General features: G+C 32.3%; 7 protein-coding genes across 7 annotated transcripts; 1 reads left to right on the top strand and 6 right to left on the bottom strand.

The window, feature by feature from the left end:
• Nucleotides 1-18,272: 18,272 nt before the first annotated feature.
• Nucleotides 18,273-20,254, bottom strand: TRIADDRAFT_54276 (uncharacterized protein; the record flags this gene model as incomplete). The annotated part of the gene is made up of 5 exons (XM_002110324.1): nucleotides 18,273-18,549; nucleotides 18,646-19,028; nucleotides 19,197-19,246; nucleotides 19,420-19,794; nucleotides 19,915-20,254. 5 exons carry the CDS (start codon nucleotides 20,252-20,254, stop codon nucleotides 18,273-18,275), a joined length of 1,425 nt encoding a protein of 474 aa, XP_002110360.1.
• Nucleotides 20,255-21,145: 891 nt separating this feature from the next.
• TRIADDRAFT_63100 (expressed hypothetical protein) lies at nucleotides 21,146-23,151 on the bottom strand. Its single transcript, XM_002110323.1, has 3 exons — nucleotides 23,106-23,151; nucleotides 22,570-22,722; nucleotides 21,146-21,766 (listed from the first exon to the last, which is right to left on the bottom strand). Exons 1-3 carry the CDS (start codon nucleotides 23,108-23,110, stop codon nucleotides 21,274-21,276), a joined length of 651 nt encoding a protein of 216 aa, XP_002110359.1. The 5' UTR covers nucleotides 23,111-23,151; the 3' UTR covers nucleotides 21,146-21,273.
• A 1,524-nt stretch (nucleotides 23,152-24,675) lies between these two features.
• TRIADDRAFT_54274 (uncharacterized protein) lies at nucleotides 24,676-27,960 on the top strand (the record flags this gene model as incomplete). The annotated part of the gene is made up of 1 exon (XM_002110849.1): nucleotides 24,676-27,960. One exon carries the CDS (start codon nucleotides 24,676-24,678, stop codon nucleotides 27,958-27,960), a length of 3,285 nt encoding a protein of 1,094 aa, XP_002110885.1.
• A 2,216-nt stretch (nucleotides 27,961-30,176) lies between these two features.
• TRIADDRAFT_54273 (uncharacterized protein) lies at nucleotides 30,177-41,719 on the bottom strand (the record flags this gene model as incomplete). The annotated part of the gene is made up of 19 exons (XM_002110322.1): nucleotides 30,177-30,325; nucleotides 31,391-31,497; nucleotides 31,640-31,723; nucleotides 31,834-31,895; nucleotides 32,787-32,853; nucleotides 33,043-33,121; nucleotides 33,217-34,065; nucleotides 34,148-34,420; nucleotides 34,556-34,816; nucleotides 34,996-35,274; nucleotides 35,386-35,439; nucleotides 35,796-35,900; nucleotides 36,037-36,144; nucleotides 37,177-37,281; nucleotides 37,394-37,552; nucleotides 38,188-38,400; nucleotides 38,607-38,714; nucleotides 41,514-41,541; nucleotides 41,669-41,719. 19 exons carry the CDS (start codon nucleotides 41,717-41,719, stop codon nucleotides 30,177-30,179), a joined length of 3,141 nt encoding a protein of 1,046 aa, XP_002110358.1.
• Nucleotides 41,720-46,692: 4,973 nt separating this feature from the next.
• Nucleotides 46,693-53,656, bottom strand: TRIADDRAFT_22358 (uncharacterized protein; the record flags this gene model as incomplete). Its single annotated transcript, XM_002110321.1, has 7 exons — nucleotides 46,693-46,823; nucleotides 47,055-47,159; nucleotides 48,674-48,784; nucleotides 50,244-50,354; nucleotides 50,935-51,039; nucleotides 52,411-52,536; nucleotides 53,551-53,656. Coding segments are annotated over 7 exons (795 nt in total), but the record flags the coding sequence as incomplete, so codon positions are not given.
• Nucleotides 53,657-54,149: 493 nt separating this feature from the next.
• On the bottom strand, nucleotides 54,150-58,084 carry TRIADDRAFT_54271 (uncharacterized protein; the record flags this gene model as incomplete). Its single annotated transcript, XM_002110320.1, has 6 exons — nucleotides 54,150-54,295; nucleotides 54,339-54,563; nucleotides 55,689-55,853; nucleotides 56,085-56,297; nucleotides 57,292-57,325; nucleotides 58,049-58,084. 6 exons carry the CDS (start codon nucleotides 58,082-58,084, stop codon nucleotides 54,150-54,152), a joined length of 819 nt encoding a protein of 272 aa, XP_002110356.1.
• Nucleotides 58,085-61,075: 2,991 nt separating this feature from the next.
• Nucleotides 61,076-63,941, bottom strand: TRIADDRAFT_4952 (uncharacterized protein; the record flags this gene model as incomplete). Its single annotated transcript, XM_002110319.1, has 7 exons — nucleotides 61,076-61,173; nucleotides 61,406-61,513; nucleotides 62,203-62,310; nucleotides 62,403-62,525; nucleotides 62,890-62,997; nucleotides 63,095-63,199; nucleotides 63,839-63,941. Coding segments are annotated over 7 exons (753 nt in total), but the record flags the coding sequence as incomplete, so codon positions are not given.
• Nucleotides 63,942-68,540: the final 4,599 nt, after the last annotated feature.

Below are 68,540 nucleotides of genomic sequence, written 5' to 3'. Positions count from 1 at the left end.
CTCTTTTCATTTGGAGTCCGATTGGAAATTTCCATGGCCTTGCCGCTGGTTGTCGGTGTCTTTCTAGTAGCCAGTCTGTCCGTCTGCACAGTAGACAGTCCAAGACCCTACCGTATCGTAGATGCCCGCGTCTCTCCTTCTCTCTTGCCAGAACTTCACAGTACAGTGTACTGTACTGTACAGTACGAGTCACGCCCATCCCGCCATGTACAGTACAGTATTTTAAACACTGCTGTACAGTGTACAGTGGGCAGTGGACAGTGGATAGTAGTGTAAAGTACTGCTTGAACAATACCGGTGGCCACTTAGCAGCCAACTAGAAGAGACTCCATTACACACACTACTTTTAGAGTTGAGGCGTAGGTATGTTCTGAGGCACAGCGCCATCGATCTCTTTTTATTTGGAGTCCGATTGGAAATTTCCAATGGCCTTGCCGCTGGTTGTCGGTGTCTTTCTAGTAGCCAGTCTGTCCGTCTGCACAGTAGACAGTCCAAGACCCTACCGCATCGTAGATGTCCGTCTCTCCTTCTCTCTTGCCAGAACTTCACTGTACTGTACAGTGTAGGATGTAAAGTACTGCATAAATGACGAGTGTAAAGTACTGTACACTGTGTGGTCTCTGTACAGTGTACAGTGGGCAGTGGACAGTGGATAGTAGTGTAAAGTACTGCTTGAACAACACCGGTGGCCACTTAGCAGCCAACTAGAAGAGACTCCATTACACACACTACTTTTAGACTTGAGGCGTAGGTATGTTCTGAGGCACAGCACCATCGATCTCTTTTTATTTGGAGTCCGATTGGAAATTTCCAATGGCCTTGCCGCTGGTTGTCGGTGTCTTTCTAGTAGCCAGTCTGTCCGTCTGCACAGTAGACAGTCCAAGACCCTACCGTATCGTAGATGTCCGTCTCTCCTTCTCTCTTGCCAGAACTTCACTGTACAGTGTAGGATGCAAAGTACTGCATAAATGACGAGTGTAAAGTACTGTACACTGTGTGGTCTCTGTACGTACAGTGTACAGTGGGCAGTGGACAGTGGATAGTAGCGTAAAGTACTGCTTGAACAACACCAGTGGCCACGTAGTAAATGGCCGCAGGTCAAGGGACTCTGTCCTAACTGGATGAAAATATTCTCGTCATTTATTCATTAACAAGCTTATAACGTCTTTAAAATATTCTTGAAATTTAGTCGTCTCCACACCTAGTTTGATTAGAATTGATAGCACCACGAGTGAGTGTTGATTGAATTCTACTTTACTACGACGCTTGACTAAATCATATGGGTGGATAGGCCTAAAAAGTCGCTCAAGTTCTTGACGTGTTGGTACGCGTGTTCAATAGTAGGTAAGCGTACTTACCATAACTGGATATTATTATGAATAGTAATTATTAATGACTGTGAATCAACGTAATCAATCGTACTATGAATTAAGTCTGCGATTCTTCCTTCTTTACCATAATTCTCCATGATATAGATTAGCTAAGCGTAGTACAAGATGTGGAATCGAATTAGTGAAGCTGCTAAAAATGCTCGTGAGATTGTGGAAGATTATACTCGTCCTCCTGATAATTCGTCTCTAGCGGATATCGAGTCTGGTGCTCATATGGCCAGTACGCCGCAAAAGGTAGACGGATAGATACTGTATAGGATAAGATAACTAGTTGGATAGCTGGAATAGTCTTCTTATTCAGATGACTACTTAACTACAACATGAGTTTAAACTGACGATCAGTACTACAGTCTTAGTGAAAGTAATAAAGGATAAATACTTAAACAGGTTGGAATAGATCCTGTAAGTTGTACTTATTGCAATGACTTAAACAAGTCATACGATGATGCTTGATGTCATAGTTTGCGAATACTTCAAAGTCTCATGATTGATGATATTATGTAGTCTAGATAATACGATACTGTAATTCAAAAGATTAGTCTCTCTACTCGTTTTGTAGTCCATCATCTTGCTTGATCGTGTATTTGCTTGGAATAAAATCAAAAATCAAACTAAGCAATGAATGAACGAGAAGTTATTGTCATTGATATTGTACTATTAATAAATAGATATTACTCATGTTGATTGAATCATATGTAATTACGTCAGTCCCTTATTCTGTGCTTGATGGGTGAAAAACTGAATTTCTTGTACTAGGCAGTATAATATTACAAGATACAACTTTGACGTAGTATCATACACAACCCAGATGAGATCGGATAGTCATGCACTTGTAGTAAAGCAATCCCAAGGCCTTTGCTTGGTGTAAGCTAATTAGTTATGACTTCCATTCTGATCCAGTACCTATGCATAAATATTTAAGGTACATAATATTATTTTCTATTATATCTTCGAGCTTATGAAATCGGATAGTTGAACACTTTTTAAGGACAGTCTTCTATACTAGATATACGTTATGATAAATTATTACTTAAAAATTCGACGTAATTTTATGGATTGTTAGTAAAATTGGATACTGTGCATTGACTCATGCTAGAATATAAAACTCCTATACAAAATCTCAATCATCATACACTTAATCTGAATTAGATATCTGATAATTAAACACCTACGAGTAATATCTACATGACTCAAGTTTTAGCAATATAATTTTAGTAATATAGTGTACACTAGTTCGTATACTACAATACAGAACTTAGATGAATACCGGACAATCGCACACATACGCGTACATAAAAAATGCTTAATGCATAATAATCATCACTTTATTTTTGAAACTATGTACCGGCCGTATATTACAGACTGATTATCCTTATATAACTACAGAATTTATTTGAAACATGATAAATCAGACGCTCTTTTAAAATATTATAAGCTCAATAGATTCAATTAGATAATGTGGTAGCGTATCCATAAATGGACCGTAATAATCGAGCAAAGAGATGTATTTATCGTAGAAATGCTCAAAAATTCAGTCGAATAAATGATGACGCTAAGCTATTTACTTCGCTTATTTTTTAAATTCAGCCTCTCTTTGTCTAGTTATCTCAAATCTATGCTTTTAAGATCTCAAACTTAATTGATTTTATCAAATTGGACCAAATCGTAATATCGACGCTATCATGATTACGAATATAAACAATCAATGGTGTTTAGAATTTCGATAATTTTATAGAATTATGTATACAACACCTTAGTGTTCGTCAAGAAATACAGATTACACTTTGTTGGTGTTAGTAACACGGCGCAATATGTGTGCGCTTATTTACGGCGGCTCCCTCAATGAATGCTTTATCTGTGAGGCACGTTAAATCAACAGCATACATTGTTATAGTTTTCGTCTCAATAGTTACCTTTAGCTAAATTTACCATTCAAACGCAGTAACAATTAGACTCTAACGAGCTCAATTAACCAGGATATATTGCTATATATACAGTATGTTAGAATTCTACCGACAAATTTTATCCAATTCAACGGTCGTCAAAACATAACTTAAAATTTCTGTATGCAATATAATATATCCTGATATCTAACTTTAATGGCTAAACGTCCCTTAGAAATCTCTCATCAGGAATACAACAGTAATTATTTACTATGATTATTTCAATATGAAAAATACTGTGTAGAAGTATTCAATTTGATCGATTGGTATTAAAAGTTTTCGCCGATAATGTTAATGTAATGCATTTATTACTTATACAATATCTTTTCTTAGCTACCGTCACAGAATTTCCAGGATGTAGCATTAGCTATCTCGGAGCCGAATGAAGAATATTACAAGCAAGAAATTGAGCAGTTAAAAAACATAATACGAGAGCGAGATAAAACTCTTGAGGTAGTTACCTATGTAGTCAAAGCTAAAATAGGATGGATAAAAAATTTACGGATATTAAGAATTCTTAGTAGTTTAAAATGGTAATGGCATTACTTTTTTGTACTCCAGAGCCGTGAAGAAAAACTTAAGACTGTAACACTGCAAGCAAAGGCGAAAATTACTCGATTAAATAACGAGCTAACAAAGCTTAAGGAAAAGCTACCGAATGATGATGTCAGTTCATAATTATTACTGCTGTTTTACCATTAATTATTTATTATCAATTACAGTTATATGCTATGAATATGTCATTGCTTTCAGTAACAAATATCTCACGTTAATGATGTAAGATTTTTAACTATTTATTTTAGAGCGCAAATACTGATCCAAATGGTAAAGAATCTGATAAGACAATGCAGAATGATAGCAATACTAGCGGCCAAGGTAAAATGTTTGCAAATTTGAAACAAAAAATGTTAGAGAAAAGAAAGAAGCAAAATGAGATGCAATCTCAAGGACAGGGAGTAAAAATTGATACCGATACTAAAGTTAACAACGAAAATACCATTCTTGAATTAAGGGATCAGCTATTATCGAAAGGTACTTTTTCTAAATATCCTTAAATGTATTATTTTACTTCCGGCTTATGTCCATAGACATATACTCGTTTAACATAAATTAGTTGAATTACTAAGTACCAAATGCCGATGTCCGTTCGTTGCGCAGAAACAGAATATCGGACTCTAGAATCAAGGGTATCTGGGCTGGAGCAATCAATCCATGAAAAGGATCTTAGGCTTGAAGAGGTGGCAACGCTATTATCTGATCGCACAATGCGTGTCGCTGATGTAGGAGAGCAGTTATCTGCTGCTGAGCAGCTACTTTCCGAAAAAGAAGAGGTGATTTAGCAATTTTATACTGTATTGCTTTTGCTATGATATTTCATATTGAAACTTAGTTGCAACAACTTTGAGGCGATTATTTTTACTTTATTTATCGCCCATAATAGGCAATCACAGCAAATTTTGAACTAATAGAAAATTTACGAGAAGAAAGTATAAAGAAAGACAGTTCAACGAAGGAACTTTTAGACGTTATTGGGCTCCTTAAAAAAGAAGTAGAAGATAAAACTGAAGCATACAATATGGTACTTAGTAAGGTATATCAATCATTAATTGGAACAAATGCTAATTATAGCCTAAGTTCTCTACCGTACTCTAGCATTTAACGCTCTAGGTTGCTGCCAACTAGTGTTGTATATCGCGAGTTATGTAACACTTATAAAACTGAATAAAAAATTTAAATTCAATTTTGCTAAATTTAGATGCAAGCCAGCGAAGATACTTTTCGAAATGAATTAGCAGACTTAGAAGCGACTTTGCATGAAAAACAACGACGATTTAATGAAGAATTGGAGGAAAAGGAGAATTTAATTAAAGCTAAAGACGAAGCGTTACAGCTTTTCAGACAAGAGATAGGAAAGTCCGAAATGATTGAGGATCAACTAAGACTAGCCAAGCAACTTGAAGATCGAACTGTTGAATTGTCTGAAATGCTTAATGCTAAAGATAAAATCATTGAAATGCTACAGAAAGAACTAAATGATATGAAGATGAGTAAGATGGAAGCGGATAATTCGACCTCCAATTCAAAAAATAATGGTATAGAAAATACTTTCCGTATAGTAGTATCAAGCTGGAAGCATACCTTTCAAGCTAATAAATCTATGGATCATATATTTATTATAGATCAGCCTGAAAATATTAACGACGGTACGAAAGATAATGCTGACATATTAACGTTTAAAGAAAAAATTGCAGAATTAGAATTAGAAGTTAAAAGGGGTAATGCGAAGTTTATCAAGCTCCGAGCACAAGCGAAATCAAAAGTAAGTTATAATAATATTAATACCATAAAATGACGTTGGAAAAATTTTAGCTAATACATTCTCAATATTTATAGAACGAAGAGCTACAAAATAAAATTAAAGATTTACAGTCTGAAAATGAAAAGGTTACTAGTAGTTTAGCAAAATCAGCGAACGATGAAAACGACATTAATTCGGAATTTGAAGGATTGAAACAGAAAATAGCTGATTTAGAATTGGCCAATCACGAAATTACTGATAATTTAGTAAATAGCGAAGATGAACGAAAGCGATTAGTTACAGAATTATCTAAACTTCATGATACTTTAATATCTAAAGATCGTGGTGATAGTACGAAAGAAGAAGATGATGATATGAATTTAAAAACAAAATCACGTGAAGATTCACTTTATTTTGATGCTACAGCAGATGCCATAATTCGTGAATTTAGCAGTAAAATTGTTGAAATTACTGGTCAACTGGATGAAGTTACTGAAGAAAGAAGTGCTGCTCTAGAAGAAAATTTGTTTCTTAGATCACAAGTTACTCAATTAAGAGAGGAAATTGAAAGTTTGCAAAATGAATTCTCTACAAATCCAAATGAACAAATAACTGCATCCGATATAAACGAGTGGAATAATTCCTTAATGTTGATGCAAGAGCAGAGGGATAATGCCATTGATGAAAATGAACGACTTAAAGATGAATACGAGTATTTTGTTAGGGAAAATAACGCCTTAGTTGAAGGTAATCAAAATCTTAAGCAACAACTCCAGCAACACCAAGACATTTTATTGCAAGAACAAGAAGAACGCAGGAGAGTAAATTCTAATTTATCATTATTAGAAAATAAATATGAAAATCTTGAGCGCTCTTATCACTCACTTGATACAGAGTATCGAGATAATCGTTCTCGATTAGATAATATTCAGGGCGATCTTTCAAAAAATTATGACGATAAAATGATCCTGCAACAAAAGTACAATGAACTTTGTGCTGAACGCGATGATTTAAAGGGGAATATAGAAACTTCACAAAATAGTCTACAAGACGCAAAAGCTAAGATAGTGTCAACTGACGAAGCGCTAGATAAATTATCAGCTGAAAACGAAGCATATAAAAAGAAAAATATAGCGATTGCGGCGGAGATGGATAATATTAAGAATAATTATGAAGAAACAAAAATGCTACTGATTGAACGAGATAGTAAACTACAAAATATTGAATCAAATAAGACATCTTTAGAAAGTCAATTTCAGAAGGCTAAAAGTAGTTTAACACTTCTTGATGAGAGATTATTGGGTTATCAAGAAGAGATGTCTAAATTAAAGGAAAAAGTTTCCGAATTAGAATATGAAAAAGATCTAGACTCTCGAAAGCTGGATGATTGGAATATAAAAGTAAGATCACTTATTGACGAACGAAATCAAGGACTTGCAACAATTAAGGAATTATCTAGCGCTATCTCCAGCTATAAGCAAAGTATAGCCGGTGCAGAATCTTGTAATCATCTCTTAACAGATAAGATTAGTATGTTGGAGGAAAAAAATCGTAATTTAGAGGAAAGTTTGAGGGCTTTATCAAACGAAAGAGATAAGTTAAAGGAGGAAATAAATTCTCTTTACGAAGCAAAGAATAATCTCGACAGTCAGTTAGCATCGTCACGGTTAGATATAGAGAGCTCCAAAGATCGTCGTTATCAACTTGAGCAAAGATTGCAAGAGTGCGAAGAGAAATTAATACAAAAGGATAACGTAATCGAAGAATTAACTCTAACAGTCAATTCAATTAATGATCAGTTACAAAGTGGAAATACTGCCCTTGCTGAAAGTGAGTTAGCTATTCAAGATTACCAGCAGAAAATTGCTGAAAAAGAACAGGCTGTATTAGATTTATGCGATCAGAATGAGGAAAAAGAAAGTGAAATTTCGAATTTACATCAATTATTAGAATCGAAAGATAGCTTAGTGGTTCAGATAACAGAAGCCCTTCAAGTAAAGGAAGGCGATTGCGAGAAATTGCAGTGTTCTATTGAAGAATCTTTCGCCGAATCTGGCTTATTAAAGTGCCAACTCAATGAATTGCAAACTAAAATGGATAAATCGTTGGACGAAAAAAGTGTTATAATTGCTTCATTGGAAAAAAATTTGAGCGAAAAAAACGACATACTTGCTGATGTAATGAAAACAAAGGAAGACTCGGTGAAACAGTTAAAGCATGAACTAAAATCATCTGTTGAAAAAGGTGAAGAATTGCAAGTTCAACTAAAGGAAATTACAATTAAATTAGAAGCGCTTGAAGCTGCAAGTGTGGATAAAGACAGCATAATTCAACGATTGCAGGGCTCCTTAAAACAGAAAAATGCTGAAATAAACGAATTAAGTCAAGAGATCGAAGACAAAAATTTAGAAATTAAGGCATTTCAAGTACAGATTGATTCTCTTAGTGAAGATAGTAGCAGCAAGATAGAATCAATTATCAAGACGAAAGATGAAATTGTTGCGGAAAGGAATAAATTCAAGGAAGAGATGAATCTGAAAGACACGACAATATCTCAGTTGCGACAGAAGATTTTCGATGTTGAACAAGATGCTGAGAGTCTCCGACTTAATTACGAAAATGTTAATACTTTATTGACAAATGTAAGGAAAGATATAAATCTAAAACAAAACAAATTTAAGACAGAAGCTGATAACTATAAGCATGAACTATCCGAATTATCAAGAGAGCTTTTAGACAAAAATGAATATATCTGTGAATTGGAAGAAAAATCAAAGGAATATAAAAATGATATCGAAAAGCAATGTACTGAAGTAAAAAGATTAAATGATGTCATAGATAGCAATTATCAAGAGAAAATTATTTTAGAACGGAAAATAGAGAAATTAGGAGAAGTAGAGGTTGAACAGAAGTCGCGTATTGATCAGTTACTACGAGAACATGAGAGAATTAATCAGCAAGAGTCAGTAGTAAGATCTGATTTATCGTCCATGAAAGAAAAATTCAACCTTCTAGAAAATGAATTGAATGATAAAATTTTAATTGTGTCTGAGAAAGATAGCATCATCTCAACTTTGCAAAGTAGTCTAGCATCCGCCGACAACTTAAACGATGAAAATTCAAAACTGGTTCGCGATTTAAAAACTCTGGCCGAGGAAAGACTAACCGAATTGAATGCGCGGAAACAGCGTATTAATGTTTGCGAGGATGAAATCAATAAGTTGGTATTATCAAAGCAAGAACTTAATTGTGAGATAGACTCTTTAAAGCATGACAATGATAGCAACTCGGGAGTGTTAGAAGAGTTAAGATTGGAATTAGATACATCCAATCAAAGTTTATGTGCTTTAAAAGAAAAATTTGAGCAAAACTTGCAGAAATTAAATGTACTAACAGTGGAAGTAAATGAAAAACAAGGAGTAATAACTAAGTTAGAGAATGAGTTGTTGAGAATGGCTGAGACATGTAAGGAAAGAGAGTATAAAATTTCATCGTTATCAGACCAAATTGCTCTACTAACTTCAGATAATTCTGGCAAGCTATCTGAACTTGAAGTTCTTATAACGGAAAGAAATAATTTAAACACTGAAATTGAACGCTTAACTACCCAAGTAAAAGTTCAAGAAGAGTCTATTGAAATGTTAAAATCAGAAATAACTAAAAATGAGATTTCTATCCATGAACTGAGTGTTGCAGTTGACGAAAAAGAAATCAACCTTAGGAAAGCTGATGATAAGTTGTTTTCTTTGAAAGACAACTACATGATGGAAAAGAAAGTGTCAACAGAAAGAATGCAATCACTTTTTGAACAACTGAATGATATGGAAGAGGAAGTGGCATCGTTACAACAACAGCTAGAAAAGCGTAATGAAAGAATTTTCGCATTAGAAGATGATCTCACCCTTCAATTAAAAGAACTTGAAAGCGTTAAATTACGTTATTCAAGTTACCAATATGAAGTAACAGATACTTTGTCCATTAAAGAATCATTATTAGTCACAACGCAGCAGCAACTAAGTGATACTAAATCTGAATTAAGTTCTTTACGACAGAAACATTCTGAAATCAAAAAAGCGTTAGAAAATAGTAATACAGCTGAATTAAAGGCTTTGGAAGAACTTCAATCTGCGAAAGAATTGATCACCTCCATGAAGCAAGAATTGATTGATAAAAGGGCTGAATTTGAGTCAGTATTAGCTGAAAGGAATAATTCCATTTTTAATAGTATCAAGGAACAAGAATTACTAACAGTCGAATTACGCTCAAAGAATGATTTACTCGCTGAGCTAGACCAGAAAGCTAATATCGAGTTACCAAGTGTCAGGGATGATTTTGAAAAGATATCTTCTGAACTTGTAAAAATAAGTAAAGTAAACAAGGAATTAGACGAGCGGGATCGCCATTCGACAGAGCATATTGAAAGTCTAAAGGAACGACTGAAGGATATAGAGAAAGAATTAAGCGCGAAGACGTATGAAGTTATTACATTAGGACATGAAGCTGATGAAAAGATAAAAACGATTTCACAAGCTGATGATATTATCACATGCTTGAAAGTAGAATTGAAGGAGAAAACTTCGGAAGTTGAAGGCTTAAAATCTAAGTTAAGAAATGAACGTAATATTTTAGCAAAGGAGAATGAAGCTGGAAATTTAGAATTACTGAGAGCTCAAGATGCACTTGAAGAAAAAGAAAGACTATTGAATGAAAATGTTAACTTGTTGAAGGAAAAAGATGACAAGATTATTTACTTAAACCACCAACTGGAAGCAGCTGAAAATGATAGCAATAAGATAAAAGAACAAATCATTGAAACGAGTGAGATAATAGAAGAGAAAAAAGTACTTGATAATGCGTTGAAAGTTATAAATAAAAAATTAACTAAATACAAGGATGATATCATATTAAAAGATGAAAAGATCGCTGTTTTGGAAGGACATTTATCAGAACAAACGCAGCAACTGGAGATATTTCAAAAAGTTATTACAATAGCTGAGGAAAAAATCGATGTAATATTTTCTAAACTCGATAATCACAAGGTTAAGATAGCAAACTTTGTGTCCAAATCCAGTGACAATGAATCAGTAACGGAAGGCAACCAATTTCTATCCGTTGCAAAGACTGCGGCAGATTTAGATGCTGCTGAGGACGTATTGCCAGCTGCAAATGCTAGTGATTCAAAGATAACAGAGGAAAAGACACATTCACATGCGGACACTTACCAAGCTGGTAAACTTGAGTCTGGAGTAATGCGGTTGGAAGTTCTGCTCTTCACCACTATAGATGAATTACTTGACACTAAAGAACAATTTCTACAGACTCGTGTGCGACATGATGCATTACAAGAAGATATTTGTAATTTCGAGGACAAGCTAAAAGCACAACTTGACAACAATAAGTTGTTGGTGGAAAAAACAAACTCTCTACAAGAAAAATTAGTGAAACAAGAAGAGTACGAAATAAAACTGAATGAAGTAACTAATGAGAAGGAAGTAGTATTAAGTAAATTTAACAAAGCTAAACAATTGATAAACTCTCTTAAAAAAGAGCTACAACATCAGAAATCTGAAGTCGAAGAATACAAAGATGAAAATATAAAGTTTAATCATAAGATTAAATGCCTAGAAGATGAATGTGCTAGCATTAGTGATGATAAACGTAATCGGATGCTAGAGTTTGAAAATGAAAAAGAACATCTTAATGGCATCATTAGAGAAAAAGATAATTTGCTCGAAAAATCTATGACTGAAAGAGACAATATTAATACTACTTTGGAAGAGAATCGTATAGCGAATGGTAATCTAGAGCATTCGCTAAGAAAGATGGAAGAAGAATTGGAAGATATGAGAGTGAGATTAGAGCATAAGGATTCTGAACTTGACACTGTACAATCAAACTATCGTCACGCTTTGCAGTCATTGGAATTGTCACAAGCTGATTATGATTCTTCGATAAAGAATTTATCTGCTGACCTTCAACATAAACTAGCTAAAGTAGAAAACCAACTATCGGAATCAGTGGATGAAATATCTACATTACGTCAGAAACTAGATGATACTGTAAGAGAGCGTGACGAGCTACAAGATCGAAATTGTATTCTACACAAAGAGATAGAAGCTGAATGTCAAGAAAAGGAATTGTTAGCAAAGGAAAATGATATTTTTCAAATTAAATTACTAGAGTATAAAGACTATGAAGCAAAATTAGCTCATACGACTAGTGAAAATGAACAACTAGTTATTAAATTAAGTAAAGCCAAACAAATGCTTAATTCCCTAAAGAAGGAGTTGCAACATAAGAAATCTGAGTTGGAAGAATTTAAAGACAAGAATACTAGTCTACAATCTAGGATAGATTTCTTGGAATCAGATTGCGCACGTCTTATTGATACTCAAAATAAGCAAGCAGATGAGTTTCAAAATGAAAAGGCCTGTTTAGATTGTCTTTTAAAGGAAAAGGACGACTTGTTGGAAAAATCTATATTAGAACGTGATAGAATTACTAACGATCTAGCTGAGAAATGTACAGAAAGTGCTCGTTTGACAACTACGCTGCAAGGATTGGAAGAAGAGCAAAAGACTACGACAAATCAAATAAAAGTGAAAGATTCGGAACTGGAAGCTCTACGTGTCGATTACAAAAATGTTTTATCTCAGTTTGAGTTATCAAAAAGTGCTCATGAAACTTCATTGGAAAATATGTCGTCCAGTTTGCAAATTCAGGTAGCAGAATTGCAAAATCAGTTACACGATTCAGTATCCGAAATATCTAAATTACGACAGGAGGCAGATGATGTTGTTGCAAGTCGCAAATGCTTGCATGAGCAAATATTAAATTTAGAAAGAGGAATCGAAATAGAACGTAATGAAAAGGAATTGCTGGCCAAAGAAAACGATTTATTTCAGGAGAAATTGCTAGAATATAAAGATCACACAGAAAAGTTTGATAATTTAACCAAAGAAAATGAGCAGTTAGTCAATAAATTAAATAAGGCTAAGCAAGTCCTCAGTAATCTTAAGAAAGAGTTAATACATCAAAAATCTGAAACTGAAGGATATAGGAAGGAAAACATTGATCTACAATCTAGAGTAGACGTCTTGGAAAGTAAATATACTCAAGTTATTGATACTCAAGCAAAGCAACTGGAAGAATTTGAAAACGAAAAGGGTCAAATTGAGAGTGTAATAAAAGAAAAAGATGAATTATTAGAAAGCTCTCTAGTGGAGCGAAGCAGTGTGGCGAAAAGTTTGGAAGAAAAGGAGCTTGAGAATAAAAGTTTGACAAATATGATACATAAATTGGAAGAGAAACAAAATAGTACGGTCCACGAAATAAATGCAAAAGTTTCAGAACTTGAAGTTCTGCGTAAAGACTATGATAGCGTTATATCTCGATTAGAACTTTCAAAAGCTGATTTCGAATGTTCGTTTAATGATATGTCATCAAGTTTCCAAAATAAGGTAACAGAATTAGAAGCACAGTTGTCAGCTTCAATGGATGAGGTATCTGGATTACAGAAACAAGTAAACGATACTGTTAGAGAGCGTAATGAACAACAGGACAATGTTCGCAATTTGCAAAGTGAATTAGAGGTACAGCATCAACAAAAAGAGTTAGTAGCTAGAGAAATTGATGCCTTACAAGAAAAACTACTTCAGTGTAAAGAATATGAAGCTAAAATAGAAGGAATAACCAACGAAAAGGAGCAGTTAGCGATTAAACTTCGTAAAGCTAAGCAAATGTTTAGTTCTCTCAAGGAGGAATTGCAGCTACATAAAGCTAAAGCTGAAGAATTTAAAAATAAGAATAGCAATTTACAAATGAAGATAGATGAATTAGAAAATGGCCGTGCTCATCTAACCGAAACTCAGGATAAACAAATAGAAATGTTCCAAATAGAAAAGGGTCAATTTGATAGCATGATGAAAGAAAAAGACAGTTTATTAGAAAAAACGTCTACAGAACGAGATGCGATTGCTAATGATTTAGTAGAGAGAAATGCTGAGAATACCAATTTAAAAGATATAATATGTGAGATAAAAGAAGAACAAGCCAATATGACCAAATTAATGCAATTAAAGGATGCTGAATTACAGGCTGTACACACAGATTATGACAGCGTTGTGTCCGAAATACAATTACTTAAAGCCAAACACGATAGCAATTTAGAGGAATATCGTAATGAAGTTGAAAATTATAAAGAAGAAATCATTAAATTGAATGAAGTAGTTAATGGAAGAGATCTGGTTATTGAAGAGTTGAAATTGGAACTAAGTGCTAAGGTAGACGACATTCAAAATTTGTCAATGACGTATCATATGTTGGGAAAAGATTATGATGAAATACGGTCTAAGTATGATAGCGAGATGGCAGCGCTGCGTAAAAATCACAATAACACTCTATTAGAGTTGGAAGAATGTCGTACCGACTTGCAAAGACTGCAAGATCAGTCATCTAGTTACTCCGACAAATTAATTTCTTATGAGCAACAAGTTGAAAAAGGACTGAAGGATCAAGAATCATTAGCAGTAGAGATTGAAGATAAGCGGGCTAAATTGTGTCAGTTAAATGAAATACAGGAGGAAAATAATTACTTAGGTAACGAGAATAAACGACTATCCTCAAGACTGAATACTGCTAAGCAAAAATTTATTGCATTATCAACTGATTTAAAAGAATGTAAAAAAGAAATTCAACACCTTCGGTCCCAAAATGAAGGATTAGCCGCTCAACTTTCTTCCACTAAAGAGACGGACGCATCACTTACTGAAGCAAGAGCTGTTCTAGAAAGCTGGTATGAGTCACGAAAGTCGAAATCAGAGTACACCAATGATATTCACAATCCAGCTATGCAAGATTGTATGTTAGAACGGGAATTAATTCAGACAACTTCGGATAGTAACCAATTGACAAAGAAGGATGATGAATGTTACGATCATATCAGTGAAGCAAAAGCTGAAATTACAGCAAATGAGAAAAGTTTGTTACCTAAACTTCAGGTACTTGTTGAATCCAATAACGAATTGCTACAAGAATTGAATTCTATTCGTAAAGATAGAGATAAATACCAAAAGGAGATGTCTGACTCGAAGAATTCGTACCAAAATCTAAAAAAGGATGTTGATGAATCCGAAAAACGTTTTAAGTTGCAATATACGGAACTTGATAATCGCTATAATGAATGCCAGGATAAAATGAAGAAGTTAGAAAATAACTATCGAAGCTTAAGTGCCAGATATGATAGTGTAGTCGACGAGCTTTCTATAAAAGATAATAAAATTAATAATCTAGAGGATCAAATAAGTAATTATCGAGACTTATCGGAGACATTAAAATCGGAGGTTGACGGTAAGAATTCTGAGATTAGCAAAATAGGAGTTTCCAATGATAAGTATTACAAAGAAAATAAAACACTCACGGATGAGCTAGTACAGCAAAGGTGCGATCTAGAGGTACTAAATGCCAGCTGTGAACGAATTTTGGAAGAGAATTCCAGATTATTAAGTCAATTACAAGACGAACAATCTAAGTATTCGCTATTAGAGAATTCTTTTGAAACTGTTCAACAAGAAAATGCCTTTCATGTTGATGAAAAATCAAGAATTCTTTTAGAAAGAGATGAATATATGGTTAAAATTAATGATTACTTGTCAGAAAACAAGTTATTACAAAAGGAAGTAGAGAATTTGCATAATCAGTTTCAAGAGCTTAACGAAAATCTCCGTCAGAATGTTATGGAAAGGGAAGAAATGATAACACAGCTACATCAGAAAGCTGCTGTTGAGTCCGGACTACGTAGGGAAATTTCATCTCTAAAGTTCTTACTAGAGCAGGAAAACTCTAATAATGTTTCACATATAGATCGATATGATGTATTGCAGAATGATTATCAACTTGTATTAGAAGAACGAGACCACTTACAGCAGCAGGTTAATACGGTTATGGCTCATATTGAGAGTAACCAAGAAATTGGTAAAGATCAACATCGTAGTAATTTGGCTTCATTGAATCAATCAAACGAAGACCTCAAGAAGCAGCTAGTTGACGCTGAAGAGATTTGCAAGCAGAAAATTGACGAATGCGATCGTATGCAAGGAATTGTTGATTATCAAAATGAAAGAATTGAAGGATTAGTAGCTGAGATTGAGGTAAGTATTTGCCATTTTTAGGTGCTGTAGATATAGATCTTTAATTCTAGTTCGATTTAAATCTTTATCTAGGCTCTATCGTTATTAAAGAATTATGAAAGTGCTAAAAGTCAACAGAAGTTAAGGTAGAGTTCTTCATTAAACTTTCAACATAATTTTGTTATTAATGAATTAAATATGCTCTTTTTGGTAACTTGAATGGAAGCAGCGAGCCTGATAACTCTATTATGATTAATGAAGCTATTATAACTTCAAAAAGTGTTGTAAGTTAAAATAATATTTGTTTTTCCTATATTAATATACTGTTATACTTTAGCTTCCTACAAACTGATTGTTATTTGAAATTTCTGTAAACGTTAGGAAGGATCCTTGAGCCCGTTAGACAGTGGAGAGCCAAGAAACTCTGCTGCTAAAGGTTCGTTCTTTAAGTGTTACTTGACTAGCCTCTTCACATGTAAGGTGACTTAGTAACAAGAAATGTCCTAATGCGATAGTCTATTAAAATTTCTATACTTTTTCTCTAACAGATATAATTGATGGTCAAGTTAAACTATTACCAGATGCGTCAATAGTAAATGAAAGGTAGAACATTCTATCGTACCATGGCATATGCCTTGCTTAACTTGTTGTGATTCAGTCGCTGATTCCCTTTGAATTGCACTATACTTGCATAGGCTTCAGTATACAGAAATGCAGAATGATCTGCTAAGGAAGATGGATGAACTACAAGTAATAAGCTCCATTCTAAAAATTAATTAAGGTGTATGTGCTATATTCTTTAATCTATCAAATTATTTTAGGAACGTTTACAGATGGAACAAGATAGAAGGATAAATGCTGAAGAATCACTTCAGAAAACTAAGGATGAGCTGGCTGTTTATGTTACGCCTTCATTTGAGAATCGAGAGGTGAGCGCTCTCGGAACAAAGTTTTAAATGCGATGTTTCCGCGTTGATTTATACCGCTCAATATCAAAATTTGATAATTCAATTTTACGAGGTAATAAACCAGAAATTTTATGAAATTTTATAGGTATTTATTAACATGGATGAAGAAGATGACAATGAAATGGAAATCATTGACTCACCTGAAGCAAGCCTATGTATGCTTTTGTTTTGGTTTTCTTTTGTAGATTATGATCATGCAATTAAGATTTTTAGTCCTAAGCAATTCTTGCTTTTAATGTCAGTGCAAAAAGTTACGAAACAAATGAAATATAACTCTTGGCCACGATTGAAACGGTAACTATTGCATTAATATTATGCACATGTTGATTTTTTTAAGCCTTTAAATATGCTAGAAAATTGTAATTGACTTTGCGAATTTTGCTTTAATCGCTTTAGTAATATCCGACGGCAATTGCGGCACTTACCAACGAATAGAATCTGGGTTGTTATTTATTTTGCTTTATTGCATGTTGCATTAATATCACTATTCGTTACGCGCAGCTTCTAAATTGGCATTGTAAAGAAGTAACGCCTTTGGATTAAAGTTACTCCAGAATTGTCTAGATGGTGTAAAAAATTTAGTGGATCTGATTTGTATTGTCGAAATTTTAATAACTAGTTAACTGGGTATAACATTTACTGTATCATAATTGTATAGTTATTTTAAAATGGTGGTAGCTCGTTAAAGCAATACCGTGATATTTAGTTATTCAAATTTTACAAATTGTGAATATTTCTTCCAGTGTATGAAAATTTTAGTAGAGAATGCGGGACACGTTGTATGTGAATTTTATACAAAGTGTTGTGCTGTAAGTATAAAAATCTTGAATGTATTATCATGCAATCTAAAAATTTAGTTTCAGACTTTTATTGCTATATCTTTCTAATAATGTTGTATGTTATTCAAAGGTAAAGTTATTATATAATGGTAAATGTTGTGCATTCGAGATATCCTAAATACAATGGTCGCACTTCAATGAAAAATATTACTTACATTTATTATTACAGAGTATATCAAGAGGTATTAAAATACATTGTAATCGATTATTGCTCTATTATTATCTATTTTATCATATTTATCTAGATATATTATATCAACTGAGTCCATAGACTACGTTATCGATTGAATTGTAATTAGAAATTAACAAATAAAGCTCATTTTAATAAATCTTTGATAGTCGTCCACAAACAAGACGTAGATGATCGTAACTAGGAAGTAAATCCAGATACAGATACAGTTAAACATTTATCTCGCAACTTGTTACCCAGCTTTATCTATTTCTGATTAGCGCATAACCTGTATCTAGAATTCTTTTATTGATATTTCTTCGAATGAAAAGAAAAATATTATACATAATTACAAACAGTAAAATCAGGAAAAGTACTACTGTCCAAACTGTCAGGATATCTACGTTGTTCTTATTTTCAGAGCCGTTAGAATTTTCATATTTAATGTGATCTATTACGGAATGAACAAAATTATTCGTCAATCGTTTTTACCTGGTCATTGATTCTAATACTATCTCATATATTATAGGTAAGTATTAATTACCAAGTTTAAACAATGGACCAACTGAAACGATACTAGAGAAAACTTTTTCATCTTGACCAAGTTCCCGTCTAATACGGTTTCCGGAAGTTACTGTTCTTTGACAACCTTGAGCACAACGACTTAGGTTATCATGCAGAGGACAAACCATAAGTTGGCAATGTATGAATATGAAAGGTTGATTAAATAAGAATGAAAATGCCTTGATGCTAAACCGAACAGTTTTAGAGATTTTTGAATAATGCTTCTTAATAGTCTTATCTTCATTACACCTAAATAGATCCAGTGAGACTATATTTAAGATTGTACGCTTGAATACAGGGTACTACAAATGTATTTAGTCTTTACGAGTATAGTGAAAATTTTACCCGTTTCTGATAATCCAGTAGTGAATAGGATCGCTTATATTCGTATCAGGTGTAGCTAAGCAATTCTCGACAGCTACTCGCAAATTCGCATCACCAGCGTGTACACCAAATTCGAGATATGCTCGTTGATTTAATTTCAATGGCAGTGGATACGCACTAGGCGGGAACGCATTAAAATATCTTGCTGTTGGATAAATTTTAGCAAAATAGGAAAAATTGCCATATCCTTTATGCCAATTATGGGATATTAGAGGCTTATTATCAGGATTATAAGCAATTCCTATCCAACCTTGATTAGAATAGGAGCATAGGAAAGCTAACCGTAATATTTTTTTCCGAGTGATGAGACCAGATGGGTGATCAGGTCGATTTCGAAGTCGATTCTTGTAAATGATAGAATTGGAATAATGTTTAATTATTGTGCCACAGCTGTGTAAAGGCTGAATCGTGATTAGGAAATGAGTCCCGTTGAGGGTTGGAGAGCATGAAGGATCTATAAGCTGGATGTCTCGTCTATCGATATCGGGCAATGATGACCGTGGAATTACTACCTTGATATAGTCATGGTTGCATTCAATTCTTAGCTTGGGTTTAAAATTGGCTAGAAGTTATTAAATTTAAAAATAAGGCAATACGTATTGATTTAATCAAAAGAGAAATTCATTTGTTAGAAATATAGGTAAATAAGGCTTTAAAATGCTATTATAAATAATCATAAAACAAGGATAATAGCTGCTCATAAAAACTATCAAATTATAAGCAATTTTATTTTACCTATCTGAGTCTGATTAATGCAAGTTCTTTTGTCGCTACCGAGTGTTAAGTTGCTAGGACAATAACACAGAAATGATCCATGTATATTATGACAATTGTGACTGCAAATATTACGATCAGATTTGCATTCATCTATATCAAGGCATTGGTTAGCATTTATCGAGTATCCTTTGGGACAGCTGCACTTATAAGATCCATAAGTATTTAGGCATAGAAATTCACAAACATCATCATAATCGCATTCATTGATGTCTTCACATTGCTTATCATCGCTAGCCAATCTTAACCCCTTTGGGCAGCTGCAGTAGTAGGAACTTTGTGTGGTTAGACAAATATGACTGCAACCGCCGTTACTATTACTGCATCGATCAATATCTATAAAAGACATTACATATTTTACTGCGTTAGCAACCTATAACAAATCATTATATACCACATAAACACAGCGTTCTACTTCGGTAAAGAAATAAAACCTTGTGGAGGAATAGCGCTAACCTTTCCATTTACAAGGAGGAATTGGGCAATAATCCCAACTGTTATTATACCTGCTGATAGCATTGCTATAATAACACCAAGGTCCTCCATCCTTGAGATCAGGATTTCGACAATAGTTGTGATCGAAGTTGTAGTAGGAAACTTGACTCCAAGATTGACATCTAGCTCCAGTCTTGGTAAAATTGACGTTGCCATTGTAATTTCGTCCTAAGGTTTCTTTATCATAGCAAGAATCATCGCCTATAGCTTGCTGCAAGATGACTAAAGGAATTAGGCCATATAGTAAATTTGTGCAAGATAGTAGCGCTACGAATCTACTAATACTTAGAATGGAAAACATTTTGCAAAGTATTCAATATCAAGCAAATTTCAACCGATATTAAATCACGGGTTCACAGCTCATCAGAGCCGTGAGTATTTATACCTTATCTATCCTTACTTTTTACTAATGCTAGTAACCAACAATTGCTATTTTTGCACCTACACATTCGTATTAACAGAGATATTACCAATGCACGAAGAATTCCTATTGCATTTGCTCCAACTCTCGACTGCTACGTCAATATAACAACTTGTTCGCACCATATATTTACTGTAGAAATACTCAGCAGCAAGAATCGATCATAATAAACTTAATCGTTAAAATTTATAGTATTTAATCATACGTAATTTGTCCTGATCGTAAGTTATCATGATATTTGATGAAATTGTTTGCTAGTAAACTATCATGCGGCCTGCACCGTCATTTATACTACAAACAGAAAGGGCGGTATGCACCTTTAACGCCACATCAAATGAATTAAGATTCACTTTTTCAACTATAAACGGATCAAGATAGTAACTGATTATGCACAACAGTATTACTGTTGGAAAACTTTTATACTGTAAGTAACTTTCTTAATTCTATTCGAATAGCTATGAAAGTGACAGTATATGATATATTAGTATTGATAGCTAAGCTTGACACCTATCGCCGATTTGCTATATCATCAACATGCAGTCAATGTTTAAATGATGAAAATTTGAAGCGTCTTGACCTAATTGCTGCATGGTACACCAGCGCTTTAATCAACTTAGCAATCAATTTTAACGGTAGCAGCTTTACACTAGAATACTAATACGTAACAAGTTGTATGCTACCCTATACGTAGACGAGTAAATCCCACGCTAGAGAAACTCTACTACAGGATCTAACAATCACAGGAAAATGCACCCTAGATTACCATAAAATTCTTTTATTTTAGTGCTTAGTCTCACTGCCTGTACATATATATTTCCAACAATGACGATGTTTCAATCAAGGTAGAGAGATACGCATTGCATACTGCAGTACACAGTGCAAAAGGATTAGCTACCCATCTAATATAAGCGATAGGATTTACCCATCGAACTTTTAATATACAATGCGCGAACGTTTTGCCAATTTTTCTTCAATAATGATACCAAAAAGTTAACGGCTAAATGGATATTGGCAGCCAATTCATCTTCCGACATACTAACATTACCAATGGCAACACCAAGACATAACACTTTTTTCATTTGGAACTTGATAGTACATTTGACATCTTCAATCTTGGCATTCATGTTATCGTTGTGAGTCAACATGGTAGGAAATTTACCAATCTTGTTTAATTGAGGTCCCATGATACGAGGTATTTGTTTGATTAAACTCTCAGAAGCAATAAATGCATCGTATTTTTTAGCCAATTTTTTAATCAATTTTCTGTTCTTATTCAATTTTTTCAAAGCGTCGACATCCATCGATGGTACATTATTTGACTTAGCTTCATCACAATGGTGAGCATCGCCAAAGACACATACTTTTTGATTTGGCCGAGGCGTATGTCTCAATCTAAAGAAGATTAAAGGTAACATTGCATCAGATCGATGATTCTTAAAATTGAAAAATGAGCTTTGCCACATTTACGTAAGAATACTGCCTTTAGAAAGAATAAAAGTACTGTACAGTAATACATGTTTCTCTGACGAAATTAAGAATCTAATTATGCCTTGCACAATTATAGCACACATGGATCGTAAACCATGATGGCGTCAATTCCTAACTCCTTCAAGATTGAGACTAAGATTTGCAAAGACAGACGAGTAATGCCAACCATCATGATTGATAGGAAGTATCAAATGTATTGCGTTTATTGTGTTCAATACAATCATCGATTCTGTTCGACAACGGATTATCGTAGCCTGTAGTTTATCTATATAGATTGGTCGCAGAAAACTGGACAAACTACTAGGATTTCATGGCTTCAACTTAAATTACAATGACAACGTGGAAATGTCTTCCATTCGAGTACATTCACTTAGGATAAAGATTGACGAGTATTAAATTGCAAGTGACATCACATGCTGCTACTCTACATGTATATATCAAGACTATTATTTTAGTTTCTAGTTTAAGCACTGTCCTCATCAAACTGCTCTTGTGTTCATAAACTAATCGATATTGGACCAGAAGGATTCCATAGGCTATACTCGAATATACAACATGGAACGCATGGATAAAAAACAAAAACTGATCGATAGGATGATAGTCAAGTAACGTATGACCAATTTGATTGGTCACGATGATCGACTTGTACCGTTATTTTGTGCAAGATCGAGGCGATCAACAACTGTTAAGTAATTTACGATACATACTTGACAGTACCGCTAAAACGCTTGTCCTTTTGTGGATCGTAGTTCTTCAAGGCAACTTGTAATTCCACCGTTTCCAAGAAATTTCTTTTCTTATCTTGTGAGCCCTGAAGGACATCACGAACACAGTCGTACAACGTATCGCGCGAAATTTTACTACAGGAAACATCAAGGCCAATAGAACATTAGTCAAGAAAAATAGGACACATAGATAAGTTTATTCTGCAGTTGATGTCTATCTTATGGATAACAACATGTTGTAACTTGCAAGAGTAAGTGAAAAAATTGATCCATCTACCCAGCTATTGGATCAAGAAACCCATGATCTACTGTACAGTATAGTAATATATGAGCTAGCAGTCTAACACCCTTAATGGAATGCAGCAATGCCAACTACAATCACATCCAAAATCAACTTAAATCGATCTGATGACAGAAAAAATGGATTTTAAGCCAAGATGAACCAATAATTGCTTCAAAATTAGGCTTAAACTATTTAATTTCATTAGGATGAAGGAGATGAAGGAAAGATTTCTTACCTCATGTTGCCACACGGTCGCCAAAACGACGGAGAAGAAAGAAGGGAACGACAGTCGTGGTACAGCAAGTCAAGTACCTTGCCGAAAGTCAATGACTCAGTATCGAAGGGAGTGAAATACGCACGCGTGGATTGGACCTTTTATTATACTGTATTAACTAGGGATAGGTCAGTAAATGTAGCGATAGCTATACTGTACAGTGTACAGTATAGTAGTTCCAGTAGTGTTCAGTACAGTACAGTGTAAACTGTATAGTACTGTACTCTTTCACAGTAGTCCCTTGTACTGTACAGTGTACAGTACTGTAAAAATGGTACCGGATAGTACAGTACAGTAGTACTGTACACGTACACTCGCATTCCTGTACTGTACTGAGTGTACACTGTACACTGTACAGTCCTGTCACGTGTGTGTGCTACAGAAAGAATGACAGAAGGACCATCCACGATTTTCTTTAGCCGAAAATATGGAGGCTGACTATTTCTCTGGTCATTTTAACTGGTGTGTCCATTTCAAACCGTACACTGTACTGCTTTCACTACCATGCAGTTCCATGCTTTGGGTTTAGAACTTCAGCTCGGATTGGTGGCGGACTGATCAGTCGTTTACTGTTCCTGAAAACCTCTTCGTAGAAGAAGAGATGCACTACACAAGTACTCGCACAGCATTCAAGCTTCTACTAGGAAGAATTTTTCAGGAATAGATATAGTAAACCAATGATCAGTCCGGCACTCGTACAGTAGCTGCCTAATCAGACTTGAAGTTCTAAACCAGTGTCGGGAGGGTCGGCCATTTTTACTTACTTAACGAATAACCATGACACAGCTGTCATGTGACTCTGCTGCGATGCTCGTAACTGCACCTGCGCCACTTTTCAGGCGGTCAAACGATCGTCCGTCCCATCCTAGGCCAGGATGCACATTGTGAGCCACCGTATTTCTCAGGTCTAATTGCAACTCTTGGCAAATTAGTTCCCCGGGTACCCCGTTTCATCCCATCAACTTTAAATTGAGCTCCAATAACACGCAGACAGATCAGTACAACGTTGAGCAATTGGCTGTTGATGTTTTTATTGCAGTATTGAGTAACTTGATTTCTTTGAAATTTCGAATACAAACTATTAGTCAGTGGTAGATGAAAGAGTTGTAGGTTATTCGCTTTTGCAAGTACGACTCCCGCTGTACCATACAATTTTGTTTCGTATGGCGATTGTATACGTTTACTACTAGCAGACATCAAGGGTTTGCTACACTATACTAAGAAAATTTCACAACTCTTGACACATTTAAATCTTTCAAAATAAACATGCTTAATGAACATACTATAGTCTAATTTGAATAAAGTAACTTGAAGCACATTTGATAGATAGTCAACTAATATTATTATATATATATTCAAAAGTTTTGAAATATACCGTACTGGAATAATGAATCATTGATATTTTCAAAACTTACTGTAAACCGTAAAGTATTCTGTAGATAGAGAAATCAATCTTGAAACCTTTTTAACTACTAATTCAAAGTATTCATCAACATCATTGGAGACTGCCAAAGCGGAAGAAATTTCCATCATGGAACAGACATTAGGAACCATTGCTCAGGCTATTGGAAGTAAAGCAGTACAACAAAGCCTTGATTCACATCGAAATAAAGTCAAAATTTATCTCATTACACAAAACTCGAATAGAAATCAATTACACTCTGCTATCACTAAATTATGCGGTCAACAAATCAAGGCATTATCAACTCAACAAGTATTAATAAGAGTAGGTAAATCACAATTCTACACAGCAAAAAATCAAACTCAAGCACAAGCTTATACTCAAGAATTACAACATTCAATTAATTCTCGGTTACTTATCAATAGACATCGATTACAATCTATTTTATCTAGCAACGATGATCAACATAGCCCAAGAACAAGTCCTGCCAGAGAATTACTAGAAATGTGGGATCAAAATCCCGAAACAAGACCAGAAGGTCATGTATATTATCATGGATTTTATCCGCCTAAATTAATTACTGATCCACATCCTGATCAATTACCTGATAAATGTAGAGCGTTGTTTCTATTTGCAAAAAACCTTCCCAATAGTTATTCACCGCGTTTCCGAGAAAAGGTACGCCAGTTACCTAATATTGGTGACGAAATCGAAAGTTTACCTAAGAGTATAATTACTATTCTACATTCAGCCGCTGTTAATATAGCCTTAATTTATTGGAATTACTATGGAAAGGTTAATGGATTTGATATTCCTAAATTACCGGATAATCTACAAAAATCTTGGGTACATTGTTGTAGAATATTAGATCGAATTCCTTCAAATACAAATGATACTCAAAATATAGATAATATTGATTTAAAAAGGCCCGAAGAAGGATTCTCATTTAATAATTTAAAAATGAGATTTCCATTCTTTAATGTCGAAGATTTAGGTTCATGTACAGAAATTTCATTTCATGGATACTCACTTGCATCTCTTAGATACGCATGCTATGATATCGTCGATGCAGCATTAGATCTTCAATCTGCAATGTACAATGGCGATAAAGATGAAATTATAATCCATCTTAACAAATTAATAGAAATAGCTAACCGAGGATCCGAAACACTATCGGAGCCAAAATTTAATTCTTATGCTGAAATAAGTATTATTCCTTCACACTGGAGACATATAGGTCAAACTGGACCTATAGCTCCAAATTGTCTTTTAGATCCATCAAAGGAGAAAACATCTCATCTTTTAACTGAAGCGAACCTGGATTGGTACACTGCTAAAGATGAAGAATTATTCGCTATAGCGGAAGAAAATAGCTTAATTGGAAATTCTACTAGCGGGTTATTTGATCCCATTTTCGCTGTTTTCGATATAATTATTGATCGAATACGTAAGTCTCTCATTGGAAAAATGTTCAGTAATGGATATAGGCTAATACCTAAATCTTATAGGCAATTTTTAACAGCGTTTAAATTAGGATTTGAGAAAACTGGAAGTCCTAAACAGTTTATAAAAGCATTGAACGATTCACAATTAAATAAGACTTTTGATTTATTTGAACGTTCTTATCATAGAATGTTGGATATACATCGTAACAAGGCATTAGGAGTTTTATCTCTTGTAACTCAGCTAGATAGAACTGTTACTGTAACTAACCAAGAGACAGAATCGAAGAGCGCTCATATACAACTTAATACAGAATTTAACGAATCAATCGATGATCGCCAATTTACTAACCGATTATTTAGTGCAACGATTCATTCTACTCCTGCTAATCTCAATCAGCGCAATACTCTACAATATGTAACCATTTCTATTTACGATAAGAAATTTTCGTATCAAGAGGGTGATAAACTTGGTGTACTTATACCGAATACTATTACAAATTATGACAGTGCGCCCCAATATTTTGTATTAGATATTCATACTAAAGATACTACTGAAAAAGAGTGGATAAAATTCGTACATAATCATTTTGGAATATCTAACGGAAAAGTATCTAAAGAAATATTTATTAAATACGCCGATTTTACAAATAATAAACCTCATGGCTCTCCATCTATAGTTCCTCCGCAACTGCCACGTACGTATAACATCGCCTCGTTCGATAACGATAATATTAAATTACTTGTCGAACGTATCGATAACGGTAAAGTATCGCCGATACTTGCGCCTATCGATAATCTATTCGATCAACATCAAGTAATTGATGTATTCCCTATTAATTCTTCTTTCCGACTTCCGCAAGATAGTTCTAAACCAATTGTGATGATTGGTATAGGTTCGGGTATAGCTCCATATCAATCGTTTATCGATCGTAATAAGAAGATGAATGAAAATCGTCGTATGTTGTTATACTTTGGTTGTAGAACTATAGAAGATGCTCCAGACACAGTAAATTATACGAAGCTATGTCTATCAGCTGATAATATACAAAAGTGGAAAGGATCGCAATATTCGTATATTTACAACGGTCGAGTTACGAGTTACTTTTCATCGAGCGAAGGTCAAAATAAATTAATCGAATTATGTAAAGAAGATGCATTGATCTATATATGCGGTCCTACAACTTTGTATAGAGATATGATTAGAATATTCAAATCGGCTATAGGTATTAAAGAATTAATTAGAATGTTAACAACTGATCGAATTAAAATCGAAGTATATAAGCCTATAACAAACGATTGTAAAATGAATATATCGATATACGATATTGTTACTCATAATGGAGGACGTAACGGTTGTTGGATTGTTATAGACCGTCGTGTATACGATATCGGTGAATATATTGATCTTCATCCAGGAGGCGACGAAATGTTAAAATTCGTATTGGGTACAGATGCAACGGAGTTATTTAATCAATTTCCTACAGCACATGGAAAAATGGCGCGATCTATATTAGAATTATATTATATTGGAGATGTTATAACATCAGATAGTTATTACGAAAGATTAGCATACGATGTAACGAAGAAACAAAATTGTATTGCTATATGGTACGGCGATAAACAAGAAAAACAATATCACTTCTTGATGAAGAGTCTCGATGCTCATATTATATGTCGAAAGTATTTTAATACAATGAATGAAGTCTTGGTTCAGAAGGATATTTTTGCTGAAGAATTCTCCGCATTACAAGTTATACACGAGTATAACGAATTAATCAAAGATAAAAGATATATATTTCCGTACAAGCGAAATAATGAAGGTGATTTACTAACAGAGGATGATGAATTTAAAATTATGGAAACATTACATGAATATAAAGCGAAAACAAGATCAGTAGATATTTATTACTTAGATAAACTAAAACGAGCATTGGCGAAACATCTTAATTGCATCAATTCTGAAGCCTGATAAATTGCGAATTGTTAAATCGCAATAAGCTTTAACATTGCTAGGATGCTGTATATTTTATTTCTATTTTATATTATATATATATTTGAATAACAAATTGTTTTTTAGTAATGAAAAGTATATATTATTCATTATGAGGTAGTAGTTAATAGTAAACACATATGGTATACCAGGTACATTCTATTAATAATAAAACTAACTTACACTAAATTGTAGCGTAATTCCAAGTATTCGTGATTTATCTTTATTAAATTTATTCGCGGAATTCTATTTATGCTCTAGCTTGATTGTATTGTAGAAATACCTTATCGTAAAAGTAAGTTCTTCTAATAAATTCTTTCACGTTTACAATTAATTCTCCCGTGTTGTGCTTTCCACAATATAACAATTCTTAAGCATCAATTTCATTAGCTAGTTGTATTTAACTGAGCTGTAGTTTGTGCACTTTACGTCTTCTACTTTACTTAAGCTACTCCAGTATTTCATGTCGTTTATTAATTATTGTAGCCAAAATTCGGTTTCTTCAAACACATACTATAAATATTACTATTTTCTTCTATTAATCTGGTGTAATTACTTGCTGTTATGACGAACTCTCAATCTTCCGAAACTACAATAAGTGTTTATCTCAATAGTATGCTCTACTCGGCTAATATTTAAGATTATGTATATTTGGATAGCGAAATTTGCCCTCGCCGTCAATAGAATAGGGTCTTATTTAACGGCGCTTAATTTAATCATGGTTAATAAAATCCTATTTTTAGTTTAACACAAATTTTGGTACTCTAGTTACTCCAGGTTTGAATTTAAATTCAAAAAATGATGAATTAAATTGAAGCTAATGCATCGAGCTGCTAATGGATGCTCTTGAAAAGTTTAGAATCAGCTTAGTTTAATAAATTGGAGAAATATCTTTTATTCTTCTATCTTAGAAGATACTGCAGTATTTGTATTGCAATGTAGGATTAATTTTGAATAAAGCATTCCACTTATGAGATCGTAATGTTATAATTCTCTTGTATGCTAGCTTAGTTTCTGGATAAGGGAATCATAGATACTCCAACTGTTATTGTGAAGGATCACAGATAATTATCTCAATTTAGGATTAAATTTAGAAATTTCTTTATTTTGTACTATGCACTATATAATAGTATTCTTATGCTAATATAATCTAAGATCAAAATCATAACATGGAGCTTGTTATTAATGGCTAAATACTATTAGATAAATGCAAAATACTTTATTACAGAAATTAAAATCAAGATAGCTCAATGTGATATTTGAAAGGGCAGTATTGCCCTCAAAATATGGTAATAAATGCCGATTTAACTTGGCAGAAACAGGATTTGTCTAACTTGTTGCTAATTATATCGAATATTTATTGTGTATTTCCATAATTTATAAATAAATTATCATTTCGATTGAATTATATATTACTGCTAGAGCCGATCATTCACACTTTTTAAATTAGCAATATTGCATGAAATAGATTTAATTCTGAAAATGATGTAGTCGCGGGATTATTCTATCGCATCTTAAAAAGGCTAATTAATTATATTCTAGAAATGAGTAAGCTAAATGTTTGTTAAAGATTCAAATTTTTGAGATTCTACTGCAAGAAATCGTAATCTTGCTGATAATTAATTAAGAAATAGCGTAGCTGTGTTATCTGGAAGAATACTTGGACATCTGAGTATTTTCTCGTACTGATACTACTTTTCATTCCAGTTTCCATTCGATTACATCAAGAGGTAGGGGAAGAGCAAATTTATCGTACAATGCTATTAAACAGCTTCAGTTCTTGACTCTCATTGGCCATCATATGCGATAGAAAGATGATCAAAACTAAATTATACTATCTAGGTTTTGTTTATAATTCATATTTGCAGTAATTATAATCAAAAATAAATTTATTCTTGAAGCAGTTCAAATTTTTTCGTATGATATTGCATTTTAATCACGGAAAGTTTTATAATCACAATCAGCAAGTTGTGTCCTATTAATGATATCAAGACTAAACTAATACAGTACATTTGTATTTTCGTTAGAACACATAGTCTTACAAAGTATTTCGGAGCCATTACAATCTTTCATTTGTATCATTAATTATAAAAGTATCAAAGATAAAACTTTATTTAATGCGTCAGAAAAAATAATATTAAATTGCTGCATTATTATTTATTCCAAAGTATGAATGCTTACTTCGAATTATTAAATTAAAATCCATTACACTTGGTAACCCCAACGGCTGTTACGCTATCGGAAATTGATAATGGAGTATTGAAAATTTTGATATTACCAATACATCCAATCATTCCAACAGAGAATCGATTTCCAGTTTTAAAGGCAATATTCTCTGCACCACCTACAGAAATCGAATGAATTCAATAGGTCAAATGCATTATCACTCTTATTTAAAGTTATGTACAGAAACAAAATCCATTTTAGCTCCTAAAATTGGGATAAACTTGTCAGTCAATATGAATTTCTTATAGGCAATGATTTTACGGATTTTTAGGTACTGTTAATCAGCTCTAAAACTAAAAATAAGTAGGTTTATTCAATTTTAGGAAGTAGCTATAAGACTTGTATGTAATCTTACTATATAAAAAATTTTGCGTATGTGCTCACACTACAGTGCATAGTATTATAAAATACAAGGATTTTAACTGGAATTGAAATGCATGTTTGATACCTATATCTACTTAAACTGTACTGTGAATTGTGCGAGTACATAAATTAAAAATTAGTTACGACGAGTATTACAAATGATGAGTGAACTAGACGTCTCCAACGGGTGTATTTATATACGCCTAGGTACACTAGTATCTAGCTAAAAATGATTACAGGATGGCTATTACTATCTACTATTTGCCATTACTAACGATAGAGAAGATCATACTATATTGTGTATATCTTTATAAAGAATCATTTTAACAATGGATGACTATTAAATGGTCTATGATGAATATTTTGTGCTTTGAAACTTTATCTATCGTTATATAATTGCTCTGATCCCGTAGTATAATTTTATGGCCGGCTATCAATATACTAAATTAACATTAAATTGTTTGAGAAGTAGGCAGCATAATTCGAGCAGATTTAGGCTGATCTATAGGCTAATATATACGGATATATGAGCCATATGTATACAGAAGTTATTATCAAGGTAAACGCAATTTGCCTGGTAACTTATGGGTTAGATCAACTAATCTGATGTGCCCGTTTATTTCACTGTTCTATAATATATAATTGAAGCAATGCTTTACATACACTAGGATCAACAGGAGATATTCTAAAAATAGATATACTTTGCAATCTAGTTACATTTAAACATTTATAACAGCTTAATACAGAGACAAGCTCCTATTCTGGCAAAGGATATATGTAGTGGAACCTAGCTGAATCGACATAAAATAGATGTACATACCAAAATAAACATTTGAGAAATCTGCCAAAGATTCATTTTGACCAGGTGCTTCATCAAGGCCAGTTGCAATCACTCCATCAACTGCTAGATAGCCTTGTCTACCGCTCCTATAATTTATAATTCGTTAATTTAACTCTGTTTATACCCGTATTGACAAGACCCTTCAAAAATATCTTTTAACCAATAATTGCTAGGTTTCATTCCTGGTAGTAACATCAAGTAGATAATCATATAAATAAGTGTATAAACCTCATAACATGAACAGTGTGCTTTTGGTTGTCATTAACAGTAGCTGCTGTATTTAGGACTGCCTCGCCACTACCTAAGTTGAATCTGCCAATAAATTTACGAAGCAAAGTTAATCGATGTAGTGTTCGATTGATTAAATATATATATATATATACATATATATGGAGAGCATAAAGCCCTTAACGACTGCTCACCTTAACTGCACGACACCGCTGCTTAACCTTATATACATGTATTGGTTGGCATTAAAATTAATCTATAATCGAGTACAGTTTCAAATGTGAAATTAGTCTCAATTAACTGAAACATGTATTTTCATAGCTTCTATTCTTGTAGAGAATAAATTTTCAAAATAAAACAAACATGCTTTTTATTCGCTTATAATATCCAGCTGCAAACAATGAAATATTTTTTAGTAATTTTTAAACTAATTTTTATGTTAGGCTTAAACAAATTTAGTGGTTAATAATTAGTATGGACAAGAGTAAATGGTTCTTGCGCTTTCGTGAAGCTTGTTTTCATTACGAATGAGAACATAGTGTCGATATGAAACTGTAGAATAGAGTTCAATCTGATATTTTATTGAAATTTCATGTTATTAATTTTTGTTTCTACATACGGTATTAAAATTACAGCATAATCATATCGATTGTTAATGGTAGAGTAAAATTAAATTTGAGATCTTATTCTACACTACACGAGGTTAAAACGAGTTGAATTTCAAAATATAGATGGAACCTAAACTTAGCGATTGGTAATAGTAGATCAAAAATTAAATTTGACACCTGTTCTATATACTATTATTTATTTAATTCAATTCACGATGTTTCGCGTATGTCTACTCTTAGGATACAGTAAATTTTAAATGCTCTTTCTCGTTCGTAAAACTTTTCGTATGTATTGTGTTTCATATTTCATTTATGCGTATATACAATTTTCATGCGATCTACACTGTTATTTTTAGATACAGATAACTTAGAACAATCTCAAATACCTGTACTGTATTATAAGAATTTATACTTCTATAAAGTGATCTATTTGTCTTAATACTTTATTATAAATTAGCGAATAATACTGTTTCATGAAATATTCCAGATTGATTTGTATATTAAATAAATTTCGATGATATTATCAGGACAAAACTTACATCGCCTTGCCAGTAAAGCAAAGTATTTGCTTCTGTTGTTTTAAATTGGAATTGTATATCTTGTTGACTACATAAAAAATAAGAATTCAATTAGGATTATAAAATTTAAAGTAATGTAAATGCTATATAACAGCAAATATTGGTTAACTGCGATATTAAATAAATGGATGTTTATAAAAAGCTTAAGCTGTAATTTTAATCTAATCCTCTGCTGAGCTTGACGAATTTTATCTATTACACTTGTTGTTTTGCTTACTTATTAACTGAATTGATGCTGTAGCGAAGATATCCATATCGATCAAAATTAGCAGCATCGTCAGCTTGGAGAGATATAGCTGTAAAAATGGATCACAATTGCAACAGAATTGAATTTAGAGGATAATTTTTATTAGTGAAGTATACCAGTTAGTAATTGCCATCATATACTTACTTGAATCACAGTTTGTTATTCCTGAATAAGGTAAAGCACATTGGCAGATATAGTTACTACCACCCGTACTTACACAAGTACCGCCATTTCTGCATGGCGCACTGTAGCAAGGATCAGCTAACGAAGCAAAGCTACTGCTGCATAGGTAATCGTAATATCCCGATTGACAATCGCAATAGTAATATTTATTATCTGTAGGATGGCTTTTGCACGTTGCTTGATTTTGACATTTATTCAATTGGCAAGGATCGCCACAAGCCAATGTGTTACTCTCTTCAAGTTTATTATTGGATAAATCATAGGTATGATTGTCAACAGAAAGATAAGATATACAACCGGAGAAGCCAACAGTGATGTTAGGAATAGGATTTGAATTCATATTATTTAAACTTCCAATATACAACCAGTCAGTTAGGGTAATTACAGTTGATCGACCACTCTCTCGGCTGTAATTGCGATAGACTGGTCCATCATTAATCTGTATTGTTGCATTGCCATACTCATAGGTAGCTGCGATTGAATACCATGTATTTGTTTTCATAGTATCTGGAATTATGATCCAACCAATGATACCTGGATTATTAGCGACATCTGGTCCACTAGAATACATAAAACCGAGATGTTGGTCAGTAAGGGCTAAGGCTAAGAAATTTATCGTGTCAGGTGTATGATCTTCGAAGCCATTGCCTTGGAAAAAGATTAAGCTATCATTGAGTGAATCGAGTTTCAGACGGATATTTAAATAATGAGTGCTGGATGACGTTTCATTAACTGAATTTTTTGTAGAGAAAGCTTGGTAAGAGACAGTAGATCCCGGTGAATTAGCAAAACGCCTGACATATGCTTGGGCTAGCAACGATCAAAATTAGAATAAGAGGCATGGTCAATGAATTGAAAATACACACAAAGGCTGGCGAAGGACTGTACTTACATGCTACTTGAACGTCTAACGTTGTTGTTGATGAACCAATGCTAGAAGTTCCTGTGCAGATATACGTAGCCTGCTTAGCTGCAGTAATTCGACGGAGAGTTAAACGATTAGCTAAGGTATCAGCAAAAGTAAGAGAAACACCATCAGAGCGAGTCCATCGAGGACTAACTACTACCGGATCTCCATCCGCTAGACAAAGATGAACACCAACATTTTCATCCACTTTGTATATAACCAAGGATGAATTGGGATTCAGCTTTGCTCTAGGTAGTTCTAAATACAAAAGTCCATTTCAAGAAGTTACAAAGCATTAATCCCAATATATTTAATCTTTAATAAATTAAAATTTTCCTATCCGATAACGGAATCAAATTAGTCCTACAGCTTGACCATTCTATGCAAATTAACCTTGTACGGTTAGATAAGATACACCGCTGGCAGTAGCAGCAAGATTGCTAACGGAGCAAGTTATACTTCTATCGATATTTTCAAGTTTGCTAATTGTTAATTGTGTTCCATTGATGGTATGACGATTAGCTGGAAAAGAACCAGTAGTGCTTGACCAGCTTACACTAGAATAAACTGAAGTTCCTGGATCGCACGTAAATCTTGCGGTACCTCCGCGTAAAAGAGTTAAAGCCGATGGCAATACTCTCGGTACAGGGGGGTCTAAAATATGAGTTAATTTATGAAAATAGATGATGTTTAATTGTATCATACGATTTAATATAATCGATCGATCGTTTACTACTGTATCAATCTTAGTATTTTAATCAAACTCTGATTAAGTTAGCACATAGTAGGGAAAGAGAATTAATCAAATTAATTGATAGAATTTGATAGCATACCAACAACGAAAATATGAATAGAGGAGGAAGCATTCCCGTCTTTTATAAAGATTTCACATTGATATCGACCATTGTCGACACTACTGGCATTAATTAGAGTTAGAACGCTATTAACACCAACTGTGCTAACGACAGCATTAGATGGTAAAGAACTTTGACCAACTCTACTCCATACAATTGCAGTTGCAGGAATAGTTGCAGCTGCACAGCTATAGGTGATATTAACACCAGCTGCAATAGTTGTGTTGCTTGATGGGCTAATTATAGCTCTAGGGGTTACTAAAAGTAGATTTGCAGACATTAAAGACGGTGTATGTAATTCTATGTTTGAGATATTCAGAATCGAAAACGAGCAGAGAGAGTAATGTATATATTTAAAATCAACTTTACCAGCATCGCATTTTTGTCCAGTATATCCAGGAATACAAGTACATTTGAATCCGCCTACAATTGATGAGCAGTTACCTTGATTGCATGGATTAGGAGAGCAATAATCTAGCCGATAAGAGAGTTGTAAGTGCATCAGTAATCCAAATGATAAATAAGTTCTTATGTTTAGTTGCTGAAAATGTCGGATAGTTTTATTTTAGCCGTGATCAGCTACAATCATGCGATCTATCGCATAACGGCAATATTCAACAGAGTACCAGTACATTAAATACTTATAACCATAACAGCACTTGAAATATATTATTGCCCATTCACTGGTTTTGTTATGACATAAATAACTAGTAGATAAATATGTTTCTTATCAATTTCCAACAATTATATAATGTGGTGGGGGTCAATGAAACATTTACTTATATCGCAATGTTTTCCTTGATAATCTCCAGTACATGAACAATTATAGCCGTCCTTAAAAGCATTGCAAGTGCCTTGAACGCATGGACTAGGTTGGCAATACTCTGAAAGCATAAATTTACATATTATGTGCGGTCAATAAATATACAGAGTCTATTGTAGCTAATTACTAAGTTGTATAACAGAAGGTAGGGGATATATACAATTCGACTTAACAGGTTTAATTGTAATACATCTTACGTTGGCTGCAAGTTTTTCCGTAGTATGTTGTAGGGCATGTGCAATTATAACCGCTTTCGTTTGATTTACATTGACCTTGATTTTCACAAGGATTGGGCTGGCAGTAACCTACAATATCATTCGTAAAAGTGTAGTTATAAGCGTTTATAAATATATGATATTATGCATAAATCACAGTATTTCCTGATAACTAAATGACAAGAAACTAGATAGCGAAAAAATTTGTGTTGTAGAGGTTGAGAATACTGAAGGTAACGCAGTAAACGTTTTAGAATAAGGAATTGCAAATTCTGAATACACCAGAGAGAAATAGTTAATAAATAAAATATTGCTAAATTACTATTAACTATAGATTAGCTAAAAAGGGGGCGACTAAGCAGTTAAGTGAATAGGATACATTTGGATAAACTACTTTATGTAAGTACTAAGGAATTAGTTTATATCACGTAAAAATTGTAGCGCAGCAGATGTACAATTAATAGTTATTTAATAACTTCAATGCAGTTAAAACGTGAATGCTAAGATCATATACTCGTGCATACAAACAGCCTTATAAACATTAATTTATAATACTCTGCGACTACTGTATTTTTAAATCAATCGGTACTTTTCATTTATGCGAGAGCAGTATTACTTTATATTCGATGAATTCAAATGCGAAGACGTAGATATCCAGTACTACTATACATAAGTATAGTACTGTCAAATATGTACGGTAAATATCAATATTTTATAAACACAATTTTCAAGCGTAGTCAATCACTGTAAGATTATAATCTTCTATAATAAGAAAACGTCATTATTAGAGATAATATGGTAAATATTGCTTCAAATGAATCGATTTCTATTTATAAATGTTAAATTTTAACCGAAATGCTCCAGTATATTACCTATCATGGATTTAAAGTGTTATTTCAATTTTATCAGTTTAGAAACTATAAGATTTTAAACCTTAATTGTATTCTAAGATAATCTTCGGGTATATCAGTATACAAATATCGTTTTTATTTTATGTTGGGTATTTAATTTTTGATATAGTGGAATCTTAAATATTAATCTTACAATTTACCGTTATTTGATTTGATTGTACAGTATTTATATGTACATAATGATTTGTAATAACACTTGGTAAGAGCTTACTTTGATCACAGTTCTTGCCATGATAATTATTATTACAGATACAATTGTAGCTATCCTTTCCTGAGTTGCAAGTGCCATAAAGACATGGATTAGGTTGGCAAAAAGCTGTTAAACGAAGAAAATAGCAACAGATTAATAGTTATATATATAATTAATCGTTCAGCGTTTAATTTAAAATGTAAATCATATATCAATGATCATGATTCTGGGAACTTACAAAATCGTTCTGTACAATATCTTAAAGAACATAAAGGAGGTGCAGGCAGTTTATAAGTGAAGAATGTGCCGCAATTTCTAATTTGAATATTGCTGGACCATTTACATTTTTCATTAATGAAGGAGTAACAGACTTTTCGCGCAATGATTCCTTGCGGACCTAATGAATTCAAATAGTGAGTAATGAGCTGGTGCTGAATTGTGCCATTGCATGCGACATAAAATAATCATAAATGAAATACCAAAGCTTTATTCGGTAAAAATGAAAATATCTTAAATCTTTTATCAAGATTAAATATTTAATTTTCGGTACAGAAGGCGTTGGCTATAGTCATAACGTGACAGGATTATGGCTTTCAATTATATGACATGGAAATGCTTGGAAACGATAAGCTTAGGGCAATACTGTAAACGTGGTAAACTGATAGCGGTAGTTTGATTAGATTTCATGAGTATCATGAACTGAAATATCAGAAATTACTTTTTGATTATATAGCAATGAATAAAACCCTCGTTATTCCATTTCAGCAAGCTATATAAATCAGTACTGTATATCTTTACTTTAATAGTAGTAACGGATTCTAATAATACGATATTTTTCTATCATAAGTTGTTATAAAATTTTATGTTGGCGGTGTAAATTCAAGTGATTTTTAGTGATATTAATAATCAATGAATTATAATTTATCCGTCAAGGTGTATTAATTGCACGACCGTCTATTTTACTCATATTTAGGCCATTCCACCTAAAATTATAATTGGTGCAGACTAGATCTTGAACGTTGCAAGTTATACCTGTTGGATGCATATCTTGTAGCCAACCCGAGGAAAGCGAAGCACATCTGCCATGTTCGACGTAATTGCTAGCCAACATTGCACTATTTTCTCCTCCAGTAAAGCGATACCATTCGTTTCTAACGACTAATAGATCGCATTTAACGATGACATTTCTTTCTGTGTGGATAGAGCGATCGGGTTCATTTAACTCTGTATATTGTTGGCAGGGGTCTATATAAATGGATGTGCAATCGCAAGATTTCGCCAATTAGGATATTTTCGTAGGAAAGAAGATATAGAATGAGTAAACAAGTTGAATATATATTATTAAACGTAAACTGAACGTCTGTAAGATAGAAATTGACATCATTTCCGATCTAAAAACTAGTCTTATTACAAATTTGCCACAGAATCAACATTTTTTAGCTCATTTTTACCTATTTCGCATAGCAAACCGGTGTAATTCTTATTGCAGGAACATTGAAAGCTATTACCGGATTGTTGGCACGCTCCATGAACACATGGATTAGAGTCGCATGGATTACCTACCAAGATAGATTTATCACTTTATCATCAGTAGCGGTATTTATTTTAGAGACCATATGCTATCCAAATAATGCGATATCACTGTAACTACAAAAGTACTGATTTTATTTTAAGTTTGGCTTTTCAAAGAAAAAGTTGTATACTCCTTAAGTATTCAAATTTAAGTAGATGATACTGGAGTGGAGCAATAATAAGAGAAAATAAATTCCGAAAAAAAATTGTTATACTACTTTATTAGTTATGGTATAGGATTTCGAAATACTGAAATTAATATAAAAGCAATTCTACTTATGGAATAGAGTAATTCGAATCGAACAATGTACAAGGCCTATTCCTAATCGATGTGGCTGCGTCCTTCGGTTAAAATTTATAGAATCTCAACAAAACTGTGTGTAGATTTCTTCTAAAGATGAAGAAACTTTATAGATTGAATTATTTTAATGACAAATGGAAATAGGTGACAGATAGATTGGACAAATATTTCCGATTTGAACTTGATTTAGACCGAAATAAATCTCTTAACATATATTTAATGTAGATATTGAGCAATGGCACTACTGTATTGTTTTTCTCTATAAAGTGTTAACAAGGACCATGAATACATCCTTCTAATAATGTCTACAAGACTGTATGATAAGATTGTCAGTTTTCACCACTTCTCTTCCCCATAAAGTAAAGCTGCTTTTAATTTAACTCTCTATACTTAGACTTTTGATTTTTTCGTTCAGATATGCAATACTGATAATTTGTTGGTAGAAATACCAACATTAATTTTTAATGTTGTATTTGCATCTCAAAATTTATCTTCTTTTAAGTTTCTTTATATCTCATAGATAGATCTATCAGTTGGATTGTTGCTTATTTATACGTAGCTATTTCATTTATTTTGACAAGATCTATTTTTATAAGGAAGAATCCTTACGAATTATGTATGATATTGATTTTAAAGAAATCTTTTTATCAAATCTCACCGAAATAAATCAATTCCTTTATCAGGTTATTGTAGCAGCTAACTAATTCAGAGTCAGGAGCATCATGGTCACATAACGATTAGGACAAACTGAACTTCGAAAATTTAATGTAAATGAGCTAATAAATTAATTTAAATTAAGGTGATACTTAAGTTCGATATGACTACTTATAATTGTTAGTACAGGAATGAGCACTCAGCTCTTAAGTAATGATGGACGAGTCTTAGTATCTGTAACTTAGTATTAGATTACAAATTATTAACTAGTCATGATTAGAATGGTGCACGGCAGCTTAGATTTCTATATTTATCCTAAGGTATACTCTTATTTAGTACCCCATAGCCATAGAACGTAACTGTGGATTCTTATTCGAGTGCAGATGACCATATACCATATACAGTACCGTATTAGGTCATACTATTGAAGCCAAAGCTTAAAATAGGTGCAAGTATGTAATTCATATATTAGGATATGATTAAATCATCGTACTGTAGTGTGGTAGGAAGAATAACTTCTACGTAACTACTGCACTCTAGTGTACAGTAGTAATTAACATTTTGGATTACAGATGATCCGCTGTATAATTGTAAAATTAGGTAGGATATTGCTATACTGATTGTAGCTGCCATATGCTACGAAAAGTACATCGATAGACAATTTTAGGTTATTCTAGTAGCTCTGTCTAGAAATTTTTCTAATATTTGCATTTGTATTCGGCTAAAGTAGAGCAATGTGTAGATCATCTTTGTATAGAGATCTTACAAAGTTCTAATTCTTTTCACAAATTTTGAAATTTCTTGTCCGGCAATTTCATAGTGTCAAATACTTTTAAAGCATGAAATTAATTTCAAAGGATGTAATAAGTGCGTAATTATGATTTTCAAGCCGATAGTGTTCTCGATAGAAATTGCTTAAATAGCGTAAAGTGATCATAGAAAGTACTAAAAATTGCAAAACTATAAAGGAGATACGCTGAATGGAAAATTAATCTTAGCTCAGGCGCATGAATTTGCGATACCACACTAAAGATATGATTGAAGTTATAAAGAAAAAGAATTTATCATTAAATTATCTCGTCTAGAAAGGATTAATATTGTAGATTAAATGTGATTCAAATCTGAAACGAGTTATTTTGTTCAAATATGAGTGTTCATAAATGATTTTAACATATAATCTTATAACAAGTAGTTGACACTATGGTTAAAAATTGGACTAACAATTGAAAAGCTGAATCACATTTCTAATAATGGCAAACTACCATCGTGTGAACTACCATATAATCATTGCATGTAGGTGTGCCATTTTTTGATTCAATGAGATCGCAGAAATCTCAGTAAAGTAACGGAAATCGAACTATTTTAGTTCATTCCAGCGAGGAATTAAGTAAACTATAAGGAAAATGATCCAGATGCCAGCGATAAAATGACTTTGAAACTCTATTTATTAGTTCTCCCAAGTTAAGAGCAATTAAAACTTTTAACCTGATGATAGAACCTTCTGTCGGATATTTTTTAAGGTAGTTAACGATAAGTAGCTACATTGCAGATTGAATGGTAAGAAATACTAATAATTAAGTAGAAATTGATTCGTTACATTAGTGTTAGGTTATATTATAAGAATGAATTAAAACAATAAATTCTGATTAAGAGTATAATCATCATCATTTTTTCCTATAGTACGTGTTGTAGAAGACTAAGTTATTTGATTAATTGGAATCCTTCGATGAGGGTAAGTGTACTATTAATGTGATGGAAATAATAACGGAAATAGTATCAAATTTCAGGATCATATCTAGCTATAAAGGTCAAAGCTAATAAGGCATCTTACCTTGGCCGAGGACAAGTACATGAAGGATCTACGCATAAATTTACAAAGTGGATTAGTACATTTTAGATAGCAATCGCAAGCCAAACTTTAATTCATCATGTATTTATTAGGTCTTTATACGACAATAAAAAGAGTTTTAACGCTTCGATCGTTACCGTGAATATATAAACAAGCGTAAAAGCTTGCATTAGCCTTAACGATGCCATTTTCTGGAATTACATTAATTGCTAAGATCTTTAATTCAAATGACCAAGCTTGAACTGATGAAGAGCGCTATTGGTATATTGCTGCGATCAAGCAAAATTTTTTAATCAGTTCGATTAGCTGGGGTTGTGGACTATGAGCTAGCTGGTTTGCTTAATGAATCTGCATTTCAAATTAGTAGCTTATGACGTTGTTAAATATCTCACTGATATGACCAATATTGGCCTTTTATTGACATTTTTGATATATTATTATTATTGGGATAAAAAATAAATTGAGATAAAGTATCTTTGTTGAATCTGCTACATGCTTCCATGCTGAAACAATTGCAAAAAATGAATAAATAACACATATAAGAGCCGTACCGTGATTAGAAATTTTTGAACACCGGTATACAAATAGCTCAGATTACTTGACCGAAATTTTTTTAGAGATATTTAGCCTTATTTGTTAATTTTGAAAGCTAAAAATTTAGAAATTACTGGTATAGTATTGGTTTTACCTATATCAGAAAGCTGGATGAGTGATTTTATATGATAATAATTTAGGTAAGATTATATAGCATAATCTAATAGCGAGTAGAAGTTGCAATAATGGAATCTTTGTGGCGGAGCCCGATCAAAGTTGGACATTGATCGATTTCTTGTTGACATAAATCAACATGTTTATTTACTGTGATCAACAGATTTGCGTCAGAATTTTATAACTGAAATTTCTTATAGCTAGATTTCATACGTTCAGAGCGAAGTCACCCTTGAACTTTTCATTTTTGTCGTTTTTTACTCGATTCTAATATTATTATAAGATATTTGTGAATGCAGTGGAACTAAGAGAATGATTGGATCAGATTAATGACCGAGTTAGCTCAATTCACTTTTCAGTTATTTACTGGTATACTGCAAACTTATATGCTATCCATTTACAAAATAAGTTCATAACGCGACTCATGATCTTTCAAAATGAACTCTCTGTTTGTCTTCTTCAGTGAGCATACGTTTGAAATATGTGCATGCTAATATTATAATTTTTAACAATCCATTTTAGAATAAGATATGTACAACCCATTGCAGCAGTATAACCCTAACACATAGGATACAGCCTCAATCGCAACAGCAATACAGTCAGTATCCGTAGATGCTGCTTTCTATTTAGAGTTAAATTCATTAAAGCAGTTAATATGCAGAAATCGACTTTAATATAATTGTTAGTCCCTAAACTTTACTCTTTGGCAACTTAGAATATGGTAGCCATATAATATTTAAAGTAGCGACATAAAAAGAATAGCATACATAGACGAGTAGCAGGTGTTAAATCAAAGGCATACTATGGAAGATGTTGCAAAATTGACTTTGTAGTCGTAGTGATGAAGATTTATCATTAACCTTATAAAAAGATTAAAATTAAATTCTGAATAAACGCGTGTTAATTTATTTATTTAATCGAATCGCCAGCGGGAGATGGAAAGGAATCTTTATTGCAACAGCCTAATTATTAGCGACGGTACTTAGGCTTGGATATCTGATGACAACTTTCGTATATTTTGATCATAGTCCTGTAGAAGTAATCTTATTCATACCGTCTTCAAACGAACACCTACAAAGTTATTTCAGAAACTTTTTACTATATAAGCATTAGGTCTGAATTATATCATAACGATATGGATTCAGAAATAAGTAATTTACGGTCCTGTCTTAACTTTAGGCAAAAAGCAAGTAAGACTAATTAACATGAAATGAAAAGGTGTAAAAATTTTGTCGTGACTCAGTTAACTTTTGTAGCAATAAAAGAGAAAATGAATATTAAGGTAGAAATCAGCTCATTTAAATTATTGAATTCCTACGTGTAAATTTTCTTCAGAAAATACGGCAGTAGTTTAACTATCTCCAACTAACTTAGTAGATTTACTGAATAAAGACCAACTACTTCTACACAGTAATACCACTGCTCGGTTAACTTGTAGTAAATGTACTTTACTATAGTAAAATCTAGCAGTAGTAATAAATCATAAAGGAACGGCTGCTCTAACTCAGGACGTAGAACGAGCTCATATACTTTTGTACGCTATTTACAGATTTATGTGTAAGGAAAAGTTAATTAATAAATTAATAAGTCAGATATTATTTTCTAGAGCAATTCATTTAATATATAGCATAAGCTGTAGAGAATGTTAATTAAAATATTACGCTAACTGATACCATCCATTTATTTGGTCTTAACACTAAGGTCTAACAGGAAACAAGTTTAAGTATTAAATTCTCCGTCTTAATTTTAACACATACTTTCTATGCTGATCCTTTAGTTCTACCATTAACCAGTTTTATAAAAGCTTAATAGACAAAATATTATTTACGGTAAAACACCAGCCGTAATACTACTCCTTCCTCCGTTTCGAACCTGGATTCGAAATCACAGCAATCAAATTAGTTCACTAATACATATTAGAGAATTAAATTAAGTTTAATAAAGCAACTTGTTTCCGTCACACTGAGATGCTTTACACCTCAGCTCCTTCTGAGTTAAAACTCATATAAATCATATACCGGTACTGTTCTAATATTTGTTAGCGCATATCTGAAGCAATAATAGTCTGCTATACTCCTCTCAAAAGTAATAATAGATCAGAGTATTCTGTATTATTTAATCAATTATAACTAATCACTTGCGATTTTACTGTTACTATCAGTTTTTGGGCATACAAAATCGAGTTTATGTCATTGATCTTGTAGCCAATAAATTAGTAAAAATAATGAATCGATAGCAGGAAGTATAAATAGATTATATGCATTCTACCATTTAGTGTCAAAAATAGAATGATGATAATTTTAGGATACAATGAATACCATCACTCGTTGAGCATGCAAGTTGAGTTTGCATCATTGATCTAGTAGTTAAGCAATATATAAGTGAAAATAACGGACCGATCGTAGAAATTATAAATAGATTATATATTTATTACCATTTAATGTCAAAAAATTAAAAGATGATAATTTTTGGAAGCGATTATTACCATCAGTTGCTGGACATGCAAGCTAAATTTGTATTAGTGATCTGGCAGTTACGTAATACATAAGTTAAAAATAATAAATCAGTTACAAAAAGTAGAAATAGATTATTTATTTCCTGCCATTTAGTGTCAAGAAATTAAAAGATGATAGTTTTAGAACTGATCTAAACGTAATTTTAAGACCCTAGTAACACTAAGTTTATAGAAACCTAGATTAAGGATGCGATAACAATATACTCTTAAAATATAACAAATACGAACAAAGTCTATTTTTTATTGGAAATTAATTTCACTAGTACATCATTAAAAATCACAGTTATGTTTATAGTTAAGAACTGTTAACAGAAACGTAAAGAAATTAGTTATCATTATTTGGTGCTAGCATTAATTGCCAGTTAACAAATAATTAGCTAAACAGCTTTTAGACGCAAAGAGTTTCACAATGTAGAATAATATTTAGATCATCGCAATTCGAATTTAAATTTAATACCACGAATGACAAGGTAAGGAAAATAAAGTCACATTTAAAAAAAGTTTCAAATTTCGATAATGTTTTAGCTGATAACTTCTTGAAATCTTAAAGCTACCTCGAACCGCAGAATATACGATCATCAGTATAAACTGCAATACTGATAGCTTCAATTTAATAGAGTGGAAGAATGTTCAATAAAATTAATCACTTATTTGATCCATTAAATTTTACCACCAATCCACCAATTGGTAGTACTTTGTGGGCTACTGCTACATGAAAATATGGGATTATAGTATTGATAATAGCCAAAATTATCTTCATTTCCAGTTGTACTGCTGTAGCATTGCCTGCCAATACAACATAATTTTGTAGAATATTTAGTGTGGAGGTGAGTTCCGCTGTCTGCCCAAAATGCTCGTAAACAGTTACTACATTGATGGCCATGAATATCAATGTAATCAACAAGACGACATTTGCCTTGGCCAGTATAGCTTAAGATATTAAATTGATCAAAGTAACCACGCATATAATCGAAAGGGTGATTTGAATAATATCGGTGTGGGTTTTCAGGGTTATAATTGCAAGTTGCGCGCCACATTGGTGAAGTTAATAGGCGATCTTGCTCATAGCTGTAATGCATTTGAGCTAAGCTTAGGCGAAAATAGGACCAATTGCTACCTCGCCTTGCTCCATTATTAACACCACTGCTATATCGAAATGCAAGATTAATGTTTGGGTTATATCGTTGATAGCGTGAAAATGATTCAATTAATGTCCATGCATAACCGGGCTCAGACGTAAAATCGCAATAAATCCACCAAATCCTCGGCAAATAAGCGTCGACTAAGCATGCTCTGGTATAATAAACACGGTATAATCCATTACGTGGCGTTACGGTCTTATTTCTAGCTATATCTAAGCAAGATTTAAAGCTCATTGAACATTGTTCTAAAATAGAAAGGTAGTGATTGATTAGCAAAGAATGATGCTACTTATGCGCTAGGTAAGCGATCTCAGTAATAGAACTGATCAAATTTAGTATAATTGATGAACATTTTCCTTAAATCAGAAGAAGTTTATACCATATCATCTTTCATCAAGTATTAGTGGTTAAAGGATTATTTAGAAAGTGAAAAAATGATTACAAACTACTACCGGTTGTTCATTTCCAGTTGCGTAGTTAACATCTTTACATAAATTGAAACATAAAGCCACCTACCAATTTCACAATGAGCTCCAGTATATTGAGAAAAGCAGTTGCATCGATAGCCGCCATCACTCTTAATAACGCAGCTTCCATGAAGGCAAGGATTCCTGTGGCTGTTACATATACCTGCAAATGATAGAAAAATATGGGCAGTTTGCAAAATGACCGATTTCGCATACGGTCACGTTCATATATATTGTCATGTCAAAATGTTTAATTTTTTTCTATTAAGAACAAATAGCAGATTAAAATTGGACAAGAAGTCTAATTGGGTGTTAGTCATTGTTGTAAATTATATTGAAAAACAAGTAGACTTACTTAATTCACAATTTGTACCGTTATATCCTTTATTACAAATGCACTGGTATCCACCATGACTTAATAAGCAATGGCCATTTACGCAAGGATTAGAGTTGCATACGTCTGTTCAATACATATATAAATCGTACTCACGTATCGATATTTATATTGCTTAAAAATGAAACTCTACTATAATAGTATTTGCTAGAACACTTGATCTTTTTCTCTATGTAACCATTATTCGATTTTATTATAGATTTAATATTCGAACAGAATAATTTCAAGGGAGCTGCATTATTATGCAGCCTGGTACAGTTCTATGCTGATCTTTTGCTCTATACTACTATAGCTAACCGAATTCGCATTGCTTTCCATAAAATCCTTTAAAACACTGGCATCGATATCCATTTGCTGTAGGCTGACAAAGGCCACTGTAGCAAGGATTTGATTGACAGACACCTATCCCAAGGATATATTCGAAAAACAAGAGGCTAAAATTTGTATCGATTACTACACTAGCGATTATATTTGACAATTATATGAAAGACTGATGGATTAAATAATTGTAATAATAATAAAAACAGCAATCATTTCAAAATATTGTAATTTAGGTTACTTAATTGGCAATAGCGTCCAAAATAGCCATCTTCGCAGTGGCATTGAAAGCTGGTCTCTTTCATGATGCATACTCCATGATGGCATGGATTTGATAAGCAGTCGTCTACATTGACAATCGGCAGAACATTTAATATTGTAAGTTAGGAAAAATCATGAGGCGGAGCATTACTGTATGTTATCATAAAGTATTAGTAACTACCTTGGATTTTGCTGCAAGCATTCAAATAGCAAGCAGTCACTGGCTTGGCTCCGTACACTGTGTAACCTGCACACTTTTTGGCATGAATTATCGCTTTGCGGGCACAAGAATGAGAGTTTGCTTTAATACATACCGTAAAACTCTCAATTTGTTCATTACTCTGATTGTCTAAGAAAGATGATTATATCTAGTTAGTGAACTGAAATAGTGCTACTATTATGCTGTTCTTAATTTAGGGTAAGATCAATATTAAGATTTTACAGTTCCTATGCTGATTTGCGTTAGTAAACTTTTGCTAAAAGCAGAACGATTACTTGTATAGGCGTCAGCTCGCAATTAATTAGATATTAACTATTTTTACTTGGGGAAAAACAACCACTATATAGAATTAGGCCAAAAATTACGATTGTCCGCATTCCATTAGCCAGTGAAATAAATAGTACATGTATAATAAGAATACACTTCCGATTTTAAAATATGATCGGTAAGAACATTATTTCAAACTTCTATTTGCGGTTATAGAAACACTTCATTATTGCCTAACACGAAGCTTACAGAAAGCGCTTGAAAATTAATCGCGTAATCAGATTGTATATACGGTTGATTGAGAAATCCAAAGGTGATTGTTTCACACTTGGAAAATATTTTACCTGTTTGCTTAACACCTAGTCTTCTAGCTATGCTTGTGCAGGGTTTTGTTTGATCAGCACTGTACCAATGATAATAACTAATCCATGAATTATGCGATTGACATTCTTGATGGAGTTTTATAGCCTGATTATAGCTTAAAGACTGTGATGCGGTATTATTTAATTTTATGGCTCGAATTTCGCAAGGATCTAATCGTGTAAATGATTATCGATACTTGAGATTCGTTCATTGTAACAATAAAATATTTAAGTACTTGAAATTGTGAATTCCTTTGATTACTATAAAGCAATAGAATTTTATAATTATACCTCTACAGGTACGTCTGTCATCAGCGAGGATTTTATATTTCGGACACTCGCAATCGTAACTTCCATACAAGTTAACGCAGATATCGCTGCAGCCACCGTTGTTAATTGAGCATTCATCAAGATCTAGTTGATGTTATGCAAAGCGGCACTTAACACCGAAATCAATTACTAATTGCTTATTTAGAAAATTGCACTACCTTGATTACAATTTACTCCCGTTGTCCCTGGCATGCATTTACAAACGTACTTATTGATGTAACTAATGCAAGTTCCCTCGTAGCATGGATTAGATTGGCAGGCATTAATAACTGTTAGGCGAAAAGGAAATGCTCATATTGAGAACAAAGAAGATAATATTGCAAGCGTAAATCACTTGAGTTTATAATTAATCTTTCAGAAAATTAATTGGTACTGCACAATGATATATCGTGAAAAATTTAAAGATGGAAAATGATCGTTATAAATTTTACATACCAAGCTCACATTGCTTTCCTGTATAGCCAGCTTGACACAGGCAATGAAAATGTGTAGCATTAACTGTAAAACATTTACCATTATTCAAACATGTGTCAGCCTTGCATATGTCTAAAAAAATTCAAAATATTGTCAAATTAAGGTCTATATTAATCGATATAAATATATCAATATGTTAGAATCAGAATTTGCTCATCACCGTTCTGGTATTCAATTAGGAACTTACTGTTTTCTACGACGCAGTATCTACTAGGTGGATTACAATTCACCTCGGGAAGGTTGTACACTATGTAATTAGAACAATTTTTGACCCTAATATTGTTGGATTTATAACAGCAGTCATTTGCATAGCTAAAACAAGCCTTTCTGCTAACAATTCCTTCTTGTTCTAGATAACGATCATGATTACATAAAGAAAGAATATTTATTGCTGTGATAGAAGCTAGCAGTACATATTACTAAGCAATAACACTTTCAATTCTCTTTCAAAAGTACATCGTCAAAAAACATTTTAAGTTGTTTGCTCAACTTTAATACCATTGAAGTAAATTCTATAAGCTCATGGAAAAGTGATACATTACTTGAAGGATGTGATCCGTTCATCCAACCGGACAATGTAGTTTGGCAACGTCGCATAGGAGTACATTCTGTTGGAAGGACCATTGATGTCGAATTAATATTAAAGCGATACCAAGTGTTTTTGCTGAAGTGATTATCGCAGAGGAGAGGGAACTTTATTCGATCAGAAAGATGCCGTGATCGATCAAAGGACTGTAAGTAGTTGTTGCATGGATCTAGCGGTGGAATGGGTATAACATATTAACCAAGTTCTTACGTAACATCATTAGTAGCATCCTAAATATAATATTGTCTTATCAAAATCAACTAGATTTGGCTTAGACCATTTATATTGGCTAACCTATCGGAAATAATTGCTATCATCTAATGAAGCAGTTATGTGTTTTAATAACACTTGACTCCTTAGATACTTACCGTAGCAATTGTGGCCATTCTGTGCTAAGACTAGATCTGAAGGACATTTGCATGTATAACTGCCGAATGTATTATGACAGTCATTAGAACAGCCACCGTTATTATTCTTACATTCATCAGTATCTACGGGAAATAATAATATAGTATATAATTAGTAGCTTACTAAAGAATTTATTATAGCTCAGAAGTTGCATTAATTTGAAGTGTCGCATTAGGTCAATGTTATCGCACGCGTATACTCTAGGTAAGAGTTATTTAATATCTATATGTTATAAACGAATTTTTTTAAATTCTTTCAACCTTTTTCGCAGTTTATTCCTTTGAAACCTGGATTACATCGGCATTTATAACTGTTTTGATGTTGTACGCAAATACCGTTTTCGCATGGTTTACGATCGCATTCTTTCAGAGCTAAATGCATTGGTTGGAATATAACTTGGTTTAAATGCGTCTTAGGTAGGTTTATTAGCATTTTATATCATATATAGAAGATACACAAGCTATTTTAAATTCCTAGAATAATAACGAACGATACTTGGATTAAGCGTAGAGGTAAAAAATAGCCTATACTCTAGAGAGCTAATTAATTTAGCATCTCCATGTCAATAGTTATGTAAATTCACTGGTACGATACAAAAGAAAATCAAGGTAACTAGATTTAAAATATACTTTAGATGGGTTTATTAGCATTTTATACCACGTCCAGAAGATACACAGACTATTCTAAATCACTAGAGTAATAACGAAAATTACTAGGATTAACCATAAAGGTAAAAATTCCCTCAACTCTAGAATGTTAATTAATTTAGCACCCTATATCAATAGCTACGTAAAGGCATTATACCATATATAAGTGAAAATCAGGTCAATCTATATATACAAATATAGCGACCGTACGACTCGTAATGAAATCAGAGCTTTTGAATCAGGAATATGACCGTCTTTTATGTCAAGATGACGGTTCTCTACAATTTATTTTTACCAAGCCTACCTTGATGACAGTATAATCCAGTATACCCATGATTACATTGGCATCGAAATCCTGAAGGACTATCAGTGCATGTACCATTCAAACAAGGGTTAGAGCTACAAAAATCTGTAAGAAAAAGTATAAACCACCGTCGTAAAATCAAAGCTAACTGTATCTACGATAAATACACCAAATTCAATCTTACATCGAGCAAATGCTCGCTAAATATACTGCTATGCATAGCAAACTAAGATTTTAATTTCATCCTATACTAAGTATGTATTGTAAAACTGCTGTGTTTGCGTACGTATGCATATCACTAGCATCCTGGTATATCCTCATGTTGCTGGATGATTTTAGTAACAAATAGTGCTAAGGTACCAAAATTATAGCTGCTTGTAAGTTACTCAAATTTATTTTATACCAGATTGAATATAAAGTTGTAGCGCATTACTAATATATGCTACTAATCCATTAAAATGACTACTGTGAAACCTCTTAATTTATTAGTGAATCAATGCAAACTTTACCATATCTATCTGTGCAATAGCGTTGATAACATTCAGATACAGGTGGAAGATAATAAACAAAGTAGGAATGACAATTTTTGATCTTAATGTATTGCTTTTTTTGGCAGCGAAGAGTACCAGATGTAAAGCATACGGTACCATTGATGATGCCTTGCTTGACTGGAAATAAATTAGAAATTGATTTTATAGCTGAAATAAAGTCGTGTCAAATATATGTCGTTTCATAGATTACTTATGAATGAGATATGAGTTTTAATGCTGCCTTTCAGTTTTAGATGTTTACTATTATTCAAGCATAGCTTAAAGATAAAATATCCAGTAGTGGAATTCTTGATGACTATGATGATAGTTAGTTAATTTTAAAAGCAAAAAAATCTTAATTTGATATATTAGTAGCTTAGATAATGCTGCTTTTAAGTAGATGATATTTTAGCAGCGTTACCTGTAGGATGATTGCCCTTTAACCATCCAGGGAATATCGTCTCACATGAAGTAATTTTGACGTATCCTGTCGCCATCATCTGGCTATTGACTCCGCCATTAAATCGATACCAAGCCGTCTTCCAGCCTTCTTTATCGCATTTGAGGAAATTATTGCTCAATGTGTAAACTGATCGACTAGAATCATTAATCATAATTGCATTTTTGCATGGATCTGCAATTGGCGGAAAAAATAAAGAAATGCCAAATAGTTTTAACTTTGAGCTTTGATATTGAAAACATTAAATAAGGATATTTTTAACTTATGAGAAAGGCTTATATAGTAAGCAAATAATACCGTAACAAGAAATTTTGTCATTTGATAATTCCCTGCCATGATGACAACCGCAAGAATAGTTGCCATATGAGTTAATGCATAATTCTTTGCATTTTTTTATATTCTCAGTACACTCATCAATGTCTAAATGAAAGAATTTTTTTACTTAGGCAAACACGAATCGCTACATTTGTATGTTAATTATCATACGCGATATAAATATACCTAATTCACAATCTGTCCCCGTGTAGCCAGCATGGCATTGGCATAGATAAGAATAATTTATATTTTGACATCTTCCATGAATACAAGGATTACTTCGGCAAGAATTTAGATCTGTAAATGGAGCTCTTAGTTATTAAAGGCTTCATATTGTCTATGTAAGTTAAAAGTAATGGCTGTAGTATGATTACTGATGCTTTTCTGCTGAAAAATTTGATAACAAGTTATCTTGAGTTTACAACAGGTTTAAATTACAGTTAGTTCTTTACTGTAAAATTAAAGAAGGGATATAAGTACCTAATGTTTTCAAAATTAACTTGTTTCATATTCGAATTTTATGCGTATCTGATATTTTAGAATCAGTACCGTATGGTACTTTTAGGAATTTCCAAAAAAGGTATAAATATACATTACTGTACTGTATATTCATTCTTATGGTACTCAATATCAGTACTTGTTCTTATGTTTAATAATCGTTGATGTCTTGGTTGTAATATGATATTAAAATTTAATCATAATAATAAAAACTAGCCGAAACAATATTTACTTTCATTGAAAAAATAACTATTTAGCTAATATCTTAGAATGAGTACAGTATCTTTAGGAGTTTCCAAAAATGGTATAAATATATATTACTGTACTTATTACTCATTGTTCTCAGTATCAATACTTATTCTTATGCTTAATAATCTTTCATATCTAAGTTATGATATAATAAAATTTTAAACAACGCAACAAAAATAACCTAATTAATGCTTACTTTGATTAATAAAACCATTACTGTAATTACAAGTAGAATTGCCGGCTCTTAAAATATCATTGCTCAGTGGCACATTTCTATCCTTGACGGATTTTAGTATATGATCATACTATCGTAGTTTACAAGGATAAAGGCTATAGTTTAACTAAATGTCGTATATTGGACGTTAACACAATAGGTTACGATCCTACTACGAGTTTAGCATAAATGTTATTTGTTTTGCAATACCTGAAACTTTAGCAGTGAAAAAGTTACCACTTACATTGAGTATTTTTAAGTTTAATTACTGTTATGAATAAAACTGATCATCAATTTATTATCATGAGTGATGCTTTGGTGATTGAGTTATATGATACATGCTTACATACCATTTTCACAACTTCTTCCGTTATAATTTTCATGGCACGCGCAGGAAAAACTTTTACCTGCCCTCGTACAATTGCCATCATGAAGACATGGATTGGGATTACATTGATCTATATTTTAATGAAATAGTTTAGTTTGCCATTCTTTAAGTAGCATCTCAAATCAGCAAATCTAATTATTATACTTTTGATAGGTATTTTAAAAAATAAATTAATATTACAGACCAACTTGAGTGGAGCAATAACGACTACACATTTGATGTCGCGTTGTCGATGACAGTCGGTAGATCATAAAGTTACTACAATTTTTAACTTGAATTGATGACTTTTTATAGCAGCAATCACCAAGGAAATAAAAACAAACTTTTCTACTGACAATCTTATCGTCCACTGTAATAAGAAAAGAATGTTATACGTTTTATTAGATCTTAATTTAGTTGATCTATTCATCATACATATATACTAGTATAAATTTTTAGACAAGCTTGATGGATCTAATATATTCTACTTTGTCGAACCATGTTCTATTTTATTTTATGAATACTATCAAGGTTATCAACTATTTATTTCTAAATTTCTATAATCTTAATGCGACTCTTTGGTTAGCTCGAAATAAATTCTCTTATATTAATTAAACTAGATTTCTTATGATGCCAGTCTTTATCACTGGTATAAGTATTTTGTGAACTAGTGTACCCAATCGTCCAAGAGACTTTTCCATTAAAGCTTATCTTTAAACTGCAGTGAACTAAAAATTTTACAAATACAAGGGTATGTTGAGATTTAAATACCTGTAGGATGCTCTTCTAACATCCATCCTGGTGAATAGGTTCCGCATTTTGAATTCGCTTCAATACATTCCGTTTTTATGATATGATCAACTTCTCCATATTTAAATCGATACCATGTATTATTAAGATGATCATCACATAGGTAGTTTTGTTGGAGGCTATTGGTTGACAGGGTCGTATCTGATCTACTAATGTCACTTAGTGTATCGTAATAATCACATGGATCTATAAAATCGTTAAGATAAAATTATAAGCACTTTACCTATAAAATAAGAATAAAGTCCTACCAATAATAAAATTTAAAATACAGTAGTGGCGTCAATTTACATTAAATAACATAAATATTTGTTAAAATTAATGGCATTAATTTGAGATATGATAACTTACTAGAAAGATAATAGGTTAAACTAGATAATAAATTAGTAGTGGTAGTATTATTTTTACGATATACTGAGTAATTTGTATAGAGTATTAGAGTTAATTCATGGAAATGATCCTTATCGCATCTTGATGATAACTAGTCATAAGATTGCAAACCGAACCAAATTCTATGAGAAAATTAATTGGCGTCGTTAATTTAAACTAATGACTGGATTTAACTCAATTTGTAATATGGTAACTTACTAGAAAGATTATAAGTTGAACTGGATTGTAAATTAGTAGTAGAACTTCTATTTTAATGTTGAGTTATTGTAAAAACAATTTGAGGTTAATTCTTGGAAACTATCCATATCACTTCGCAATGATAACTAGTTGGAAAGATTGGTAATTGAATTCAATTCTACGAATAAATTAACTGGCTTCATTGTTTTAAAATAAAATTCGATTTTAAATATGATAACTTGCTAGAAATATTAATTATAGATTGAACTAGATTACGAATTACTAATATTTTATATTGAGCCAATTGTATAGAGGATTTAAGGTTAATTCACGGAAATTCCTTTTATCACTTCTCGATGATAACTAGTTGGAAAATTGTAAATTAAAATGAATTCTATAGGGAAATTAACTAGCACTGTCACTTTAAACTAAAAACTTGGCTTTACAGTACTAGATATTGGAGAGTAATATAATTTAAAGTTTATTGATCTTAATATTCAAGTCAGTGTAGGCCAATACTTTAAGTTTTTTCTATCCACTAAAAAAATCGAGCTATCTAACAATTACTAAGATAAAGGAATTCGAAAGTAATAAATTAAAACCAATTTAGTTCTTTATTTTCACAATGTTATTTTATCTTTTATCGTGACTTTAACATTTATTTGTATAATTGTAATCAAACTTCTTAATTAAGAAGATTACGTGCGTAATTATGTTAATATTAAAAGATAATAGCAATTGCTTTACCCATGGCAGTTGTACAATAACGCCTGCAAACAGGAATATTTGGCAATGGCGGCAATCGATATACCATGAAGGAACCGCAGTTTTTAACTTGAATTTGAGACTTTGATGCACAACAGTTCTCATCTCTATAGAAGCAGACTGTCCTGTTAACGATATCGTCGGCCACTATAGATGTAGTAAGCAATGACTTAGTTCAATTCTCCAATACTATCATAGCATTAATAATGTAATAAAAAGTAGATGTTGTGCAGAATTTAGAAATCTCATACTATGACAAATCTTGCTGGATTATTTCAATAATTCGTAATCATGTTCAATCAAATATTTCACGCTTGACGATTCAAGTTGGCCAGATCGAAATTGAATTGATCTACGAATTATCTGTATTTTAATTACCTGCTGGATGGGTGCCTTGCATCCAACCTGGAGATATAGTACCACATTTTCCATATGCTTTAGCACATTTATTTAGAATCAGTTCACTCTTATTTCCATCAGTAAATCGATACCATTGATGTATTAAGGATTTGTCGCATTTGAAAATTGTATCTACTTCTGAGCTAATGGATCTACCAGCATCATTTAATGGATGATAATCTTGACAGGGATCTATTTTAGAAAGATAAAGTCAATCGATGTTATAAAGATAAATTTAAATTGGATATTCACTTAATTTGTTATTCCTGTTTCTGTATTAATAGCCAAAATGAGATAAAACTTCCATATACAATACGAAGTCAAATTGACGATCAATAAGCGATTTATTCATAAGAAATGATCTTTCCTCGAATAACTGAAATTGATGAAATATTTTCAAAGATATAATTTGCCTTGTGTATGATATCAAAGGGAAACTACGTTATGGAAAGCAATTTTAGTACATCTACTCGTATATTTGATTTTAGTTAAATCATAACTATTGAATTTAAAATCATAGTATTTAAATGGGAACTATTCTAATGGCTGTAAATATGCTTTAGGGCGCATATGAAATAAAGCAACTTTTATAAAAAGTTTTACGATCGATTTCTTTTCTGATTGATGTACTATGTCAGACTACATATCTACTACATCTTTGGAGCATTCAATCTAATTTAGGTAGACAATTTACGACTTTTATCTAGTCATGATCATTGTCATTTATGATGGTAGTCAATGTCTTTAAATTACGTACGTGGAATAAATCTCAACTTTAAAATGTTTTTATCATCGATTGATATCATTATTAATTGATGTACTGTGTCAGACTACATATCGACTACGTCTTGATAGTGTTCAATCTGATTTAGGTAGATGACTTACTTCTATCCAATCAACATAGTCATTATTTGCATGACTAAACGTAGATATTATTTAAATAATAAAATTATGTACTGGTACTCGTGCTATAGTCAGCAGCTCATGAGGATGTTACGATATCATATAAATAATTCCAAAGCTAAAAGAATGAGCGAAATTCATATTCAAAGACATGATCTTCTTTAAAGAAAATTATTATTCTTTGCTTATTCTAATGTAGGGTAGCTTGATATATCTCGATAGCTTTTAAAATAAGACTAATTGCGATATTTCATAAAAGCACTGTAGAGTACACATTACTTACCGGATGCAAATAATGGTATAACCAAGACTGCAACCTAGCCAGAAGAAGTAAAACGTTATAAATTCATAAATAAATCTTACATACTGATAGAGTTTTATAAAAAGTAAAGTAACTTAGTATTGTAATTGTAGACTATTAGCCATGTTTAGTATGATGTACGGTAGTGTCTTTTCTATATTTATCTTATGATATATATTTAGTAGCCCATAATTATAGACTGTAAGGATAGACTCTATACTAAAATACAGATGACTATATACAGTAAGATGTTGAGCTACTAATAAGGTTAGAGGTAGAAATAGAATTGTAAATCATATATTAGGATATGTTTAGTTCATTGTACTTTGAGTAGTAGGAATAATGTCTACAAAATTACTGTATTCATTTTCATGTTGAATTAAAGATGGCTCGCTATAAAATATTGTGACTAATAATAATCTGAATACGTGTAAAATATGTTAGAATACTGCTATGCTCATTGTAGATGGGAAGGCTACGGAGAGTACGAAAGTTGGAGACATTAGATTATCTGATTGTTCTTTCTAGAAGTCTTTCAGTAGTTGTATTCGTCTAGAGTAGAGCTGTGTGTAGCTAGTCTTTGTATTAGATCTAATAAAGTTCTAATTTTCTACAACTTTGGAATTTTCATAATCGGATTTTATCACAATAAACGTAATAAAAGTAAAATTATAATTACGAACATTGTTTCATGGTTCAGTTAACTTTGTAATTATTAGGTTATTAGTTTCCAACATACCCAAAATATTCTGGCAACAAATAAGTTCTTAAACATTTTGTTAATTTGAATTGCTTGTTTTCATTTGTATGACTGATGAGTTGCTTAGATGATATTGAAATCTTTAAGGGTATATAAGGAATTTCATTATACACTATTAATTACCGGATTATGTAATTGCTATTTAGATAATCATGATAGAATCATGTGCAATTAAATTTATGCAATTAAATTCCAAGTAAAATATCACTTTTGAACTCTATGTTCTATCCCATAGTACTAAACGAAACTTAAAAATGTTCGGTAAATATTGCAGTTGAGATCTTATTGTATATATATTAGTTGGGCTGTTGAAAGAGTACTTTTTAATAACTAACGCACTTTGTAGTCCTCTACAAGTAGGATTACTATACCATTAAGGACAATTCATATTCTGTCACAAAATTCTTATCGGTAAATATCCTCCTTTTATCTCTTGCTTGTCGATGTTGTAAATATTTTAGAATGCAGGCTCAGATTCTTACTAATAAGGTAAATAAGAAATTTGCAATAACTTACTGTGTAGGGAAAAAGTATATTTAGCTTAATGATGTAAAAAGTATAGCAATCAGAATCATTATCATTACAACGAACTGTAACACAGTATTTCTGTCAGTAAAGAGGTAGGACATTAAACTAATTAGCATTTTATTTAAATATAGTTATTGACTAAGCCAATAGCATTTTTCACGTGTTTATTTACTTATGACTGTTCTTGTGATGCTAATATTGAAGACATCAAACCATTATTATTGAATAGTCTAGGGTATACTGTAAACTACTGTACCATAATATAGCTAGGCGGCGTTCATTAGCCTATGTAGAAAAACCGTACGTCTAAAAATCTAATAAGTGAATGATGAAATATCATGACTTTGTATTACATGCGGTCTATATTAGCGATATAGTATCGTGAAGAAGCGATTTGAGTCTTGATAAATTGTACTATCGGCAAAAATAGCTTGGATTTATCACTTATACTATGGCTTAGAGTAAAATTGAATGATTGCATACTTGAGAGTATACGTTATAATCTCAGGGGATTTTATTGATTGCTTTGGATACGGTAACGATTGCTGATCAGTTTTAACGACCAATGATCAAATAAATAAAGTTATGGTATTTTTCGGTTACCAAACGCATAGCAAGAATGCTCTTTCAATATTTGCATAGTACTCATTCAGTAACACTGTATAACAGACGACGTAAATTCAATAACTTTTAAGAGCTCTGCTAGTAATGTTCATTGTTAGTCCTATGTTTTTTGCTAATTTACGACATGAGAGGTTAATGTAGGAAGTGTGACTATGAATGCAAGGTGTTGGATGTCCTTAAAAGCTGTCGTACATGCACTGATCCTATGATAATTTTTCTAAGTAGTAAATTTCTAGACTATACAAAAATACATCGATATAAGAGTGAGCAAATTCTTTATATTTCATGATCTTTTATTGAGTGTTCAAAGGTGTACATACGAATATGAACATATCATATCACAAACTCTGAACAATAACACAAAAATATATTTCCATAAACACTTCGCCTAACTTATTTACAACATAAAGATTGCTAGTAAGATCACTAAATCCTTACATAACTGAGTATGAGAACGAAATACCAAGATTAGTGTTCCACTCTACGAAGCTGAAATTAAAATATTTAAATTACCATAAACATTACTCTTATATAGCTACTATCAACAACTCAAGATTTGGTAATATTTTTAAGTTATATCTAATTTTACTTTTATATAACATGTTGATAATAATAACTTATCCTACAACTTCGCTGCATTCTTATAGAATAAACTTGTTATAACTGCTCTATCATTTTGTGTATTTCGTATTATCCAGCATTCTATTATTGTTTTGCCTTATTTTGGTAAAATACCGTATATGGACTATTAATTCAATACCTATTGGAATATTACTACTCTGTTGTATTGTGTTAATGCTAGTTTTATATAAGTGCACTAGAATGGATTGGCGGCACGTAAGAATATAGCTTTAATCTCCATATTTACGAATTTGGTAGAACATTTAAGTTAAAGAAAATCTATTAAACGTTTAATTACATAGCTAATAAACTAAAATCGATATTGGTTACAATATTTAAGGAAAGAAACAGGGCATTTATGGCGATTGTTCTATTGAAATTTATTAGCATCCTTTTCATATTAGGCTTAAAAAAATTATGTATACAATTATAATGATATTCTAAAGGATTAATTAATACTTCACAAATTATTACAAGATTTCATCTTATTTCTATTACTCAAAATTGTTTTATGATGTAATTTATCGAGATGTGAATATTGCAAAAGATTTGATAATGATTATATCCTAGATCAACTACACTTAAATTTCGGGTTTCCTTCAAGAGTTGGATCAAAAATGAAATTGCTACGGGCAAATCTTGATTGGTTTCTTGATGCATGGTATGTCTAAAATTGTTATATGTATAGAAATGATATAAGGCATGATGATGAATATTTTGCTCTATCTTAATAGAGAAATTATTATGTATCAGCTTTTTACAGCAGCTTTATAAACTTCCAATATAAATAGCTCAATTTTATACCTCTGACAGATGAGTAAAATAATTTATATACTTATGTTGCTTTTGGTATAATTCAAGTAATACTCTATCACATAATTTAGTATAGTAAAGCGGGCACCTAGACAAGGCCTAAGCGGATTATTATTCATCAATAACTTCGGTAGAGGGTAACTATAATAGTAACCTGTTACTCATGTATTGCATTTTTATAAGGTGATGAGGATAGATTAAATGAGTGACTTATCAGGTATCTTATAATCCACTGCGCGATACTGGTAGAACATTTTGCATTAACAAACATTAATACTAGCTAAATCTACTAAGCCTCGCATACTACTGGTTTAGCAATTTCTTACTTCTGTTAGATCATAAAAATATCAGCAAAGTATCAATACTTTAATAAACTATAAGATGAAATTGATCTGGTAACTTACCACTTATTAATTCTTCACATTTAAGTCCATAGAATCCGCGATTACATTGGCATCGAAATTTGTTACCGAAAGCAATACATTTTCCATGACGGCAAGGATTAGGCTTACAATAATCTTAGTATAAGACGATGATAAATCAGATTTATGAGTTCATAGGATTGAAATTTGTAGTGTACGGGTTCTTAGCCCTAGTTCTACAGTACATGCTATCATTGTATTACCTACACAAAAACTGCTGTAATTAGCTGAAATCACTACAAAATTATTTAATCTTTCACTGTTGAATCTAACATTAATTCAAAAGATTTCACCTTCAGTGTGAATTTAAAATTTTGATTTATTATACCTTTATCGCAAATACGACCATATAATCCAGCCTTACACTGACAAATATAGCTAGTCCTGCTGGCAATACATCTGCCACCATTTTTGCATGGATTAGGATTACAAAAACCTGTGGTTGAATGATTCCAATCACGATGCATAAAATTAGCAGAGCATTGAGTAACTACGGTATTAAAACATGTATCTATTCAATGCGTAGAGTATGCTTAATAACGATCAGTGAAGAATGGAGCACTTTTAAACGGCTCTGGAAAATTACTAAAGATTACTTAGTCTTCAAGCTAAACTATTTCGCAATAAATTGCATAAATTATAGTAACAATTTGCTCTAAAGAGAAAGTTAGTCCTAGTTTATACGCAAAAGATAAGTAAAAATTATTTGAATATTCACTTTGCCTAATGACTAGCTGATATATAGTCAGCCTACTCGCTATCTAGCCAATTCCAAATTACATCAAAATTTCCATCGCAGCCGTCATGAAATTAGGGTGATATGGCACTGGTGTAGATCTGTCTAGAGGAATCTTAAAAAACTTACTATTTTGGCAAGTTTTTCCGTAGTAACCAAAGTTACAAACACAGACAAAACTCTTGTAATCTTTATTCACTCGACATATTCCATGTTTACAAGGGTTAGGCAAACAAGGTGCTGGTGGAAGTAATTATATTTAGATGTGAGCAATTAACAAAGACACTTATTGCAACAGATAGAATTCTTTCCAATTATCTTGAAAACATGAGAAAGCTTTAGAGTAATGTTTATAAATATTTATCTGGAAAGAAATATCTTTTACTTACCATTTTCGCAATTCTTTCCATAATATCCTGCACGACAAAGGCACCGATAACCGTTGTTAAGGTAGGCACATCCGCCACCATTTCTACAGGGATTTGGTTCGCAGTAATCTGAAAATAGTTGAAATAAATTAAGTTACTACTTTAGCAATGGCGAAAAGAAGCTAAACCAATCAGTCACGTAAACTAGATCATAAACTAACGAAATTGACACCGATTTCCATAGAATCCTTTCTGACAGAAACATTGGAAACCATTGGCGTTCGATGTACACAGTCCAGCATTACATGGATTAGGCTTGCAATAGTCTAAGTAATTATTATAAGCTCAGAATCGCTGCAACTATGAAGACCACATTACGAGTATTGAAAGTCGAAAGTACAAAGTAATTTAGATGTGTTAATATAGTCCCAAAAGATAGTTATTTCAGCTACACAGCAATCACGGTTTCAAACATGAGCATATAACGATGTCAATATTGAATGCTAAAACTCACTAAGGATGAAAATTCTACTCGTAATTTTTATAAAGCACAACTCTATTCGAGCTTGAATTTATTGCGCAGAGATTTTTTATGCAGCTAACGGGATTGTTCTAGTTATCAGCTAAAATAATATTCAAGACATTTAGTCTAAATATACTACTTAGTATTTGCAATGGAATTTCTTTAAATGTATTAATTTTACTTACTATTTTGGCAATTTTTTCCTTGATATCCCGGACGGCAAAGACATTGATAGCCGTTACTATGTGCTTGGCATATACCACCATTTTGACAGTTATTGGGCTTACAATAATCTGTTACAATCAAATGTGAAACAGGAAATGAAATAAAGATGTGTTATGTAAAAAATATTACTAACAGTTCGATGGGATTAGAACTATCAAAACTAACGATTTTGACATTTATTTCCATAGTATCCAGTTTGGCAATGACATTGATAGCCATTAATCTTGGCTACACATGTTCCTTTTTGACATGGGTTAGGATTGCAGTAATCTATTGGCATAAATGTTTATTATCATTACTCAATAATAAGTTATTTCTCATATACGAGCACTTTAATATTTTGATGAAATAGATTTTTATGTAATGATATAAATGCTAAACAGCGGCATGATTAATTTAACAAAAGTAATTACAACAAAAATATAAGAGAAGTTCAAATTATCATATAGGTTTGCTCACAGGTATACAAAACCTGAACGATACTGTAAAAATAGATGTAAAAAAGTAATCATAAAAAATTAGGTAATGTTCAAATTATTATTCCCTTTTCAAGGTTAATTTAAGTCATCGATATTGACGCTAAAAGTCGAAATGCAAATTATCCATTATTTAATTTCAAGCTACTAGCAACACTATCTTTATTATATTCCATAAATGTTGAAAAAGTCTTTCACTTAGTATTCTAAGAGTGTTCTGACTTGATAAAATAATCGGAAATAACTTACTTTTCTCACAATTTGTTCCGTAGAATCCATTATTACATTTACATTTGTAGCTATTTTGCTGACGCAGACATTGACCATTACGGCAAGGAATAGGATTGCAATAATCTTGGGAAAAAATAATTTAAAATCTTCAATATATTGCTTTAAGGTGTTCATTTGTTATGAAGTAAAGCGATGGGCTTACCGGACTGACATCTAGCTCCATAGTAGCCAGCTTTACATCGACATTCATAACGATTTTGTTTAGAAACACACGTAGCGTCATTCTGGCAAGGACTAGAATTGCAATAGTCTAACAGTGGTATAGAGAAATGGATGATTTCGATTATATGATATCGAACAAAATATATGAACATGATCTTCAAATCAGACTCTAAATTTTGCGTAAATACATAGGTGTATAAAAATTTTTCAATATGTTGGATGACTCTTTAATACTGTATGTAAACAATTAGAATATATTAACATACATTAAATTTAGTAAGTCTTAAGAGATATGAGAAGGATATGTGCAATAAAAATATCTCACGAATAACTGTCTTAGACCAATGAAATTTTCTAAGAGACTTTTATTATAAGGTTTTAAGAATAGTAGAGTAATAATTGATTACTACAAGAATCTAGTCTAATATTTAAAGTATTTCGAGCTCAAAGTAAAGTGAAGTTTCTCTCTCCTTTAAGCTCATCTCTGTAGTTCTTAAATACTTTCGTTGAATCCATTCACGACAACATAATTAACTACAATCAGGCTGGAGACATCAAGCAGAATACTTTTCCTCAAATAAAACATTTTTATCTTCTACAATCCGAATCGTTCTACTTAAGATATTACTACTCTGCTATTAATGTCCAGCACCCTTTGGTGTTAAGTATCTTCACAATTACAGTATATTATGCCATATAAATCTTGTAACATAATTAGTCATCAATAATTTCTAATATATTAGTTAGCAATCATTTAATATTAGTATCACGATAATACCTATTCTTAGTATCCTAACTATGTCAAATATAGCTATCATTATAATCAAATATGAGGTATATCACTACAACATGTAATTATTTAACATGCTTTGGGAATATTGTTTTCGATTAAAATTTCAATTCCAATACTAATACACTATTAGTTTGTGAGAAAATTTAGATTCTTACTGATCTGACATTGAGCACCAAAGTAATCTGTAAAGCAATGACACTGGTAGCCTTCACTGGTTAGCTGACAATTTCCATTTCTGCATGGATTTGGATTGCAGTAATCTGTAGAATGAATAATTTATTTTGAGCGTTATCGCAAATAAACATATCCACATGATCTGGTATTCGTAACATACTCGATTTACAACGAGTTCCGTAGTATCCATAATTGCAATTGCATTGGTAGCCATATCGTTGAGTTATACATCGGCCATTTGTGCAAGGATTAGGATTACAGTAATCTACAAGCATGTTTTTTATGACACTAATTAGATATCGTATTAACAACCTCTTATCAGTTAATTTCTCAACCTAAAGCTCTGAAAATAATAGTACATTTAAGTTAGAAATTTTAATTTACTCGTATTTTCTGAATTTGTCGAAAATATCGCTATCCTATCTTTTAGTTTATGAACTATTACTCATGATATTCTAGTGTACAAGGTGTCTGTATGTATCTGAAATAAAGGACATTTACATATATCAAACTAATATCATATGTTGTATTAAGCCTAATTTTATAACTAAAAAGACTTAATTGAACAATGAATTGTATACCTAATGTGAAGTATGATTCTGGTTTATTCATAAATAACGGTAAATAAGTAACGTTTAGTATCTTTAATACTACGGTATGGTACAGGTTATTGTGCTTGATAGTCTGTAACTACCTACAGTCCCTATGCTATTACTTGCAATCATTTGCTATACCTAGATTATTATAACGTATGTTACAATTAGTTTTACATTCTGATTTTTCGCTTTTGTTCTATCTCATAGGCATTGACATGGCGAAATTATACTTTAAATATCAGCCATCGTTACAGATATTGCAATTGTTATAGCTGCCACCTTACTCACAATAACTTGTTACAACTAGCTTGCTGATCTACTTTAAAAATTAAAATCTGTGTTAGATATTATTCAGATTATCATACAATATTGACATCTTGATCCATAGTAGCCGACAGTGCATTGACATCGGTATCCATTTGCATTTACAATGCAATTCCCGTAAATGCATGGTCGAGAATCGCAATAATCTATTACATACGATAAGCAATTTTGAAATAAGCTACAATACTTTAACTTGCTATAAACAGATGTAAGCAAGTCTATCAGACTAAACGGAAACTTACTGCTTTGACAATTCTTTCCATAATATCCTATATTACATTTACATTTATACCCACTACTTTGTAAAATACATTGACCATCTTGGCAAGGATTGGGGTTGCAGTAACCTGTTTGAGAAAATAACGAAATTTGGCTACAATATTAAACTTTACTGGTGTAATAGAAGTATTCGATTTAATTTTTTGATTGTATCCACTAACTGAATTGGCAATGAATTCCATGGTAGCCAGCTCTACAACGGCATTGATAGCCATTTACGATAGCTACACACTGTCCATTTTGACATGGATTTGGACTACAATATTCTATGAGACAGTTAAATTATATCAAGCCTAAATATAAAGTCATAAATGTTGCTATTTATCATGAGTAATAGGCTAATTTATCGTATGTATATTTAATAACAGTTTGTAAAACTGTACAATTTAAATGTGTCAAAAAATTTAATATAAGTTTGATAAGTAAATGCTATAAGTTAGTAGCGAAATTATTTAAATTTCTGATTGTACCATAGTAGGAATAAGCTGACTAGTGCAATAATCGTGAATTTGCTCAGAATACAATATATATAAAATTTACTTAAATGGCAGTTTTTCCCATAATATCCTGATTTGCATTGGCAAGTATAGCTGGTTGGATTAGAAATACATTGACCATGTTGGCATGGATTGGGCAGGCAATGATCTGTATGGAAGAGTAAGATGATATCATTTAATTGATGGGAAGAAATTTACGGTAGAGTAGGTGACTGTTATTGCGCTTAGTTTATAGTCACAAATAGCAATTAATCTATCATTTTAAAGTGATTTGATACGGTATAATAGTAATTTAATGCTGATTTGAAAAAATAGTATTTACATTTGAAAGTTTATAACGCCTCAAGAAATCTTAAATGTCTAATAGTATGAACGATGGAATTTGCTCTAAAATTTACGTCGATTATAATTATATAAGAACAACGATGCTGAAACATGAAGCAGCACTGTCTGACAAGATTTAGAGTTATTAAAATTATTATAATTGACACCAGTGTTGTAAATCGCATTTTATTGATTACATCATAAAAATTTTATATAGATGCTTTCAAGCTAACATCCAAGTTCATACAGTCTATAAAGTGTCTAATTTCTAGTAAAAAGTCTTACTAATGTCGCAATTTATGCCATAATAACCACTTTTACATGTGCATTTATGTCCGCTGGTAGTTCGTCGACATTGGCCGTACTGGCATGGATTAGGATTACAGTAATCTAAAAAGTGTTTACAAAAGAAAACAACATGAAAATTTGTTCTGTGAAGTTATAATTGATTTAACAAATACTGATAATGATTAATCTATAACGCAAAATTAACAAAATCTAAGTAGAGATTTATAACATTAGCGAGAAAAACAGAGGTGAACCACAGACCTAGATGATATTTTAGATACGCAAGAGCGCAGAATTACAATTAAAACTTTGTTAAAACAGCGATTTATTATGGATAGTCTTTATCATTATTACCTTTCTCACATTTGGCACCATAATAACCAGACTGACACTGACATTGATATCCATGGGCATTTACGATGCATTTGCCGTTAATGCATGGATTAGAAGCACAAATTTCTATAATATGTGGGTCCTTCAGAAATTTACATTTACCAGATAATTTGATAAGTAATCACATCTTACGCGATTGGCAATTGGTACCATAATAACCAAGCTTGCATCTACAGATATAGCTTGATGCTATTGAAATACAGCTACCATGATGGCACGGATTAGAATCACAATAGTCTATCACCGGTAATGATCAAAACGGAAAAGCAAAATAAGTCAGATAAGGCGATACTATAAACAACAGAAAAGTAACTACAAGTCCAGTATTTATTAAAAGTGAGGAATTTGTTACTTAAATAAGTCATGAAATATAATAATAGGGACGAAAATTTTATCCAAATGTCATTGTATTTGAATACTCGTATAAGCCTAACTTATGATTATCCGATGAAGCATTAACTGACAAGACTTACTTGATTCGCAATTTATTCCATAATATCCATTGGCACATCGGCAGAGATATCCTCTTGCCTTTAAGCTACAAGTACCATACTGACAAGGATTGGGATGGCAATAATCTAATTATAAATTTACCATGATAAGGTATAATAATTGATTAGGAAATAAGAATTTCAAAATTTCTTTAAGTACATATGATATTGCATGAATGCTAACGGCTGCAAAGTTGTGGAAAAGTTAGAATATATAATCTAATCACCGTAAAAATATTTTGACGTGATTATAGAATAAGTCAACAAACTTATGAAGCTGTTAATTAATGCTTTGAACTCAACTCAGCTGACAATGAACTCCATGATATCCAGTATTACAGTGGCATTGATAGCCATTCGCGGAAACAGTGCAAACTCCATATTGGCATGGGTTTGGATGACAATAATCTAAGAACAATAATTAAAGGTGATTGATGACTTGCTACTTAGAGCGTATAATAGAATTTAAAATCACTCAATTCTGAGCCATCACTTAATGTTAACTGAGAATAAGGTTAAGACC

Source organism: Trichoplax adhaerens, genomic scaffold (assembly GCF_000150275.1).
Source record: "Trichoplax adhaerens TRIADscaffold_3 genomic scaffold, whole genome shotgun sequence".
NCBI lineage: Eukaryota > Metazoa > Placozoa > Uniplacotomia > Trichoplacea > Trichoplacidae > Trichoplax > Trichoplax adhaerens.
This window is presented reverse-complemented; position numbering and strand designations above follow the sequence as displayed.

Excerpts from the sequence above, each read along its gene's own strand:
- TRIADDRAFT_63100 (XM_002110323.1), bottom strand. Across the intron at positions 21,767-22,569 it reads CGTTTTAGCGGTACTGTCAA|ATTGAGACATACGCCTCGGC; the intron begins GTATGTATCGTA and ends AATCTTCTTTAG.